General features: G+C 34.2%; 1 protein-coding gene across 1 annotated transcript; it reads left to right on the top strand.

Annotated features, from left to right (window-relative positions):
- The first annotated feature begins 4,525 nt into the window (after window positions 1-4,525).
- LOC145293882 (GPI-anchor transamidase component PIGU-like) lies at window positions 4,526-49,421 on the top strand. Its single transcript, XM_080140639.1, has 11 exons — window positions 4,526-4,719; window positions 13,386-13,450; window positions 15,607-15,678; window positions 18,270-18,332; window positions 23,473-23,576; window positions 29,626-29,726; window positions 33,656-33,753; window positions 41,296-41,459; window positions 41,980-42,248; window positions 46,895-47,037; window positions 48,467-49,421. Exons 1-11 carry the CDS (start codon window positions 4,590-4,592, stop codon window positions 48,578-48,580), a joined length of 1,323 nt encoding a protein of 440 aa, XP_079996765.1. The 5' UTR covers window positions 4,526-4,589; the 3' UTR covers window positions 48,581-49,421.
- Window positions 49,422-72,089: the final 22,668 nt, after the last annotated feature.

Below are 72,089 nucleotides of genomic sequence, written 5' to 3' on the forward strand. Positions count from 1 at the left end.
GTTAGTTACAATTTTTCAGAAAGTTTTATAAAAATTTAAGGTATCAATTTTTTTTTTAATAAGCACAAAAATGTCAATTTTAGCTATTTTACCCCGAAATGCACCACTAGGGGGCAACCAGAGTTTTCCTGGAAAATCCGTTCTGTTACTTTTTTACTCATATCATGTTTAATGCTTGTGCAAAATTTCCAAAAATTTGAATGCGTGATTATTTGAGACAAGTGCGGACAGACAAACGGACGAAGGTGATTTTACAGGTCCACCCTCCTTTTGTCCTGGAACCAATAAGATTGCTTTATCATCTAACATCTGTTATATTAGGAGCATATAACTACAATATTAACTTTCTGCAAGTATCACATTTTTGGCACAGCTTTCTTTAAATCTTATGTTGTTTAGGTTGTTCAGCCATGAGCACTGAGGGATAAATGATAATCACTGACCAACAAATAAAAAGAGCCAACTGTACTGAAAGAACCACCCTATTATTTTGACCTTGCTCCATATGATTTTTATCTTTTCTCCATGCTCAAAGGCAATGCTCAATGGTATATTTCAAAGGCATGCAATTCTGCATGATCTTCCAGTGCAAACTGAATATATCCTTTACAAAAGTAAAGATTTTTCATCAAATAAACAAGAAAAATAAATGTAAATAGAATTAAAAGTATCCATGTGTATGAGAAAAAGTGTTATCTACTCCTGTGTTTAAATAGTACACAGGAGTTATCTGCCCCTGGTACAGGAAGTACCTGCCCCTTAGGACTATATAAGAACAGATGGAAGCAGTCATTTGTTTTATGAAGTGGAACTCAGCAGTGAATTGCAGAACATCATTTTTCATATTTTACATGATTTAAAATTGTAAAACGTGGGACTTTTTATAAGCTAAATCAACCATTGAACTTACTATCAATCGCTGCAGAGCAAGAAAGTATACATTTATTGAGCTACAGAAGGAAACACATTGAGCTCAGAATAGAAATGCTTCGCAGTCATTCTAGCATGTCCCGGGTTAAGAAAACAGACTGACCACCAATAGGATTAGATAACGCAGATGGAGAATGAACATTGTTTATAAACACATGGGCCTGATACAAGATTGTATACAGATTGGGGGGAAAAAAAAAACAACTGCAATCTGGAATGAACTATGAGAAACATGAATACCAGAAACAAACGAACTACTCTTCAGACTGGTAGGGACAGAGGGACTCAACTCTGACATGGATGTGAACCTTTTATGCCAGATATGACTGGTGGCAGTGAAAGGATTGCACAAAGTAATCTACCGATAGAAATTCCACTCCATAAAGCAGAAAGTCAGAAATGCATCTTTTTATTGAGACTAGATGGCGAGGCCAAATTTTGTGAGTTCAGGGTTAAATGCACAAATGAACAAATTTGCCAGCAGCAAGTTAACTGTTCAGATGACATGGTCGCCAGGAAAATGACAGCAAGACTTAGCAATGTAGCACACCAAAGGAAGGTACTCACTTGATACTTTGGAACAGAACTTTACACGATTGGCCTGTCTGAAGTTAATAGACAACCACCACTTCTACAATGCTATGCACCCTCTTGCACTATCCAATGTACAAAGGTCAAACTAGAAACACCCGAACAGGGAACTGAGGCCCTCTCGGCTCAATGATACACCAAACCTTGCAACAAATGTAAAGAGACTTCACATCCCAGAGAGTCAACAAACTGGAAAGTCTGTCCAGTGGCTGAACTCAAATGCCACTTTTATGACGGGACAGAGATTGCACATTTTTGCTATTATGCAACTACTCCCTAAAAACAATAACTGGGGAGGTAATACCTGGAAAGATGGTATCATGGCCATAAAATAGATACTATACTATCTTCTTTCTTAATAAAAAGGAAGAGATAATGCCTGGGGGATGCTTTTGTGACAACAAAACAGATACTACACTATGCCTTATTGAGCATTGTTTAATGATCTTTTAAATTAATGCATTTCAGGTAAAATCATTATTACGTACTTACGTGTCATGTCAAAATTAGTATAAATACTAAAAATTACAACAATTGGTCCAGTATATGTGCTAGGTGTATTTTTAACAAAAAATCATTTAGAATTACATTCTATTTAAAAATGATGGACTCTTAATTTAAGTAAATTTAAGCCAAGGGAGATAAGTCAGTTTGTCATATTGAACTGATCGCACAACCATTCCACATTAAAACATGATAAAACTCGATAATTCGATAAATTCCATTTTTAATTGTAATTATTTTTCTACTGGATCATTTTTTGTAATTTTTGGCGTTTATACTAATTTCGACATGACACATAAGTATGTAATACTGTTTTCACCTGAAATAAAAGTTAAAAAAAAAAAAATGTGTTGGTTTTAAAGATCACTAATCTACACGCACCCGGCGCACCCCAAATTTTATACATCTACAACTAATTTGGTTAAGGTAATTTTGTTTCAGTGGCAGCTATTTTAAAGCTGAAAAGTTCAAAACAACCAAGTAAACATTTTGAAAAATTACAGAAAAAAGTCCCCTTCTTATTTGTTTTCGTGAATAGCTAAAACATATGAGAAAAATTTTTTTAGTTTTTTAAAATCAAATTAGATCGTTTCAGCATGTTTTCTAGGTACGTGCAAAATTAATGCCCATGCTCAAAATGTATAAACATTTCGACCCCTTCCTTTACTTAATAATTCATCAAAAAATCCAGAAAATAACCAATTTTAATGAAATTTTCAGTATTTATCAAATAATAATTATGGAATATAATGAAAAAATTATTTCTACTTAAATCTTAGTGGAAATATATCATTTGGTTTAAACAAAAAATACCTTTATTGAAATTATGGTTTTTCAGTTTAAAAAAAAAATGTATGAATTTATTTTTACTTCTTTCTTTATATAAAAATAAAGCATCGTAAATTGTAACAATTAAAAAAACATTTTTTTACAGGAACATTAAAAAAAAAAGGCCCCTAAAGTCCGTATTAATGAATTTGATATTAATCAAAGAAAAATGAATTTCTCGAACTTCAACTATCATTGAATTAAGCATTAAGTTTATTTAATATTTTCACACAAAAATCAATTATAATTGCAAAAAATATATCAACGTTTTTTTTTAATTTTTGAAATTTTCAGCGTAACAATTTTTATATGATCTTGAAAAATAAACTTTTTATTTTAATTTAAAAGCAGGAACATAGAAAAATAATTAAATCAAAAAATGGTAAAAATTAGACAAATGTTCACTATATGAATGTACGGATGCACATCTGGAAGAAAATAAAAGACAAACGGCACCCCTACCTCCCTTTAACTACTTGACATCATTTTCACACAGCCTTTTGACCGTCTGAAATTTGGAGCTTCCGTATAATCTATATAGCGAGGACTTTGTTTTCTTTCAGTTGAATGAAGCGAGAATCTCTCGCTTTTTTTTTTTTTTTTTAATTTAAAAAAAAAACACATTGTAGAAAAAATAGCGGGTTTGTATTACTGTACACATAGATTCAAAAAAGTTGTCAAAAAACAAATATATAACAAATAAATGTTATCAAAAGCAAGATAAGTTACTTTTCTACCGAACTGGATATATTTTTCGTGTTTTTATTCAATGTAACATATTTATTCATCTCGAAAAACATACAGTGTTTACCGATGTATTGGAAAATTCAAGATGGCGTCTGATTCTCTCTTTAACACGGTAAGTTTGGGAAAAGGTGTTATAAATAAAAACCCAGATAAAATACTGTTAAAAACTCGCTCAATATATGTTACCGTGACATAGGTTGACATATATTCGGCGGGTTTTTAATAGTATTTTGTATAGTTTTTTATTTATAACACCTTTTCCCAAACTTACCGTGTTAAAGAGAGAATCAGACGCCATCTTGAATTTTCCAATACATCGGTAAACACTGTATGTTTTTCGAGATGAATAAATATGTTACATTGAATAAAAACACGAAAAATATATCCAGTTTGGTAGAAAAGTAACTTATCTTGCCTTTGATAACATTTATTTGTTATATATTTGTTTTTTGACAACTTTTTAGAATCTATGTGTAATACAACCCCAAAATAGCTTAATTAAGCTATTTTATTGTACAAATAAGGTGTTTTTTTTTTTTTAATTATTTAATTCAATGTTTTAGAACTTTACTTAACTAATTATCTTTGAAATAGACTCAGAAAACTAATATTTATCTTTCAAGGGATTTTTACAATGAATTTACTTAACTTCAAGATTTAACTGAAGCTCACCGTGAAAAAATTTTTCGTAAATTTTTTTTTTTTTTTTTTTTTTTTTCACGTGTACAAATATTTTTTCCCTTTTGGAAATTAACTTTAGTTTTTAATCTTTCAAATGCAATCAAAAAGTAGTCGGAAACCTACAAAAAAAAATATGATAAATCGGCTTTCAAAACTATGTCCCCCTATCTTTATTCCAACATTTTTACCTATACCTAATGTTTTAAGTCAAATGAAGAAGAAGCAAATGTGAAGCACCGGTATTTCTTTTTGGAGGGGACTGGCTTGCTCTTCACCGCCCTTGAAACGGACGCTCTTTCCGCAGTGCCATGGCAATCATTCTTCATATTTGTTTTGTGATCGGACTTGGGCTCCGTTTTTGGCTTTTTAAGACCAGCTTACCGGGCTGGTTGGCGTCAAGGGTGGAAATATCCACCCCACTCACATCATGGAAACGGGGTAAGTATTTTATTTTTTAAAAATTAACGAAAAGAAGTCATGTAAATTCAACATTTTATTCAGGAGTCGATGCAATATATTGAACCGGCAAAAAAAAGTTAGGTGTTTGCTTTTCTTTTTATTATTCATATTTATTGGTTTTTAAATTATTATTGAAAAAGGAAACTTTAATATCGTTTAGTTATTTAATTATTGATTGAAGCAAATTATTATTACAGCTATTTTGTTATGGTTAAGGTTTTGCTTGCAATTTTTTGATAACGACGATTTGGTAAATAATTCTATAGTTCTTATTTACTTGCCTCCCCGATGAGGGCAGATTTAGACACAAGGTTGTTGTTTTTTTGTCTTTTTGTTTTTTTATAATTATAGAAAATTTACCCCACCCCAACTCCCAAAAAGGGAGGGGTACTCTGGATGCAGACGAAAATAAAACTTGGGTTTTCATGTACTTTTTGTTTCCCTGTACCTACTTTCGTTTTTTCTCGCTCACATTGCTCCGATTAAGAATTCGTAGCAGTGGGCCGACATCAGTTTTTTTTTTAATTTTTTTTTTTTATTTAAGTTCAACCTATTTCAAACTGATATAAATCATTGCACATTAAAAACAATTAAATTAAAACAAAATCATTATTTATTTTTTTTTTTACTTGATTACTAAATTTTAAAAGTTATTCTAGCAAATTATTCTAGCAAATTTGATAATCAAAAATATAGTAAAAACTGAATTTAACTTGAAAATACTGGAAACCATAGCTTTTTTTAATTTAGTAATCAAGTAGAAAACGTCACTGATTTTGACTTGATTAATTAATTCAAAATAAGAAAAATGATTTTTGTTTTAATTTATTTTTTTTGTTTTACTGCGCACTAATTTATATCCGTATGAAATAAGTTAAAATAAAAAGGGTGTTTATGCACTTTTGTTACCGCGCTATTTTTTTTTTTTTAATACATTGTATTTTCAAGTTAAATTCAAGTTTTACGATATCTTTTATATTAAATTGTTCAGTGAAAGTAGAGAATAGTTAGAAAACACCCTCCCCATGTTAAGAATAGCTTTCTAAATAATGTTATTATTTCAGCACGGTAACAAAAGTGCATAAGTTTCCAAAAACATTATGACCGTTTTGTTAAAAGAAAAAAAAGTCTACTGATGCCGGCCCACTGCTACGAATTTGGAATAGAAGCATGTAAGCAAGAAAGAAACGAAAGTAGAAATAGGGAGACAGAAAGTACATGAGAACCAAAACTTGCTTCAGTCTAGAAGTTATCCTCTACTGATTGAGGACAGAAAAGATGAAGTGTAGCAGAACACATACTACACTTTGCTCCTAATCATTTAACAGTTCGTACTCTACTCTGTTCCGTCTGCCTGCTTCCCACCGGACTACAACTTGGATGTGTTCAAGTCCAACGTTAACAAATTCCTAATGAACCGCCCCCTTAAGTAAACACTTCATCAAATCTCCACACTAACGTAATGTACTTGCAATAACCCTTATCCCTGAGTGGCTTCCGGGCCTTGATAAGTGGTGATCACTGTGTAAAAAAAAAAATAAATAAATAAACATATGCAGTTTAGAAAACGTGCTATTTTATTTAAACAGAACCCCCAAGTAATGTTCAATTTGTATGGTATCTTTTATTTTACGCTGTTACACATTTTATTTCAATAAATATTACATTAATAAAAATGTGCAAATTACGGAGAGACGAGAAACACACACACACAAGAAAAGACCACACAAACCTTTTTTAATTTAAAAAGCTGACTCTGTTTAACTTTTTGTACTTCTTCGTTATGAGAGCAAAAGTCGAAAGAATGAATTTTCATAAAAAAAAAAGAAGCAGTGGTATCTACTTAATTATTAACAGTGTGACAATGAGAAAACTGAATGGTGTAAAGCGAACATTGAAGCACATGTTCCCACATGGAAGTATTATAACAAGCCCCACTGTCCTCAATTGTTCATTTCAAATTGTGCAGCTGCCATTGCGCAAAGGTAATAAGCATTCTGCCGGTTCGTACACCATAAGTTAAGTACAAATAGGCAAAAATTTATAGATGCTAGAAATCATTATAAGAGTGAAATAGCCACAGCTAAAAGAAAGCATGCTGCAATAACCAGGAAACACATGGAATTGCAGAAGACAAGAACTCGTGATGTCTGGAAAATTTATAATAGTGTAGTGAATAAAGGACAATCTGTAATTCCTTCACTATCCAATAATCAGGTCGCATGCACGGCAACTAAGAAAGCGGAACTGCTTGCCTGGCAATTCGCCTCCAACTCCACCTTAAAGCAAACAAATAACTCTTTCCCAAATTTCCTTATGCGGACTGAAGCCACGCTTGATGATCTGGAAATCACCCCCTTCTCATGTCTACGATGTCATAAAAAACAGACACCGCCAAGACATGTGGGCCTGATTTCATCTATGCTATACTGATTAAGAAATGCTCAGCTGAGCTAGCCCCTGTACTTTTAAAACTCTACAACAAATGCCTTGCTGAATCCAGCTTCACAAATAGCTGGGAGATGGCCTCTGGTATTAGCGTACAAAAATTCTGACCCTCTCAATTATCGTCCTATCAGTCTTCTCCTCCTCTTTGCTAAAATCTTTGCGACGTTAATCAATTAAGCACTAGTCCACCACCTCACAAAAGCTAATCTTCTCTCTGACTGACAGAGATTTGGGCAATTTTGTTCTACAGATATTTTAACGGTCATCTCTAAATGCATCCATTTAGCATTGGTTAGTAACCTAAAAATACATTACAGCTGCATCATACAAATGTTACAGTCCAGTTTTAGGGTTCAAAGGCGCCTTTAAAATAATTAAAATAATTTTTTTTAAGACATCTTTTTCTTTCTTTCTTTCAAATTCACACTGCACTTACATTTTACATTAAAAAAAAATCCTTTTTGTTTCGATCAATGTCATCCAAAGAAGATCGGTGAATTTATTTTTGTTTATTGATCTGCGGCTAATAAATTGACCCGTTTAATCCTGCACTGTTTTGATTTGGCATCTCGCTTTAATCACTTCAGCATTTATTGTTGCCATGTGTCCACCCTACAAATAATAATAAACTTTTCCAGTTATTATAAAAGACCAAGAGAGCATATCTCCTGGCGTTAACACATAAGTTAGACATAAGTCATGTGCGACTGACATATAACCACACTCTTTATTTGTTTACTTTTCTGTCCAATTTATTTTGTTTCCACTAATTACAGAGTTATATTTTTCTTACGGGACCACAACATTTATAAATTTCATTTCATCTTGAGACGAATTTGAATGGTTTTAAAGTTAATAGCTCAACTCGAGAGAGGGTGTTTTACCCTGGTGACCTCTTCAATTTTATTGCCATTTCCCTTAAAGTACATTTTTAATGCTAAAAGCATAAACAATGTGGAAAAAAAAAAATTGCGCAAATACATTCATCTGGTTGAAATTTTAATTTTGATAAACTTTTTACTTCTATTCGTTTCATTTGATTTTCCCAGTGTACAGGGTTCAGACATCTTTTGATATTACCCAAGTTCACTCTCCAGTTCTTGCAGTTCAACTGTCTCCAAATTTCACTCTGTGCAATCTTGTTTAATCATTTGCTTTTAAAGTTTTCCTTGACCAGCTAACCTTCCTACTATAAACATTGTTCATGATCATATCAGTGTAATGGATTTATTCTGACTATAATTTTACGATTTAGAAATTGTTGCCTGGTCGTAAAATACGGTTAAATGTGATATTTTAATTTATGAAGAGTTTGTATGTATTATGATAGTCATTTAAAAAAAACAAAAAACAATGCTGCATGGTAGACGTGAACTTTCAAAAGTTAAGTTCATAAGCAAATACGTTATTGATTGGACCAAGATGAGAACAATGTTATCTCATTGCAAATTTATCTTTTTAAAAAGAAATACTGAACCGACCGTTCATGCATGCACAATTTAACAAACAGCGTCAAAACCAAGATTTTTACCTGACCCCTCCTCCCCTTCAAATAAAACGACATTTTTACATGTAATAATTGACAATTTTTTCTAATTTTTCGATATTATGTGTCCGAGAGAGCGCTCTTTCTAACGATACCAGGTCCATGCCTATTTGATGTGGCTGACAAGTTTTAGCGGACATACAAACACAGACGTCTAAGATTCATATAATAGATGTTTAAAATGCAGAAGTTGTGATTGCTTTTCTTGCACTAATATCAGATGAGGATCTTGGCACCAGTGATGTATGAAACACAAAATTTGATTAGAATTGGATAATTCTTCGATCTCCCTGTCTTTCAACTGGTTCAGTTAAAAAAAAAAGTGGGTGTGGTAGTGGTATCAGCAGCTGATCGACTGATCTAGTTTCACTGTCTTGGAAGCAATTACCAGTAAGAATTAAAGTAATTTTTTGTTCAATATCCATGCACTTATTTGGTTCCTGTTGACCCCAAACGAATATATATTGCTAATACTTATTTATAATCAGCTTATGGTGATACTGAATCAGAATATATATGGTTTGTAGGTGTATGTTTGGTAGTTTGTGGGTTTTAGCTTTACATGCATACACGCACAACTTTATGCCATTCTTGTCTTGGAATCCAGCTAAACCAGGAAAAGACATTAACAAAGATAAGCTATAACATTAAGGAGAGTAGAAAGTGAACTTGGGCTTTACTTTGGGTAGCCTTGTAACTCTCACTTTTTTTTATTTTGTTCTTTAGTTATCAAATTCTGTGAGTGATATTTCTGACAAAGGGAAAAGAATTGTTTTTTGGATTGGAATCTCACCTTTATCGTTAGCTGGTTTTTGACCTTGAATTAGTATGTAAAAAAAAAAAAAAAAAAAAAAAAAAAAAAGTTTAGCTCCTTACATAAAGTGGCTTCATGCCTTGTCTGGAGCGATTTCTTTAAAAAAAAAAAAACGTTAAGTGGTCAATTTGGAAGAGAAAAATTAGTGTCCTTCACTGTTTTACTAACTGAACGTTTGAGGAATAGAGAAGAATCTTGATTGAATACTCGTATATCTTATATATCTCGTATAGAATTCAAGTGTTAGCCACAGGAAAGGGGCCCTTGATATCTGAAAAGTTACACTGAGGTAAAAAAAAAAAAAAAAAAAAAATGCCTATTAGCTTTAAAAAGATTCAAATTGAGCTTGAGACGAAATGAATCAACTATATATAAATAATTTAATGATTAAAGTGAGATGTCAAAACAAAACCGTGCAGGATTAAGCGAGTCAATTTAATACACGCAGATCAATAGACAAAAATAAATTCACCGATCTTCTTTGGATGACCTTGATCGAAACAAAAAGGATGTTGTTCTTTAAGAAGTGAAGGTGTGAATTAAAAAAAAAAAAAAAAAAAAGTTTCAAAGAAAATTTTTTTTAACTTTGTTCACCTCAAATAAGACTTGGCATATTGTTACAGAAGCAAAAGAAACTTTAGTATTGCGCCAGATTTATAGGGGTAACCTGGATAGGAAGTTGGGCAGCAAGATGCCACATCACTGTAATATTGCACCTCTGTGCTTGTTTTCCAAATACTTCCATGAAATGTGCTCTAGTGAATTGCACTTGTATCCTCTCAATTAAAGATTCATTCGGCTAGCAGCAAAATCCCACCCCTTCATTGTAAAGGTCCCTCAAATATTAAATTATTACTTCGATTATTTCAGATTCCAAGATTTGAAAGATATTATAAATGCAATATGAAAGTAAAAATGTGTTGGTAATTTTGAGAGGTGTTGTCTAAAAAACAATATTGTCTTTCTCTGTTTAAATCCTGTTTTATTCTGTTAATCGTCAGTGCACACTTGGCAAACATCCGAAAGTTTTTGAGCTGTATGGTTGCTTCCAGCCTTCAGTTATAAACTCTCTCCATCCTTCGTTCACTGAGCCAAACTTAGTTTTCTTTCACCGTTTGTTTGTTTTTGTTTTTTTTACATTTATTTTGTAACTTTTTTTTTTACAGCACTCTATCAAACATGCATGACAAATCCTAGTTGTGCAAAATTATGAGGTGCTTTCAGTAAGTTTCTAGATTTTTTTTGTACATGTATTTAAAATTGTCATAGACTCTTGAAAATTCAGTATGTTATTGCTATACATCTTATGAGATGACTGACCGATTTTTATGATTTCAGGTTCAAATGAACAGCTACAGCAGGAATTGGAATACACCCTACTAAGGTCTGAAGTCATTGCTGGTGAATTTCAAAAATGCAATCCAGACGTGACAACACTTTAGAAGAACGATATGCAATAAAATTCTGTTTTAAACTTAGAAAAAATGCCACAGAAACATATAGAATGCTTCAGACTGTTTTTAGACCATCTTGCATGAATTAAACATCAGTTTTTGAGTGGCATAAGAGATTCATGGAAGGCAGAGAGTCTGAGGGATATTAGGAGGTGTGGGAGGAATAAGGAAGTCAGAACACTAGAGTTGATTGGCCAAATAAAGAATTTTATAAATAAGGTCCGTCATGTGTCTATAGAGACAGTAAGTGCACAGTTTGATGTCAGTGTTCGGACTGTACACATAATTATTTGAGAAGAAGTGAAGATAAGGAAATTTGTGCGAAATTTGTCCCAAGGGTGCTCAGAGAAAATCAGAAAATCATTATGACCATCACCCTCCCTATAGTTCAGAGTCTAAGCTCAAGAAAAACCTTAGTGGCTGTCATTATGAGACATCGAGATGAAAGAGGCTGTGACAAGGGTCATTGGCACACTCACACACGAGGACTTCCATGAGGCCTTCCAAAAGTTGTTGGAATGATACAAGTGCATTGCAGCCGGAGGAGATTACTTGGAAGAGGACTATCAGTAAAAGTGCCCATACGAAAAAAAAGTCTGGAAACTTGTTTAAGGCACCTTTTATAATTGATAAACTATTTTTTTTTTTTTCTTCACATAGGAGTCACTACTTATCAAGGCCAGGAGGCCACTCGAGAATAAAGGTTAATGAATATACAGTAGTCAATAGGACAATATCGTAGTAATCGTTAGTAGTGGAAATTTGGTAAATTGAACTACTTAAGGGGACAACTCATCAAGAACTTGTTTACGTTGGACTTGAAAACGACCAAATTGTAGTCAGCTGGAAAGCAGGCAAATGGAAGAGAGTTCTACAGACGTGCAGTTCTAAGAAAGAAGCTTTGTTCATGGAATCTAGGTTTAGGCACAGATAAAGAGTGGGGGAAATTATTGATAGTGGTTTCAGCTAGATAAGCGTTTTTCGTGAAAGTTTGGTGAGGTGGGGCCATAGATTGGAGCTCAGAAATGTTTGCCATGAAAATAACGATAAAACAGAGAGAGGCTTGTAACATCTCTTCTGTGGGAAAGAGTTTGCAGGGAAGAGAAAAGGCATCCCCAACTAGACTATGAAGTCTATTTTGAACTTTGTCAAGGCAGGATAAGCTGCTTCTAGCAGCTCCTTCCCAGATGTGGCAACAGTACTCCATCCTTGGATGCTCTTATACAGGTAGAGAATTGCAGCATCAGTGAGATATCTACTGGAGCACTAAAATGATCCCACCATTTTTCCAGCAGCCATGGTAACGGATTTAGCAACAGTACTCAATCCTTGGATGTACCTGGCTCTTATATAGGTAGAAAATTGCATCAGCAGTGAGATATCTACTAGAGCAGTAGAAGGATGCCACCATTTTTCCAGCGACCCTGGCAACAGATTTGATGTACATGTCCCATTTCAGATCAGGAGTAAAAGTCAGACCCAGAAGCTTGTCATAATGTGAAACCTCCCCAAGACGAGAGCCATTCATTTCAATTGATGTCAGACAGGGATCAGAGCATTGATGATGGAAAGATAGAAGCTTGGTTTTAGACGCATTAAAGTTAACTATCCACCTCTTTTCCCACTGTACCACATGCTTAAGATCAGAGGAGAGAGAACTTGGTTATTTATGGCCTTTGATGTGTTACCATAGGTGGTAGTGTTGTCAGCATAAATGTCTACGAATGATGTTAGGATGTGATGTGGGAGATCATTGATGTAGATCAGGAAGATAGTTGGGCCCAGGATGGACCCCTGAGGGAATCTAGCATTAATACTGTGAGCTTCTGATTTCTGCCTATTAACCACTACTCTTAGGAACCTATCAGAGAGAAATGAGTTAATAATTGAAAAGACATTTCCAGCTATGCCATAGTTGGAGATCTTGTGGAGTAGACCCTTATGCCATACCCTATCTATATATGCTTGTATACCAGCACTGGTGGTGGGGGTGGGGGGTTGAAGCTATTGTATATAAAGTATTACCGATAAAGGACCATTTTAAAAATGAGTAAGTATTTGCGTGTCTTCTTTTTAATGTGGTATCTTTAAGATATATTTGTTCAAGGTTATAACATTCTTTAATGACAATTTTGGAAAAAAATAACTTTTACATGTTTTTGGGGCGTTAGAGGCATTCACGTGTTATTTAGGCTGTTACAACTAATTCCCCCTTTCATTAGAAAAAATGAAGAGATGGCAAGTCCTGGAGGAATCCGGAAAATACTTTTACTATTTTCTCTGTTGGATATTTTCAGTTTTAACATCAAACTTGATTGTTGCTTTGGAAATTGTTTTAATTTAAAAAAAAAAAATATCCATCTTTGATTTTATCTATTTTCAGTCATAGAAGGCATTTACCTGACAAGAGAACATCTTTCTCCATATTCAGGGGATCTATTTCATGAGGTAAGATACAAAACAAAACATTTTTCCCTTTTCCTTTTCCCAAATTTAAAATATGTTGTCAACGCATAAACAAATGTGCACACACATGTTGGAAACGTGCATACATACTACACATGCATTCTAATTCTTATGCGCTTGTTTTGTTTTATGTGCTTGTTAGTGTAAATATGGAATCGGGTTTATCTGTTTCACATTAAATGTGCCAAGGTATCACATTGTTGCACATGTTTTAGCTCCACTGTGCATCATGTTGTCTCATAAATGCAAGTGTGCACATATAAGCTGCACAAAATTTTCTGCATTTCATTCCCATAAGGACTTGTAAGGCTAAAATGCATGGAATTTAAGTTGTTTTTTTTTTTGTTTTTTGTTTTTTAATTAGGGAGTCTCCATGTATCAAGGTCTATAGATTATTTGAGAATAAGGATTGATAAGGTCCATCCATGATGGTTGGGATAGAGGACAGGCATCTGTTTAGGACCCTGTTTGTTATTCACCTTTACCAGGTGTTTCATGTATACATGTGGTGCTTAGTTTAGTAATTTAGCTAGCTAATCAATCAGATCCATTGTTATGTCTGTAGGTTAATGTTTTCATTAGCCAATAGCAGGGCTTAGGCTTTGATTTCCTCCTCCTTTATTCCTGCTTTGAAGAGAGATGACTCTTCCATGTGAGTAGACATGATAAATGTTTCGATCCGAGATTCAAAACAGTTATGTTTTTATATGTTTACTTTCATGAATACCGATAGAACTCCTTTTTTTTTTTTTATCTTTTTTTTATTCATTTATAAAGAGCAATGCATTATGCTAAGTGGCAACGATTATCGCCATTTCAAGAGAGCTCAACTCATAAGCAGAAAAGAAATGTAATCCACACACAGTTGTTTCACCATATCTAAGCTCTGTATAATCAGATACTGAACACACACTTCTGATAAAGTAATTGGTCGATTTAGTTTGGGAAAGGGATAAAATGTGAATAATCATGAACATGAATAGGCATTACTAAAGTGACATTTTAACCATTTCGTCTGATACATCCATAATTTTTCATTATTTTAATATCATTGATGATGAGCATTAACATTTGCGTCTGTTGACAGCAGTTCATCTCAAATGTCGTTGTTCATTCTTGCTGCAACTTATCCTCTCTGCAGCGAGCTCTCCTCTCAAGACGTCTTCACTGGTTCAGTCACATTCTTCGTTGTCACCCAGATGATTTCATCCACAAAGTCATTGAACCAGCCCTTCCTCAGAGTTGAGAAAAAAATGACATGGCAGTCAGCTGAAAACCTTGTTAAGTCAACATTGGTAGATGTTTATTTACATGTTTACAGACTATAGACTATAGTTTACAGAAAGAGTTAATCTTTCTTTAAATGTATTTCGAGATATTAAAAAATTATTAGAGAATAGTTAAATCAACATATAGATAGTGAGAGGTCAGTAACTTTTTCAGTTAATTACAAATTATGCCTAATGAGAACATCTCAACTAGATTTGATTCTCTAAAGATAACTCCTACTTAGAACTAAGATATATTTTAGTATTTATTTTGTGTAATTAAAGTATATATAAAAAAAAAAACTTAGGGAAACAAGCGTTAAGTCAGTTTTAGTATAATAGATTGTAAAAATAAAAATTTTGCATTTGTTATGTAGCTACATACCACTCAATATACTTGGCCCTTTTGGCCAAGATCAAAGTGTAGTAGCGATTCTTCAGATGCTGCACTTCCATTTCTTGTTCTCTTTCGGTGGAGGAACAGTCCTTCACGACTGAGACAATTTTTTTATTTTTGTACCTTTTCTCCACGTTAAAAAAACCACCCTGGTGTCTAACTCTGTCCCGTGGGGAGTCATTGTAAATAGGTACATACCACCCAAAACATAACTTTGTATTTAAAAGGGAAATAACTCTTTGCCTTTGAGATTATCCATATTCTGAAAAGTAGTTATGTCCCTTGCATCGTCTTTGCCTTGAATGGACATGTCGCACATCCTCATTATTATGTCAAGTTATTTCCAGTGGTAATTCTATAGTAATCATATTTCTTGATCTATACAGAAACATTCACAATTTATTCTTCATATTTGTGCCTTACCTTTCAAATGTACAATTTTTAACTTCAATTCTCTTGTGTTTTCTTTTCAGACTCCTATTATGTTAAAATGGTTGGATTTAGTATTAAAAATATTTGGCAAATATTATTATGTAATATTTCTGGTGAGTTTTATTTTTTTTTGCTTTATTTTTTATCTTGTTTTTCCTTATTGTGAAAATATTTTATTACTCTTTCTATCATATAAGGCATGATCACATTAACTCACGAGTTCTGGTTAAATCACCAAAGTTATACAATTTTGAGTTTGGTCAGCATCAAATGGGTGACCATTTGATACTGACCAGATGCTGTATGTAGGAGGATGTCCGCACCTCTCTGCAAGAACTGCAAAAACCTAATATTATCTCCCCTGACCGGGATATATATATGCAACTGGGGACTGCTTGTGACTTTCATATTTTCCTGACATTTCCTCCTTTTGGAGGAAGCCGATTCAACCCACCTAGGGTGAATGATTCTGGTATATATACATACATACTCTTTCTGTTATTGTGTGGGATTACTGTAAAAAGTAATATTCATAGCAATCAGTTTTTTAGTGATATATGAAACAGAATTGATTCCCATGGGAAAACTGACACGACCCTAAGATGACAAACATCCACTGCATGGAGTCTTCAAGCAAAATTTAACAAAACTCAGAGATTGTATCATATGCAAGAGAAACCACATACAACACTCTTGTCTGACTTGTACTCTTGTATCGCTACGTGATGTGGTCTACGATTTAAACGTGAAAATCCTGGCTACAGTGCTTCAGATGAGAAAAGGAATTTGATTGTACAACGTCTAAACAGCTATAACCATGTCGTCTGGCGTCACTTATCCAAAATGCTACAAAAGTATGCCCCACTCTGATGTTGATGGCGTAAAGCTGCGTAGTAAGCCACATAAAATATGAAGAAGATCAGTTGATGATGACCTGACGGCACAATCGAAATGGCAGCAAACAGAAGTCATTTACAATATGTCTAACCACAATATGAGACGAGAAGAATGACAACTTGGCCGTACATTGAACTTTCTGCTCTATATATTGTTTTCTTCATTTTCATTCCAACGCATTTGATGATAGTTTTTGTATTTTGTTCATATTCGAAACCTTTTCTGAGGGAGGGGGGGGTGATTCTTTTACTCAGCCCTTGCTCCTCAGCCGTTAAGAATGTGTCAAAATATGAAATAATGCTTTATTTGTAATCCTGAAAGCTCATAGGGCCGGTGAGTATTTTATAACATTAATCTGAATACATAGTTGCAACAGGACTTAAGTCTGTCACTGATTTTGGCTCCCAACAAGGCTGTTAACTCCTTTTTACACCCGAGTGAGCTGTTTTGTTAACAGCACCCCACCCATCCAAGCACTAACCAGGCTCAATGTTGCTTAAATTATTTTACGATGATGTGATTTACTTATAAGTGATTAGTGTGTGTGTGTTTTTATACATACATATATATATATATATATATATATATATATATACTCTCTATCTGGTCAACCTCTGGAATTTATGGTGCATTTTTTTAATGCATCTTTATTCTTAATTTTTTATGCTAATTAATATATCACATAATAGTTCTTAAAATAGTATACTTTTTATTATTAATTCATTTATTTTATTTTTATTTATATAAAAGTAAAATAGTATCTGGATTTTGACTACATTTCTTATTGAGGAAGTGGTATTTTCCACTGGAGAGCCTTGAATTTAACAGCTGTCCTCTTTTACAATCCCCCAAACAACTATATGGTAAAAAATACTTAACAGGAATAAATTAAATTTTTTTTTTTCAACTAATTTGAACAACAAATTGTTCACATATTTTTTTTATTGCACAAGTCAACACAAATGTAATCTGTAATAATATTTGTAATTTATCTTTTTTTTTATTTTAGAAATACTGATTTTTAAATATTGAGTGCTTTATTGTAAAAACAAAACAAATGTTGAAAAATAAAAACAAATAAAGGCTGCTACAAAGAAGGTGGGTTCCCTATACCTTGCTAGAAAATTACTTGCACCGAAGAGTATTTTGTATTTATTTAAAGCCACCATTTGCTCATGCGTAAAGTAGCCACATCTGGGCTGGTGCATCTATCACTAGTTTCTAACTCTTAGACAGGGTCCAAAAAAAGTCTTCAATCTAATAGGTCAACCAAGCTCCAACCCCTGTCCCATCACTGCAATATTGCATGTTTGTGCCTTTTTTAAAAGTATTTTTATGGAATGTGCTCTGATGACCTTATTGCACTTGTATTCCCTCGACATATATACACTCGGACAAACCTATCTAGCACCAAAATAGCACCCCTTTTACTGTAGAGGTCCCTAGATTCTTCTCTCGGGTTGCTAAACTTTGGAATTTCCTCCCTGCTTCTTGCTTCTCTGATTGTACTAACATGCAGAAGTTCAAATGTAAACAGATATCTCGGTCATCTCATTATATATAGACATGGTCCCAAATAGTAGCCCCTTACATTCAAGTAGTAATATGGCTTGTTTGGGGATGAACAAGATAAAAAAATTTAATGTTTATTCTGATTTAGCAGAATGTTTCTGTGTTAGTTTTTCCTATAAAAAGTGCAAGAAGGACTCTTTTTTTAATTTATTCAACTTTGTATTTTAATCTGTGGCCTTCACATTGATGTAACTCATAAATCTGTAATTTGATTTTGTTTTCTTCGTCTTTTCAGGGTGTGGATACTTTGATAGGAATTTTGCTTTTGAAAATTGCCAACCTCTTTTCCAAATATATGGTTAGTTCAACTTCTTTTTCTTCATGATTCTTTCTTTCTTTCTTTTTTTTACTGACAACTTACCAGTTATCAAGGCTAAAATCAACCTGAGGATAAGGTAAATGAATTGATTAGCAGTTGAATGATGATGAATGTTGAGAGGATTGACCAAGTTTGCTTTAACTTCATTCACTTCATCATCATCTAATGTTCATTTGACGTGCTAGCATGCATCAAACAGATTTCAAAAATTGACTTCCAAACCAACAAATTTCTGGCCAGGTCTTTTAATCATCACCCTTTCTCTCAAGTCCATCCTTATTATTTCCTGCCATATTTTCCTTGGCTTTCCTCTTTGAACTGAATCTGCTACCTAACTATCAAAGAAAAATATGAGAAAATCATTTTTTTTTAATTTTAAAAGAAAACATTGGAAAACCAAGTAATACTATAATTCCCTCCCCCATTTTTTTTTTTTTTTAATAAAAATGAGAATCATTTTTTTGACCTCACTCAGATTGTTCAGGAACCCACTCGTGTGCCCGACAATGACGGCCAGTATGCGAGCCTACTAGACCTTTTTCTCACAACTTGCCCTGAACTATGTTCAGTTTCTGTTCTGTTGCCTCTTGGATCTTCCGACCACTCTGTTGTATCAATTAAGATAAAAATGAAATGTAATAAGTCCCCAGACGTACCTCTCCATCGTACAGTATATCGATACACTAAGGCTGACTGGGATAGCTTCCGTACATTTATATCTGATCTACCTCTGCATTCCATGTTTAAAAAGGATGTGTCCTCTATAGTATTAGACCTGACGGAATGGTTAATTGTAGGTATTGACCATTTCATACCCTCGAAAAAGTTTCTGCAAAAACCTAACAGCCAGCCATGGTTCTCTCCAGAATGTGCTGCTGCCATTGCGCACAGAAATCACTTTTTCCACTGTTTCCAACGTAATAGATGTATGAAAACTAAAGCCGCTTTCAGGACTGCCAGCAACCATTGTAAGAAAGTAATAAAGAATGCAAGAGAGTTGTATGCTCAATCTGTTAAGTCCAAAGTAGCTGAGCAGCGGCTTGGTTCCCACCAGTTTTGGCAAATAGCAAACAGAATCCTGAACATAAGCATGTGCTCCATCCCAACTATTATCAATGGACCTGAGGTAATCTCGTCAGCATCAGACAAAGCCAAACTCTTTGTCAAGAACTTTGCAGCTAATTCTACCCTTTGCGATCAAGGCTGCCAACCCCCAATATTTCCTCCTGTATCAGAAAACACGCTATGTGATATACGTATATCTGTACGTGATGTTGCCAAGCTAATCAAAAACCTTGATTCCAGTAAAGCAACTGGCCCTGACGATATTCCAATTATAGTACTCAAAAAACTTCAACCTGAACTAGCGCCCATACTTACAAAACTGTTTAAACGTTGTCTTAATGAGAATAGTTTCCCATCTCCCTGGAAAATTTCATCAGTATGCCCTGTATTTAAGAATTCAGGTGATCGCTCATCCCCCTCTCAGTACAGGCCAATAAGTCTTCTGTGCGTCATGAGTAAGTTGCTGGAATCTGTGTTAAATACAGAAGTAATCAACCATCTCAACAAAAATAACCTTCTTAGTGACACTCAATATGGTTTCCGTTCTGCTAGATCTACAGCAGATGTGCTTACAGTTATATCTCATAGGATTAGCAAATCTCTCGACGGAGGCAACCTTTCTAGGGCAATTGCTCTTGACATATCTAAGGCTTTTGATAGGGTATGGCATAAAGGTTTACTTCATAAGATCTCTAGCTATGGTATTGCTGGAAATGTCTTCTCAATTATTAAATCATTTCTTTCTGATAGGTTCATGAGAGTAGTAGTTGAGGGGCAAAAATCAGAAGCTCACAGTATTAATGCCGGTGTCCCTCAGGGATCCATCCTGGGCCCAACTCTTTTCCTGATCTATATTAATGATCTTCCAAATCACATCCTTACATCATTTGTAGACATCTATGCTGACGACACTACCATTTATGGTAGCACATCTAAGACAGTAAACGACCAAGTTCTCTCCAATTCTCTCTCCTCTGATCTTGAGCACGTAGTACAATGGGGTAAGGAGTGGCTGGTTACTTTTAATGCATCTAAAACCAAGCTTCTCTCTTTACATCATCAACATTCTGATCCACATCTGGCATCAATTGAAATGAATGGCTCTCGTCTTCAGGAGGCCTCAAGTTTTGACAAGCTTCTTGGCTTGACCATTACTCCTGATCTTAAATGGAACACGTACATCAAATCTGTTGCCAAGGCCGCTGGAAAAATGGTGGGATCTTTCTATCGATCCGGTAGATATCTCACTGCTGATGCTATTCTCTATCTATATAAAAGCCAGGTACGTCCAAGGATGGAATACTGTTGCCACATCTGGGCAGGAGCTGCTAGAAAGGACTTGTCCTGCCTTGATAGAGTTCAAAATAGACTTCGTAGCCTCGTAGGAGATGTCCTTTTCTCTTCCTTGCAACCTCTATCTCACAGAAGAGATGTTGCGAGTTTGTCTCTGATGTATCGTTGTTTTCATGGAAAGTGTTCGACTGAGCTTCAGTCTATGGTCCCCCCTCGCCAAACTTTCACAATAAACACTCGTCTAGCTGTAAACGCTATCAATAATTCCCCCCACTCTTTATCTGTGCCTAAACCTAAACGTAGATTCCATGAACAAAGCTTCTTTCTTAGAACTGCACGCCTGTGGAATTGTCTTCCGTTTTCCTGCTTTCCGGCTGACTACAATATGGTTGTGTTCAAGTCTAACGTAAATAAGTTCTTGATGAGCCGTTCCATATAAGTTATCAAATTTACCAAATTTTCATTACTAATGATTACTATATTGTCCAATTTCTACTGTACACTCTTTAACCCTTATCCTTGAGTGGCCTCTTGGCCTTGATAATGTGGTGATGCCTATGTAAAAAAAAAAAAAAAAAAAATTTAACTTTCTGAGACTTTTGGTGGAATTCGATTGACTAATCATCTCATTTAAACTTACTCCGTATCACTGTGATTTAAGATGCAGTGCAGTCTATGAAAAAAAGTTGGCTCAACTCAACCAGGGTGAATGCCATTGCAACAACATAAATAACAATTCCTTTGTGTATACTACTAAGAGTGATAACTAGGGCTAGGACAACAGCATATTTTTTTCATCGTTTTCACTCTCGAGTGTGTATCCATTGATATCTTATATGCTTTTATATAGAGTGATGTGGTTCTCGGTTGATTAACTGTGTCGGATATATACTCGAGAGTCAAAACAATGAAAAAAAATATGCTGTTGTCATAGCCCTAGTGATAACTACCTATTCTATCCTCAGTTTTACATGCTGGCATGTGTTGGCCGACTTTTAGAAATTGCTTTTATCTCTTTTTGTTAAATTAATTCTTATCACTTCCTCCCATGTTATCTTGCCCTTCCCCTGCCAACTAACCATACTGCCTCAACTGTTCTACATCTACTTACCCAAAAACTTTTTATTTTTTTCAATGTGACCATATCAACAAAGTCTTCTAATCTTTACACATCATCCTATACTTTACAGATTTGATCTTCCTCTGAGGTCATCAGATTCAAACGCATTTTTAAGACTCGCATAACACATGCATCATTGTCTTATAATTTCACGCCATGCAATGCATGTCTTCAATCCTCACTGGCCGGGATTCATTATATTACACCACGCATGCCTACGGAGAGAACTTTGATGCCTACAAGACAATATCCTCATGTGACTAAGGTTTCTCTGTACAGAGGTCTGTCAGGACAACCTAGTATGAGAATACTTTTCTCTACAAGTAAACCTGACCAAGTCATCAAAATCATAGTATTCGCAATCCAAATAAGATCTCACTATGGCCAACCCAAACTGACTTTTACGAGGAATGGTGCACTCTCTCCAATTGATGTTACTTTAAGTATCAACACAAAACTGGATACTCCACCAGACCAGATGAATTCTTGTCCTGCAATCCATTAAGACCAAGAGACCAAAAAGAAAGATATACTATAACATAGTTAAATGATCGATTGGGAAGAGGAAAATTAGGTTCTCAACTTCTTTATTCTGTGTTTGAAAGATAAAGAACATTAATGGAACATTTGAATATCTATGTATCTTGTATAGAGTTCAAGTGTTAATCCTAGGAAAGACGCCTCTTGATTTCTGAGAACTTTGACTGAAGGAAAATAAGACAAACTGGAATCTTAGGAAGATCTCCATTATTTCAGTAATTATAAGAGCAACGAAGCTCATGAAAGAATTTCAAAAACTATCTGGCAACTATACCTTATGAACCAAGTGCAAGAGTGATACAAACAATTGCACTTCAAGAATCTTAAAGCGATCTCTCGATTAGAATGTATGAGATAGCGGGTAAATGTAGGATACCTCATCCCCAGCTAGGACAAAATGATAAAGTTAAAAATGGAATGAAGATGTCATATTCCGAAAATCACATAAATTGATTTTTTTTTTTTTCTTGGTCCCCTGAAAAAGGAGAGATTGGACCTAGTAATTCATTCCCATTCATTTGTTTGCACTTTCTCAATAATCACGCCTTGAATTTTTAAAAAGAATTTGCATAAACATTAGTCATGGTGAAAGTAAATTTTTGCCAGAACAGATTTTCCGGGATAACTCTGGTTGCCCCCCCGCCCTCCTCGTCAGGGGCCATTATAGGGGTAGAATTTCCTCCAAATTGTTTATCTATTTATTTATTCACACTTTTCTCAATAGCCATGCCTTGGATTTTAAAAAAATTTGCATAAACATTAGTCATGGTGGAAGTAAATTTTGCACTCATGGAGGGTGACAACGCATGCTTGGCTTTTTTTTTTTTTTAACTAAGAAAATAAAATTATGAGAAAGCCAGAAGCCAACAATTTGTTTTTGAATGTGTTAATATTCAAGAGCAACAACTCGATCCGATCGCTGAGATTTTGTTTGTATTCAAAATAATTAATTGCTAAAAATCGTATATTTTTATTTTCTTAGTTGAAAAGTAAAACTATGTAGTCAATTGACGTAATTTTTGGAATATGACATCTTTGTTCTGTGACTGTATTTTTTAAAGTTGAATTCTAAATAATAACTTTTTTTTTTTTTGCTAACAGCTTATGAAACAGGCAGCTGATGCCCCTAATTATTCCCCAGATGCCTCCTCTCTTCTATTACGAAAAGAGAATTTGCGAAAACTTGAGATTTTTGTTGTGGCTGCGTAAGTATCCCACTTTCAAATTGGTTTCTATCTTTTTTGTGTGTGTGTGTGTGTGTTTTTCTTGTAGTTATTATTTTTACACAAGCAATCATATCCAGCATTGCCTGGGAATCTAATGAGAACTACTATGCATTCCTACTTCCAGCCCTGACCCTCAATATTACCATTTTTATTTCCTTTGTAATTTCTATAATTTAAATTTTCAAATTATAAGTAAAATACAATAAAGTTGACGATGCTGTTTATGGATATCTTGATGATTGTTGGATAGTGAGGGAATTGTTGATCCGACAAGAATGCCACAACCACTACCATTGATTCAGTGCATTACTTTTAGTTTGTAAAAGAAATATTTCAAAAACTTCTTGGTGCAACTCCAGAGGTCAGTCTAATTAAAAAAAAAAAAAAAAAGAAAAGAAAAAAATGCAGAAAAATCTTTATAATGTACATGCCCATTACAGAACGAAAACATCATATTCCAAAAATCATATAAATTGATTTAAGTAGTTTTATTGATAATTTTTTTTATAACGATTTTTAGTGATTTCTAGTAGCCATTGCAAGGCTGATTTTAATCTCAGTAGTTCGAATTGAGTTGTCTCCTTTTATTTATTAAAGATGGTTGATCAAAACGCAATTTTCTTGCTTCCTCATAAATTGAATTTTCCTAGTTAAAAAACGAAAAATTGAACTGACATGGAACACAGAATGAGAGTAGTACCCCCCCATTTCTTTATAAAACTGAATTTTAGAAATATTAATATATGATAAATATGAGACGAATTTACTGGAATTGACTTGACTTGATTTGATTTTGGCATTCAGGGTAGTTGAGCTGGTTCTTCCCATAGAATATGCATCATTTTAGATGAATGCAGACCACACACAATAGTCAGTAACTACCAAGATAAGTAATGGACAGCCATTTCAGAAAACATATAATTACACCACCATTCCACCCTCAATCAAATGGATTAGCAGAAAGGTTCGTAGACACGATAAAGCGTGCACTTAGAAAACCCATAGGGACCCCGACGGATAAAGCATTACAACAATTCCTGCAAATATACAGGATAACTAAGAACCCAAATACACCGTTGAAATTATCGACAGCAGAATTAATGTTTGCTAGAAAAATAAAATCACCATTTGATAAATTAATACCAAAGCAAGCAAATCAAGCTACACACACATCACATAAAAGGTTTAAACCTGGTGATCGTGTATATTTTAAATGTATGAAAAATAATATTTCATATTGGGAGTTTGGTACGGTAGATAAACGTATCGGCAACTTGGTTTACATGATAAAAGGTCCAAAAGGGATACACAAAAGGCATCAAAATCAATTGAGAAAACATCATATAAAAGACAACGAACATGACAAACCTGATGAAAAGGAAGATTCAATTGATATACTATACGAAGCGTTTGATATCGAACCACCACAAACCATGCCCGAACCGAGAAGATTGGGAAGGAAAAGAAAGTTTACAGAACCAATTATAATGAACCCCAAGAGAAAAAGATATTGAAATCTACACGACTTCAAATCTTGAGGAGAGGGGGGGGGTGCGAGACGCCCACTTATTAACATAGGTGGGTGAGTGAGATATATAAAGGTATCAATCACCAATACCGGGGGAGTTCTACAACGACCGCCAAATAGGCAAGACGCCTATGTTGCCTCCAGTAAGACGTGCAACACGCCACCTGCCAGAATATCTCCAACTGAAGTATATCTGAAGATATGTAAATATGTATATAACTTTTCTGCCTAATATATTATTGTTATACCTTTACTTTCCGTGTTCTTGTTAATTATTTGTGCAGACACAACAATTAGCGTATTAAGCAACACTCTTCGTGTAAACAAATCGAGCGGAGGCATTTGGACAATATCAAAACATTGTTTATTCATTACTCACTCAGCATCAGCCATATAACGTAATTGTGAGAAGCCTTGATTGTCATTTGGGCGGTCGGGTTTCGATCCTGGCTTGAGGCAGTTGCCTGTCTAGCTGCACTGATGAGCGAAACAGTACTGTATGTGAATGACTATATATATATATATATGACACACTAGTAAGACTACCTTATATTGCTTGGGACAAAAGTGTAATATAACTTTTTTTCTCTTTCTCTTTTCCCTTCCCATTCCTTCCTCGGGTCTGGATGCATACACAACAAGAGTTGGCATAAGGGAAATAACTCTGAAAAAAAATCAGTTACTTCTCTTTAATGATGATTTAGGAACCTCAAGAGTGAAAGGGGTGGGATTTTGCTACATCTGATGAACCAGACAAGTAACGAAATCCCACCCCTTCACTCTTGAGGTTCCTAGATGCTGAGAAGCCATCTATTCTAATAGTTTCTTTCCACAGACTGCTTTATTTTGGAATTTCCTGTTTCTTGTTTCGCTGACTGTACTGACATGCAGAAGTTTAAATGCAATGTGAACAAACCTCTCACTACTCAACTCCTTGTTATCCTCTGTTAGATATGATCCCAAATAGTGTTGCAATATTTTTGCTATTATGACTGGGATATGATTCCCACACATTGGAAAGTTCTATTTATAGACATTTCCGATAAGACTTGACGAATCAAATGATGCCACCCTCTGCTTACAACCGATCAGAAACTACAATCACTCAATAAAACGAGCTGGAGATTTCATAATTCCCACACATTATTTTTCTTGTTTAACACGAGAAGGAGTTTGTTCTGTTTGCAGACTTTTGCAATCCAACACTTGTACAGATCGCCTATCCAATGGAAAACCCTATCCTTAGTCTTCGTCTTCGTTTTTGTAATTCAAAGCTTCTCTGATTGGCGACTGCCATTTGTTTTGGAACAAGATTTTTTTTTTTCTTCTTAAACCAAAAAATGGCTTTAATTCCAAGTGACAATATACCTTGTTTGGGGTGAAAAGGAGTAAAAAAGATTTTAAAAAGAAAATGTGACTTCAAGTGCGTGTGAGTGTGCTTATCACTTTTATATTAATTATGTACATTTTTTTTTTTTTTTTTTTTGATGTTATTAATCGATTAATGTTGAGTTTTAAAACTTTTTCAAAATTCTTGTTTCATAACATAATTTGATTACAAAATTATAGTAACCAAAATTTATTTAAATTTCTTAGTAAACAAGTAAAGTATAGTCATTTATGGACAGCTGTTTTGTCATTTTACAATTCATTGGTATCGTCAGACGTAGAAAGTGTACCATCTGCCCTTCCTTCCCCCAAAATCACGACCTAGATGCTGGTACTACCAGATCAGGCTGTCTGAAAATATTGGCTTCCTGGGATGAAATGCACCTAACATTGATGCTTTTTGTTTTTCTATTTCCTTTTGCAAAACCTAATGATGTTCTGCAAGCCCAAAACAAAAACAACAACCCACCTTTACCCCCTTTCCCTTCTTCCCATTTCTCTTTCGATCTCCCCGACTTTCTGACTGGTTTATTAACTTAAAATGTACCAAACATTAATATTGTGACCCTTTTCCCTCTCCCATTGCAAAGCTTATTCATGTTCTGCAGGGCAGGGAACAAAAACGATAAAATTCACTATAAAACAACCAAACCAAACACAACCAATTAGCGATTCAAGATACATAGAGCTTAAAGAATAAAAACTTTCTACAAAATAACTGAATGCAACATGAATACTATTTTCAAAATAACTGGATTCCGCATTAAGTAACTTGAAAAAGGTTGGTATGTCGTAAAACAACCAACCAACACAATCTAGATGCCAGTCACTGTCAATTATAGCCTCTAGTGTATAATGCTCTACCATCTGAGCTAACAAACCTGCTATTGAGAGCGGGAGAAATTATATCCTTTGTCGGGGGGGGGGGGATGAATTTGTTTGTTTAAAAATTTTATATTACTAAGATATTGTGTTTGTGTGATTTTTTTTTTTTTGCTCTTGTGCTTGTCAACTGCATTGAAAAGGAATGGACATACCATGCTGTGATGCCTGTTGAGGTTAGGTGTTGTGAATTTCTGGGACTCTCCATCATTGGAGCCTCTAGTGATAGTAACGAACGTGTAATATGATTAACATCCGATGTGTTGGGACGATTAATCAGAAAATTTTATGCCTATGTTCCAATACCAAAAATGATTTTGTTTTCATTGTTTTTATAGAAGTGTAAGCCATTTTGAGTTTCAGAACAGTTTCAGATGGTTAGTGTTTCACACAAGTCCTGGGAGGTGACTTGTTTGTAGTAGACAGTTCCACAGAACAAAATTTTCTTACCGTGTCGAAACCCGGGAAAAGAACATGTGAAATTGCTCCAGAAAAGGTTTAATATTTATGAAGCAATTCTGGTTTCTGATTGGTTGTTAATTTGATTCGTCAGTTCTTAGCAGCATCCTTTATAAATAGAATCGTCCGACTGTGTGGGATCATACCCCCATTATCAACCCAAAATATTGCAACAGTTTTTATTTTATTTTTTTCTTTTATTAAAACTTAATTTTCTATGACTCCTATTAATGATAAAATGATGAATATTTATTGATTTTGAACTACCAGTAAAACTAAAATCTCTAGATCACCTGCCCATCCCTCCAACAAGTGTATTTTTACTTTTGCATCGTGGCTTTTTAAATTAATCTGAAAAATAAAAAAACAACTCTATAGCTAAATATTTAATTTATAAATTTATCACACTAGAAAAAAAAATGTTAGAATCATCACATCACTCGTCATTTCCTTAAAAAAATGGCTTCATTGGTAACAACTTGAAAAGTGCTTCACATGATCTTCCAACCATAATTCAACAGGAATCGTTGGATTTGGGCGATATTGATAAATCAGACACCTATACAAAATGCACATTGTTTCATCAATTTTCACATGCAACACTTCAGATTACGTCTTATTAAATGACAATAGTAATGAGTGTGTAATATAATTAACGTCCGAAAGTAAATGCATGTTGTTAAGAACATCCAAATTGCATGTATAATGATCTGCACAGATGAGTGCATGTTTATTAAATTTTTTTTAATATCCAGTCTGTCACAAAAAGTTTCTGTTGGTGATAGTTTGTATTGCCCTAGCCATAGTAACTGTTATCACAACTCCTTGTTGACTGATGGGACCAGTGTTACATAATGCTGTGGCCAGCTGTTCAAAACGCGTTTGTCCAGTGTATATAATGCTTACATGTACTTTTGTCGCTGGCACAAAATATATATACACACTGACAGCAAAGTAAAAAATCACAATGCAGTTGATCTGTAAAAATATATTTTTATTTCACTCTGACAATCAGTTTTTCTGTGACAAATTGTTATTCTCTGTTTTGACGTTTACTAGAAGGTGCAGGGAGGAAGCATGGTTAGGCAGTTGTTGGGTGGTGAAGAGATGGATGACACATGCCACAGCTTTCTGTCTTTCTGTAACTCTGACTTTTTCTCTGACAATTTTATTTACAAACACAGTCTTTCCTATTGGAATTTTCAATATTTCCTTTGTCTATTATCTCAACCTTTGACTGATATCTTCTCACATATTTCTGGTCTAAATTATGAATTCCGTTAGACAATGGCGAAAATACAAATTCTTAACATTTGAATCCATTTGTGTGTGTGTGTGTGTGTGTGTGTGTGTGTGTGTGTGTGTGTGTGTGTGTGTGTGTGTGTGTGTGACAGCACTAACCTTATTCGGGTTTCATAAAATTCACAAGCAGTCCCCAGTTGCATGTATATCCCTGATAGGGAAGATAATATTAGGTTTTTGCAAGGGAGGTGTCGACATCCTTATACATACAGTGCCCGGAATTCCCAAATTGGTCACCCATTTTAGTGATGACCAAGCTGAACATTGCTTAACTTCGGTGATCTGATGGGAATCGGTGTGTCAATGTGATTATGCCATACATTTGCATGTGTGCAACCCATTGAATGTTTTTCTTCTCGGCATTGCCTGTCAATATTAAACACCAGTACATCACATGTTCTATTACACGTATGTTAAAAGATCAAAGGTTACCTACATTTTTAATTTTTTTTCATTTTCTGATTTCAGGCACATGTTAAATCCCTACAGCATTGCCGTTTGCCTTGCGTGTTCGACTGGAATCTTTCACAACCTCTTGGTGCTCCTTGCATTCTTTTTCACAATGAAAGGTAATATGAACAGCTACACACCATTATTTAAAAATTATTATAAAAAATACTCCATTTGTTTGCATGCTATTAATCAATTTTCTTTGAATGAGATTGATTTTTTTTTTTTTAATGGAAATCGCTCCAGACAAGGCATGCGGCCACTTGATGTAAGGAGCTAAAAATGCATATACTACTTTAAAGTCAAAAACTTGCCAACGATAAGTGTTAGATGGAATATATTCTTACCCAGAAAACAGCAATTCTTCCCCTTTTGTCCTAAAGAACAAAATAAGGGAAATGAGTTATAAGATTGAACCCTTTATTTAATCCATATATTCTTGATATTGCCAATATTGAGGATTCAACCTTCAAAAGACTCAAAACTGATCACTACTTAAGGATTCTACTCATTATGGCTGACAGAACAAAAGTAATCTATCCCCCCCCCCCAGTGAATTAGATAAAGGGTTCAGTTTGAAATTCGCTGCAGATTCCCAAGTTTGACAGAACTATGGATGTTTTTAAAACTCATAGTAAATGTTCTCTCCATGCAACACACGTCCTCAATCCTCACTGGTCAGGTTTCACTTTCATATATTTCTAGCATTTCAGCCCGGCGTTGCCTGGGTGTTTGGAGGTGTATGTTGAGCAAAAAAAAAAGTGGTAATAGGAAGGCAGGCTCGAACCCGTACCGCGAAGGAGGAAAAGAATGGGAAAAAAAGTGACGTCTTTGCTGTTACGACCACTGCCAAACTGGAAGTGACGTAGGTTTAAATTAAGGCTAGACAATCGAAAAGAGGGGATGACTTTCGAAAATATCTGCAAAAAAGCGACCCCTCTCCCTGTAGAAAAGTGCCCAGTTGAGGGTGAAGAAATTAATGTTTTTAGCCAATCTTTCTGTATTTGTCGTCTGAAGGGTCGAGCTTCAAAACGAGACTGATCTTGTGTAAATCCGTCGCCTCTGTCAAAAGTTTTAGGTAGACATGCAAACATACATACATACATTTATATATTGGTAGGTCAACTTTTCAACCCAAACCAATTAAAAAGCTTGCCCCTATCTCTGAATACCCTTTCTGTAAAATTTCAAATGTTTAGACCAGAAATTCGCTGAACAGTTTGGTAGAGACCGCAGAGGTCAAATTTTTTTAAAATTTGACCCCTATTATGACCCCTTAACATTTATTGTTTTGGGCTCAAATCAAGTTAAGTTAGATCCATGTTCAAGGAACCTATATCTAAAATTTCAAGTTGTCGGAGGAGTTTGGTAGAGTTCTCAAAGGTCAAATCGTTGAACTTTGACAGCCAAATTTCTGGTCGAAAACTGATTACAAAGATTTTCCTAAATCTCAATACTCTGTATATCCAATTTCGAGTCTGTAGACTGAAAATTGACAGAGTTATTGTGTAGGGAAATGTACACACAGACGGACAGACAGGCAGACGCTTTCACTTTTCTAGATATATATAGATTACACTGTGTACACATGATAGATTCTTCCATTGCTTTAACAGTGGTAACACTTTGCTGTTTAGTAATGGCAGAAATTCCTTTAACTTAATCCATTCATTCCTAATTCTTGCAATCCTATTAGCACCTGCTCCACCCTGTGCTCCATTGCTATTACCAAATAAATGAAATTTCTCAATAAGCTAAATCACTTTGCTATCGAAATATACTTGGTTTACATCTAAGTTCCCCTCCATTAGGATACGTTTCTTGCACACAAATTGGTTGTCCTTTCTCAACATCCACTTGTAATTCCACTGTACCTTTTTGTCTACCCAACGCTTACAAGTACCACATAAAAATTGAGTTGCACTTGGCATTCATTCCATATGTTGAACTGTAGAACTTTCCTCTTTTTGGTGGACTTTTCTAACACTACAACTATTAATCATCTTTTCTTTTTTCACAAAACAGTCAGGAGGTCACTCAAGTATAAGGATTAATGAATGTACAGTAATCAATGGGGAAAATATTGTAGTAATCGTTAGTGAGGATTTGATAAATTGAATTACTTAGGAGATGACTCATCAAGAATTTGTTCACGTTGGACTTGAAGATGACTATATTGTAGTCAATTGGAAAGCAGGATAAATGGAATGGTTTCACAGGTGTGCACTTCTAAGAAAGGGGCTCTGTTCATGGAATCCAGGTCCAGACATGGAGTGGGGAAATCATTGATAATTGTTTCAGCTAGACGAGTGTTTTTCATGAAATCAGGCAAGAGGCGACCATAGATTGGAGCTCAGACAAGCACTTGCCATGAAAATAATGATAAAGCAGAGACAGGCTAGCGATGTCTCTTTTGTGGGAAGTTGCAGGAAAAAGAAAAGGGCATCCCCCACTAGGCTACAAAGTTTATTTTGAACTCTGTCAAAGCAGAATAAGGTCTTTCTAGCAGCTCTTGCCTAGTTGTGGCAACAGTACTCCATCCTTGGACGTACTTGGCTTTTATACAGGTAGAGAATTGCATCAGCAGTGAGATATCTACTGGAGCGATAAAACGATCCCACCATTTTTCCAGCAGCCTTGGCAATTGATTTGATGTGAGTGTTCCATCTCAGATCAGGAGTAAAGGTCAGATCTAGAAGCTTGTCAAAACATGAAGCTTCCCCAAGACGAGAGCCATTCATTTCAATTGATGCCAGACGGAGATTAGAGCGGTGATGATGGTAAAATAGAAGCTTGGTTTTAGACGCATCAAAATCAACCAGCCACCTCCTTCCTTACTGCACCATGTGATCAAGATCACAGAGAGAACCTGGTCGTTTATGGCCTTTGAAATGTTGCCATAGATGGTAGTGTCATCAGCATAAATGTCTACAAATGATCTTAGGATGAGATTTGGGAGATCAGGAAGAGAGTTGGGCCCAGGATGAACCTCTGAGGGAATCCAGCATTAATACTGTGAGCTTCTGATTTCTGCCCATCAACCACTACTCTTATGAACCTATCAGAGAGAAATGATTTAATAATTGAAAAAACATTTCCAGCTATACCGTAGCTGGAGATTTTGTAGAGTAGACCTTTATGCCATACCCTTTCAAAGGCCTTTGATATGTCGAACAATTGCCCTAGAAAGGAAACATCTGTTGAGATTCGCTAATCCTATGTGATATAACTGAGCACATAATAGAAACCATATTGCATGTCACTGAGGAGGTTATTTTTGCTAAGATGGTTGACTACTTCTCGATTTAACAGATTCCAGCAACTTATTCATAGCGCACAGGAGACTGATTGGGTATATTGCGAGGGAGATGTGCGCTCATCTGAATTTTTAAATATGGGACATACTAATGAGGTGTTCCAGGGTGTTGAGAAGCAATTCTCCTTAAGACAACGCTTAAACGGCTTTCTAAGTATGGGAGCTAGTTCTAACTTTTTGAGCACTATAATAGGAATGCTGTCAGGTCCAGTCGCTTTACTGGAATTGAGGTTTTTGATTATCTTGGCAACATCACTTGCATATATTTGTATGTCGCATAGCATGTTTTCAGACACAGGAGGAAATTTTGGGTGTTGGCGGCCCTGACTGCATAGGTTAGAATTAGCTGCAAAGAGTTTGGCTTTGTCCGATGCTGACAAGATTACCTCGGGTCCATTGATAATGGTTGGGATAAAGCACACACATATTTTTTTTAGTTCAAAAACATGGGGTTTTGCTTTTGGAACAACCTTTGTAATACATTGGGGGAAAAAAAATTAGTTTTAATCGTGCAATAATTTAAAATCATTAAAAATAAATAATTTTAGAAAAATGGGTCATTCTCTGCATAAATATCTTTATTTTTTTTTTTGTCCTTTCATCAGCAGCAGGAGGTTTTTTTTTTTGTTTTTGTTTTATTTTCACTCAGAACGAAAACCAAGTAACTTCAAAACAATTATTTCTCAGTAAAATAATTTTTTTTCTATAATTAAAAAAAATCTTTTCTTACAGCTCAAGCAATTCCTTCAACAATTTGTCTTGCCATGGCAACTTTTGAATCCTTTTATCCTCTGGTGCTTTGTGTCCCTGCTGCTTTGTTCTTTCATCAGGTTAGTAATTAATCTTTTTGAGGCTTGGGATTCTAATAATTTTCACCATGCAATGATCTATACCTTGTCCTCATTAGCCACTAACCAATGGTTATAACACAGTTTGAGGATTACAGTAATACTAGCGCCACCAAAGAAAGTATTGTAGTGTTTATAGTGTTGTGTTTTTCCTTTTATTTTCATTGATGTTTTTTGTGCTAATAATATTCTCTCATAATCGTCAAGTTCTCATACGCTCTTCTTTATTTGAGAGTGTCTTCAAAATTTCTGTGCACTACACACGCACACACATATATATATACTAGCATGGGTGCCCGGGTGTTTTGAGGTGTATGGTGAGCAAAAAAAAAAAAAAAGGTCAATTTTTTTTAACTTTGACCCCTATTATGATCCCTTAAAATTTATTGTTTTGGGCTCAAATCAAGTTAGATCCATGTCCAAGGAATCTATATCTAAAATAGCAAGTGTTTAGACCCAAAATTTTCGGAGGAGTTTGGTAGAGTTCTCAAAGGTCAAATCGTTGAACTTTGACCCCTTAATCGCAAAATTTCTGCCTGAAAAATGATCACATCGATTTTCCCAAATCTCAGTACCCTGTATATCAAATTTCGAGTCTGTAGACTAAAAATTAACAGTTATTGCATAGGGAAATGTACACACACACACACGCACAGACACTTTCACTTATATATATATATAAGTGTTACGAGGGAGCATTTCTATAAAATAATAATAAAAAAATCAATAAAACCGTTTAAAATGTGTGCTATCACATTCTAGGCACCCCCTAATGATCAAACCTCAAAAGTTTTAATTCAGAAGATAGTTTAAAGGCCAGAGTATAGTAATAGAAAAAGTAGGTTTTAGAAGTATCTGGAAAGCCCCAGTGGGTTCTGCAATAATCTAGAATGGGTTAAGATGTCATATAAATAAAAGTGGAGACGGAAACAAATCAGTTATCAACTTGGACCCGTCAAGATAACTCTGGTCTATGATTCATGGCACAAAGAAAAAAAAAATACATCCCTCCAACCCATGGAAAGTTGCATAAAAAGCCCTCTGGATTAATGGTAAATACAATTTTGTAATATTCTCATTGACCAAACTTTTAAAAGAAAAACCAAAAGAAATTTTAGAGTCATTGAATTTTGTTGTTAATATAGTAAATAGCCACGCTAAGACTGGCTGGTCAGCAGTTTTTATTTGACTCCTCTTCTTCCTTAGCCTCGTAACGCTCCACTTCGTCATTCTAGTTTTCGACCTCGAGTTTCAACAAGCCGTATTTTAATTTGTAATAGATAGTAGTAATCCAAAATAACTGTATTTTTATTAGCTGACCTTTTTTTTTGGTTTGTTTTGTTATTGTTGTAAATATTTGTGGATAACCTTATTTGTTTATTTTGTTATTGTTGAAAATAAAGGAAAATATCATCTTCCGAAAATCATATTTCATATCGTCCATATTTTTAATTGTTACACAATTTGAACGTAACATAAGTGAAATTCTATAAACATCAGAAAAAACCTACATGGATCAATCAATGTTTCGATGATGTTAATTGTCTCGTCAGGACTTCAACGACGACTTAAAATGATTAAATAAAAGATTAATATAATTAAAGAAATCAAAAAATAAATTAATAAAAAAGTAATAGTAAAATTAAAGAGAAAAATAAAATAAAAAAGATATATCTATAATAGCTATACATATGTATTGAGCTCTTTTGAAAAATAGTTTTTTATTTCAATACATTTGAACTTATTTAATCGTGTGTGTTATTATACACACACACTAATGACAAGTAAATAGATATCCTTTTTATCATTAATAATAAAACTGCTGTTAGGGGGTCCTGATCGGGCTTATTTTCATTCTTTGATGACTTAGTCTGCATGAAATGGCTAAATGATAAATGTCTGGAAATACAGAAATATGCAGATATGCACGATTCAAAGAGATTCTACTAGTGTTGGGACGATTAATCGAAGAAATCAGAACTGGTATCAAAATTGGAAAATTCTGTGTCTATTTCCTGATGCCAAAAACGATCTTTTTCAAATGTCTTTTTTATTTGATTTTGTTTAAAACAAAATCAAACAATGCTGGTAATGATATTAAAATATTTATTGATTTTAAACTATCAGTAAAACTTATCACAAGTGTATTTTTACGTTTGAGAAAATATCTGCACACTTAACATGTATTTTCCTAACATTCAGCAAAAAATAGCAATTTTTTAGTTAAATATTTAGAGATTTACAAAGAATCGGGGAGGGGGAGGGGTAATATTGGAATCATCTCATCACTAGATTCTACGATGTCCTTCAAGCAATATATGGACTACAGACTTTCCACACATCTCTGGTGTTGAATGCTAATGAAATCACACTGATAACAGAACATGCCAGTATCTTGGACAAATGAACAGGCCTTCTTTAATCAATGATGAGGCAATTACACAATTTCCAGAAACCGTAGCAAAGCAAACTCTTCCTACCATCCAATAAGTTAAGAAAGATATAAAACGGCTTTCTTGTAGGAAACCTTCAGAGATATATGACACATGTACATCAATATTGACAAAAAAGCTACATGAGCCCATTCTTTCATTCAGAGTGAAGGGTCTACTTCTCCAGGAATTTAATGATGCAGTCATATTGCATATCTACAAGAGGAAGGGAAACAGCTGTGACAACCACAGAGGAATCTCTCTTTTCAGCATAACATAAAATTGTTGTAAGGCTGCTATCCAATCGTTTAATCAAGCAACTCGAAGATAGCCTACTTCTGGAAAGTCAATGTGGTTTTTGTGCAGGGCATAGTACCATTGATATGGTGTTTTCTGTTTATCAACTCCAAAAATCTCAGACACTATACTAGACACTCTACATAACTTTAATTCGTCTGTCAAGAATCTTCAACACTGTAAGCTGGAACAAGACTGTGGAAGATCTTGGCCAAATTTAGATGTCCTGATAAATTCATTTCAGTTGTCAGACGATTTTGCAATGGGATGATGGTTGGTGTCATAGATGAAGGGGGCTTCCAATGACTTTCCAGTCAATGGAGGTGTTTGTTAAAAAGGGTTGTGTTTTGGCCCCAACATTCTTCAGTTTTCAGCAATGCTGACTGATGCATTCAATGAGGAAAATCCCAAAGTAGCAATACCAAACACCATAACGCTCAGTGCAGAACAAGGCACACACTGCTACTTAATTTGACACATATAGTCTTTAATGGGGACAAAAATGGATGGTCACATTCAATGCTGCCAAGACTAAACTTGTTTCCTTCAGTAATTACAAGAAACCTTCTCTACCACCAATAGCAATGGATAAAGAGTCTTTATCTGAAAGTACATCTTTTAAACTCCTCGGCCTAACGTTCACAGGAAACATGAGTTGCTACTAATGCCCAAAAGTATCTTGTACCTCTATAAGGCCATATAATGTATGGAGTATTGTTGTCATATTTGGGCTGGTGCATCTGCTTCTAGTCTCTCGCTCCTAGACAAGGTTCAAAAGAGAGTCGCCAACCTGATAGGTCCTGAACTGTTATCTAAGCTTCAGCCTCTGTCCCATCGACAAAATGTTGCATCCCTCTGCCTGCTCTACAAGTACTTTAACGGTGAATGCTCTGACGAACTGCAAACACTTGTACCCCCTCGACGTAAATACTCCCGACAAACCCGACAAGCAGTTAAATCCCACCCTTTCACAGTAGAGATCCCTAGATGTAAGAGAGCCTTCTACTCCAGTAGTTTCTTCCCCAGAACCGCTAGACTTTGGAATTCCCTTCCGGGTCCCTGCTTCCTCAACTGTACTGACATGCAGAAGTTCAAGTGTAATGTGAACTGACATCTTGCTGCTCAACTCCCTATATAGTACCCCTGTAGCTTATGTTCCTGATAGTAGCCCCCTACATCAAAGTGGCAAAATGCCTTGTTTGGGGTGAAAATGTAATAATAATAAAAAAAGTACATTTCTCCTATGTTTATAATAATAAAAAAAGTACATTTCTCCTATATGTATCAAAATAAAACTTATATAACTGAATTCATAATAAAATTTACTTTAAAATGATATTTTAATATTTTTTCTTGTGATTTGTGTATTCAAAGAAATCGCTATTTAAATCTGACTATTAACAACGAAACATGCCAGCATAGCATGCCCACTGGCAGTAGATCACTTTTTGCAAATAAGCAGTCTGGGTGTGTTCACATAAACACTTGAAGCGGAAGTTGTACCCGTCGAAAATGTTTCTAATTGTTTTAACTAATCAGGGAAAAGAATTGTCTTTTCTACGGAATTTGAACACAGCAGATATGCCTTTCCAGTCAAAAGTTAAAATATCTCAAAGTTAATGCTTTGTAGTACAAAGATAGGTAAAGATAGAAACTGTCCAAATGTTATTTTATAGCAAATATATTAATTTCTTTTGTCCTAAAATTTGAAAAGAATTGGATAAAAACTTTTCTGCACGAGTTGTTATAAATAGTGACAAACGCATATAAACATGAAAATTATTGTGCATCGTGATGCGCACAAAAAATCTGTAAACATGAACTTACAAAGTATTCATTTTATTTTTGTAATTTAGAAAACAAGTTTTTAATTATGGTCTGGAAAAGAATATTTCTTTGAAAAAGAATAACCGACAATGAACATTGTTTTTGTTGTTGTTGGTTTTCGAATAGCAAATAAAACACTTCAAAGTTAATGCTTTGTAATACAAAGATAAGTAAAGATAGAAACTGTGTTCAAACGATATTTAATAGCGAATATATTAATTTCTTTTGTCCTAAAATTTGAAAAGAATTGGATAAAAACTTTTTATGCACAAATCGATAGAAGTAGTGATGAACGCATATAAACATGAGAATCTGTAAACAAAATATTCATCGATTTACAAACATAAAAGTATTCATTTTATTTTTGTTATTATTTAGAAAACATAAGTTTTTAATTATGGAAAGTAAACAAATATTTAAAAAAAATAAATTCTTTGAAAAACAATAACCGACAATGACCATGCTTTTAAATGAGTTAAAACATACAAACCATTTATCGAATTAAGTAAAAGAATAACTTTATTGGGTTTGTTTTACAATCCACAGAGGTCTGAAAAAGTGGTCAAAAAACAAATTTATAACAAATAAATGTTACCAAAGGCAAGTTACTCTTCTACCTATCTCAATAAAGTTTTGGTGTTGTGAATGTTTATTCTGTTCAAAAAACAAGTAGTGTTAAGCGTTACATGAGAACAAGAAAAAATGGCCACAATGTGTCTTGAAGTCTCAACAATGACTTAAAAATAAAAAAATTATACAAAATAGTGGTAGAAACATCTGATATTTGTCACGGTAACTTGAAGCTGTTAAAATGAAATTTATTTATCCTAATTAGTTTGTACTTGAAAACATAATTGTAATCTGTACAAAATTTCCTTTCATTTGATATGCTACAAACCATATTTTGTTAATAATTTCTTTGAATTGTGTCGTAGTGGCCATCTTGGATTTTTCACGATGTAATGTTGACGTATGATAATGTCTATAAGAATAATATTTTGCATGAGGATAAAGCTTTACCTCCTGTTTTTTTTTAACTGTTTTTTATGATGCATCTACTTAAAGCTGTTAAAATGAAACTTAACTATGCTAATTAGTTTAATGTACTTGAAAACAATTCTGATCTGTACAAAATTTCCTTTAATTTGATATGCTACAAGCCATATTTTGTTAATTTCTTTAAATCGTGTCGTGGTGGCCATTTTGGATTTCCCAGTCGACATCTTGGATTTTTCATAATGTTGTAATGGCAAATGATAATGTCCACCAGAATAATACTTCCTTTGATGATAAAGCCTTACTTACCATTTTTCTTATCTGTTTTATGATGTTTCTACTTAAAGCTGTTAAAATGAAACTGAAATATGCTGATTAGTATGTAAGTTACCAAATGAGATGGTCATAAATAATGCCAACTGAACCTTCATGGTATTATGATAATATGTTCAAAATTTCACCATAATTTCTTTAAAAGATCTGAAGATACAACTTTTTAAAGATGGGTTAGTCTGTAAATTGTGCAAATTTCCCACCATTTTCAAACCCAACCTTCTTTGCATTTGAATAGGACTGACTTTAGGCAAAATGTCCAGTGAACCACACATTTTTTTTTAATACTTTGAATGGTCATAACTTTAGTTCTAATGGGCCAATTTAAAAAAAAATAAAGATATTATTTATTTGTTTTTATGCTCTTTTCAATGTTTGGTTTGAGTTTATTTGATATAAAGAAAAAATGGTGTGGTATTGCTATCCTAAAGTAAGCATCAATTATTGGACAGACTGGAAGTTATTTAAACCAAAATGATTTACTGCTGTCAGCAAAATTAAGGCCGCTATCATATGAGACTTTCTGTTTGCTAATGATTGTACCCTCAATGCCAACACAGAGCCAAAGATGCAACATATTGTTGATCGTTTTTCTGAAGCATATGAAAACTTTGGGCTGACTATAAAAATAAAGCAGGACGAGGTAATGTATCAGCGTGCTCTACGGAAACAATATGTTGAGCCACAGATTTCAATTCGTAAAACCAAACTGAACAAGTTTACTTGGGCAGTAAGTACTCTATCAGGGGCCGTACACATAGATGATACAGTCAACTGCAAGATAGTCAGGGCTAGCGCTGTTTTTTGGACGTCTCCCATTCACTGTGTGGGAGCATAGAGGAATTCAGCTGCAGATCAAGCTTAAGGTATAGAGAACTGTTATTCCTACCATCCTCATGAGCGCCTGCAAGATTGAACCATTTCCACATAACTTGTCTTCATAGATTGATGAAAATTAAGTGGCAAGACAAGATATCAGACACAAAAATTTTATGCCAGTTAGGTCTGCAACAGTTTCAGATTCATAAATTGGGTCATATATGCCACATGTCAAATTTCTGACTCTCAAAACGGCTTCTTTGTAGTGAGCTGGAAAAAGGCCAAAGAACCGTAAGAGGACAGCATTTTTCACTTTTATTATATGTCTACCTAACATTTCTATCTACTGTACATTGATTCAAATAATAACACTCAACCAATGTATACTGCATTCTTTCATACTTTTTGAATCCATAACTGACACACTATTATTTCAGCCAACAATTCAAAAAGATATAAGTAACAAAATCTAAGTTGTTTGATCTATAAGTAAATTTGGCACGCCCGTCATGGTGGTAACTGAAAGCAGTAGACTAATCTTGCCATTGTATTAGACATGAAGATTTTCATCTTTGATTGATTGTAAAATTAACGCTTTATTCCAAATCAGCAGCTGTAAAAAGTCAGTTTCTATGCTTAAATCCTGCAAAGGTATACTGCTCTGGTTGAGCTCATATGCAAAATGAATTGCACACTGTCTTAACATTGGAAGCTCTCCAAATGGTGAAAAAAAAAAAACAAAAAAAAAGAATGATTGTATCCAACAATCTCTTGCTTTTTTCTTTGCATCTTCTGACAGATTTTTTTTTCTCTATTGTAGTATTCCATGCTGACGCAGAAATCAAAAAAGAATGAAAAGAATTCATTACTTGTTCATTTCATCACGATTCTGGGTTTATTCTCCGTCTGGATCTTTCTGCTACTTGCAATCTCGTATCACATGGAAGAATCCACGCAGTTCATCTCCTCCATTTATGGCTTTATGTAAGTAAATTCTTTGATATATTTGAAACCATAAAACACAGTAGATATTGAAATCTATATTTTACTAACATTGAGAATATCTTTTTGCTGCACTCTTGAGTGCAGCATAAATCCAGTTAGAGATCCTTTTCCAGGTAAAGAAATCAATTACAATCAGCAGAACGTAGTGATCTTCCCATGTCAGGACTGAAAGATATCCCTGAAGAATTCAAAAAGATGCAGTATATTTTATAAAGCAGTTAATCAAAAGTGAGGATACATATGTGTATGGAGGAGAGAGGGGGCATCACGTGTAGTTTCAATGAATTTTAGGAAGGCATTGTCTCAAAAACCGTTGCTGGCAGTTCCAAGCTTTAGCAATTCTGACCATATAAAAATGTTTCCAGAACTCATGATAGCTGTACTGATTTTGACTTCATAGTCATTTCAACGTGTTTTAAAATCATAAACCTAGGATGTTTCTATTTCTCTTCTTTTTTTTTTTCTTTTTAAGAATTACTTTATTTTTTTATTTTTTCAGACTGACCGTTCCTGACTTGAGTCCAAACATTGGCATTTTCTGGTATTTCTTCACAGAAATGTTTGAACACTTCCGTATCTTTTTCTTGTTTGTATTCCAAATTAACGCCGTCATCTACACAGTGCCTTTAGCTGTCCGACTCCGCGAGCAGCCGATATTTCTTATGTACATTCTTACATTCCTCACGGGGGTCTTCAAATCATACCCCAGTTATTCAGATGTCTCGATACTTTTGGCCCTCTTACCCTTATGGAAGCACCTATTTGCATGTAAGTCCAAATGAACTCTTACTCTTTTGAAGAGGAGGGGGGATCGTTATCTATATATATAAAAGCGAAAATGTGTGTATGTATGTTCGCTTTTTGTGTATGTCTACAAAAGGCTTCTTTCAGAGAAGCGGTCGCTCGGTTCACAACTTTTTATATCATCTATAAATTGTAATATCTCAGAGTTAACTACGGAACTCGCCTGTCTATTTTATTGATTTTCAAACGTTAATTATTTGACATGTTCCGATCGGCACGCGTTACATTCGGTTTTCGGTATAAAAAAAGCGAAACTCGACTCTAATTACTGGCCGAAAGCCAGTGGTCTCTAGAGAGCTAAGTAACGTTTGGTCAATGTCGACTTCGTCATATCAGACGGTAGCTTTCATTTCGAGATGAGACACTCCCCCTAATAAACAGGGAGCGGGTTTTTAAAAACAAAAAAAACGATTTATTGACCTCATTAAAAACTGTCCCACAGAAAATGCTAACTGCTGAATAGCTATCGCCGTCACGTCAATAACTCGTCAAAAACACGCACTTGTTGTTTTTTTTTTTTCACACTTTACTATTTTCCAACTGCGCATCAAGGCTTCGGTTTTTTTTAACTTGTAAAAAACGGGCACCTGTTTTTTTTTTCACATTTTACTATGCGCATCAAGGCTTCGTTTTTTTTTTTTTTTCACATTTTACTATGCGCATCAAGGCTTCGTTTTTTTTTTTTTTTTCACATTTTACTATGCGCATCAAGGCTTCGTTTTTTTTTTTTTTTTTTCACATTTTACTATGCGCATCAAGGCTTCGTTTTTTTTTTTTTTTTCACATTTTACTATGCGCATCAAGGCTTCGTTTTTTTTTTTTTTTTCACATTTTACTATGCGCATCAAGGCTTCGTTTTTTTTTTTTTTCACATTTTACTATGCGCATCAAGGCTTCGTTTTTTTTTTTTTCACATTTTACTATGCGCATCAAGGCTTCGTTTTTTTGTTTTTTTTCACATTTTACTATGCGCATCAAAGCTTCGTTTTTTTTTTTTTTTTTCACATTTTACTATGCGCATCAAGGCTTCGTTTTTTTTTTTTTTTTTTCACATTTTACTATGCGCATCAAGGCTTCGTTTTTTTTTTTTTTTCACATTTTACTATGCACATCAAAGCTTCGTTTTTTTTTTTTTTTCACATTTTACTATGCGCATCAAGGCTTCGTTTTTTTTTTTTTCACATTTTACTATGCGCATCAAGGCTTCGTTTTTTTTTTTTTTCACATTTTACTATGCGCATCAAGGCTTCGTTTTTTTTTTTTTCACATTTTACTATGCGCATCAAGGCTTCGTTTTTTTTTTTTTTTCACATTTTACTATGCGCATCAAGGCTTCGTTTTTTTTTTTTTCACATTTTACTATGCGCATCAAGGCTTCGTTTTTTTTTTTTTCACATTTTACTATGCGCATCAAGGCTTCGTTTTTTTTTTTTTTTACATTTTACTATGCGCATCAAGGCTTCGTTGTTTTTTGTTTTTTTTCACATTTTACTATGCGCATCAAGGCTTCGTTTTTTTTTTTTTTTCACATTTTACTATGCGCATCAAGGCTTCGTTTTTTTTTTTTTTCACATTTTACTATGCGCATCAAGGCTTCGTTTTTTTTTTTTTTTTTCACATTTTACTATGCGCATCAAAGCTTCGTTTTTTTTTTTTTTTTCACATTTTACTATGCGCATCAAAGCTTCGTTTTTTTTTTTTTTTTCACATTTTACTATGCGCATCAAAGCTTCGTTTTTTTTTTTTTTTCACATTTTACTATGCGCATCAAGGCTTCGTTTTTTTTTTTTTTTTCACATTTTACTATGCGCATCAAAGCTTCGTTTTTTTTGTTTTTTTTCACATTTTACTATGCGCATCAAAGCTTCGTTTTTTTTTTTTTTTTCACATTTTACTATGCGCATCAAAGCTTCGTTTTTTTTTTTTTTTCACATTTTACTATGCGCATCAAGGCTTCGTTTTTTTTTTTTTTTTTCACATTTTACTATGCGCATCAAAGCTTCGTTTTTTTTGTTTTTTTTCACATTTTACTATGCGCATCAAGGCTTCGTTTTTTTTTTTTTCACATTTTACTATGCACATCAAGGCTTCGTTTTTTTTTTTTTTCACATTTTACTATGCGCATCAAGGCTTCGTTTTTTTTTTTTTTTTCACATTTTACTATGCGCATCAAGGCTTCGTTTTTTTTTTTTTTTCACATTTTACTATGCGCATCAAGGCTTCGTTTTTTTTTTCACATTTTACTATGCGTATCAAGGCTTCGTTTTTTTTTTTTTTCACATTTTACTATGCGCATCAAGGCTTCGTTTTTTTTTGTTTTTTTTTCACATTTTACTATGCGCATCAAGGCTTCGTTTTTTTTTTTTTTTCACACACACCTACAAATACCCCGGCAACGCTGGGTACCCCTCGCTAGTCTATTATATAAATCTCACCTGTCTGTGTAAATGTATGTTTGTATGTTTGCCTAAAACTTTTGACAGAAGCGATGGATTTTCACAAGATCAGTATCGTTTTGAAGATCAGCCCTTTAGACGACAAATATCGAAAAATTGACTAAAAGCATTAATTCCTTCACCCTCAACTGGGCACTTTTCTACAGGGTGGGGTCACTTTTTTCACCAATATTTTTGAAAATCGTCCCCTCTTTTCGACTGACTAGCCTTAATTTAAACCTTTGCCACTTCCAGTTTGGCAATGGATGCAGTGGCAAAGGCATCACATTTTTTTTTTTTTTCACGTTCTTTTCCTCCTTCAGGGTACAGGTTCGAGCCTGCCTATCTATTACCACTTTTTTTTTTTTTTTTTTTTTCTCAACACACACCTCCAAACATCTGGTCAATGCCGAGTACCCAGACGAGTTCATTATCTAAAGGGCAAATCTCTGTTCATATGCTCAGCTAAAATTTAAAAAATACACAACAAACACCCATTAATTTTTTTTTTTTTAAGTAACTCTCCATGTATATCTAAAATAAAACATTTTGAAGTCAAATAGCCATTTATATTCTTTAATATTATCAAAATATACACACATTTTTTAATTTTATCATGTCTATTTTCCAGCTAAAGAAAAGTAACTCTGATTTTTTTTTTATTTTCAATTTCACACAAATATACTTTATGTGCCTGGTAGTGTTCTTAAGTAGGTTTTGTATCGAAATGTCTTCAATAAGTATCAATAATCGAAAAAAATCCAATGAAAGATGGAACAGGTGATTTGCACCAAAGTTAACATCTTATACAGCCTAACATGACAAAGGCATTTGATAGGTTTTATTACCACACAAGCTGAAATTTCTGACATCAAATCAACAGTAGATTCTTTAATATGACGGGCACGTTTGAAATGAATGTTTCTGTTTGAAACATGATTTTTATGACTTTTTCATTTTAAACTTTAATTCCAGCTATTATATAAAAATAATTTTATAAAATCAGTAATAGGTTCTGTACAGTGCAATGTAAACTACAATGTATTATGGACTATTACTGTGGGGAGACACGTGAAGCTTCGTCTCAGTGCACCACAGTGGGTCATTAACTAGAACAGGCAATAAGTTGATTTAATTGAAAAATGAGCAATTTCACTGATTTCAATGACAATAAAATATGGGAGGTTGAAATATCATTCAATCCTGGGCAACATCTGGTTTCCCTACTGGTAATAAATAAAAGAATGTGTAACAAGAAATGTGCCATATTAATTTGGCTTTAAAAAGTCCAGCTTAGAATATTTATGCCTTTCATTAATTGCTAACTTTTTAATTTTACAAATTTGACTTAACACCAGATGACCTTGTGGATGTCAGCCATCTCATATGTTTCTGCACAAACCTTATGATGCCTAGTTAGACTTAAACTTATTCTTAAAAAATTAAATTGCATAAAAATCTTTATGGTGTAAATACCCATCATGGAATGAAGATGTCATATTCCAAAAATTACATAAATTGATCAAATAGTTTTTATATAGAAAATGGTTCTTTTTCTGATTTTTAGTGATTTTAATAGTAAATTGTATCCATTAAATCCATTTTGATCTCGATAGTTCGAATTGAGTTGTCCCCCCCTTATTTATAAAACATGGCATATCAAAAAATAGCATCTTGCTTCATAATAAAATTTGATTTTCATTAGTAAAAAAAAAAACTACTTGATCAGTTTACATGATTTTTGGAATATGATATCTTTGTTCTATGACAGGTATGTATATCATAAAGTTTTTAAAAAAAATTCTGTATTTGTGCTTTGAAAATAGGCTTAATTTTAAATAACATTAATGTGTACATTAGGCTATTTTGAGAACATAATTTTTAGAGTTTCTCTTTTTTTTTTTTTTTTTTTTTTTTTAGAAAATAAATTTATAAAAAGCAAAGTTTAAAACAATCTTAAATCTTAAGAACAAAGCGGGGTCATTTTCAGATGAGTTTCTTTGGTAAAAACAAAAGATCTCTCTGTCTAAATGTTCATTGATTTATCAAACGTTTTTTTGTCCAGCTGTCTTTTGATGATTTTTTATTTTTTTAAATGAATATTTTTTTAAATTTTGAATTGTTTTAGTAATGAAATTACTTGAAACTTTTTGCTTTCATTTTTTTTTCTTCCAGATTTACGCAACAGTTTCATTGTTACGTGTATGTTTATCTGCTGCACAGTTTTCTCACCTCTTTTATGGCATCTTTGGTTGTACGCAGGCAGTGCAAATGCAAACTTCTACTTTGCCATCACTTTAGTATTTACAACAGCAGAGGTAAGTCTCTCTCTCTCTCTCTCTATATATATATATATATACTAGCAAAAGTACCCGTCGTTGACTGGGTTCAAAAACAGCCTACAGAAAATGGACTCTGATTTATGAAAGTATGATAGGTTATGAAAAGAGAGGGTTGTAAAGAGATAGCTTCGAATTTAGGGGTATGAAAACCAAAGCAAAATATGATGAAAGTAAAAATAAAATAGATAAACCCGTAATTTATTATACCATACCTGTTCACACTGAAACGCTTATCACAATATTCTGTGAATCTATATTAAAAAAACCTTGTTAAACTTTGTGACATATTTCCATTCTATGGAGGTCAGGCGCAAACGAACACCTCATAATTTTATTATACCATAGTTCTTCAAACTGAAACATAATTATCAAAGTATGCTTACGCAGATAGATATGAAAAGTCTTTATTAAAGTTTGTGCCTATTTCCATTCTATTCAGGCACGAACTCAGACCCCACAATTTTATTATACCATTCCTATTTAAGTTAAAACATACTTATCAAAGTATTATTATGTACATCTATGTCAAAAACACTTGTAAACGTTTTTTTTTAATTTTTAAATTTTTTATTTCCATACTTTGTGGACCAAGCACGTATGCAGACCCCACAATTTTAATCAATCATCATTATGCCAGATCAAACATACCCATTCTTGTGTCTCAATACATCTTCTATCGTTATATGTGATCAGTTTTCTATAATAGTCAACCATATAGAAGCCTATTCGTGACCAGACACACACAGACGTTCAGCTTTATATCCGCCTATCTCTGTACATGTCTCGCTATCCGCCTCTCTCTCTCTCTCTGTCCTATACATATCATTTTATTTATTATTTAAATTGCACATAATTAGCAATTCTGCAAAATATATGGTTTCTACAGAATTCATTACATTTTGCATTAAATGATGCATGCAAACATTTGGATAACACATTTCAAAGCAAATGGATTAAGCATCAAAGTTTTGATGCGAAGATTTGAATAATTAAAAAAATAAATTGCCCAACACTTTTGCATGTTTTTCCATTGAAATCTACAATATATTAAAAAAAAAAAAACTTCCACGTTTGCATGTGATGGATATGAGGTCTTAGATTAGTAGATATAGAACTGTTGATTTGGCAGGGGAAGGCCAAGGAGAACATGGGAGAATGTAATAAGGGTGGAATTGAGTGAAAGAGGGATAAATTATGACCTGGCCAAAGATAGGTTTGTCTGAAAGTAATTTTCTAAAAGTTGTCAAACACTTCATCTTCATCATAGAACATGGAAGTTAACCAATCATTATGAAGAAATTAGTTTAAATCACTTCGAAATGTTCATCAGACAATTGTTTTGTGTTACCTTTCTAATTTGGCTTATTTATTTGGTCTTTCATTGTTTATTTATTTTTTTCTTCAGATCTTTCTCGTGACAGACTTGCTGTATGCCAATTTACGCTGGGAGTATGACCTCACATACGGTTTAAATCGAAAACTTGAAGATGGCAAAGAAGGACAAGTTGTTTTAGAATAGTTTTTTTTTTAATGTAATATTTTTTTCCATTGAATTTTTTTTTTACATTTAAACTTTTTTATTCAATTTTTTTCACTTAAGAGTATTTCATATCAAATCATCCTGAAAAATGGGAAATTGTCACTTATATTCTTAAAATTGTAATCAGTTGTAGATATTATCAAAACGAGGCAATTCTAAAAATATAAGTTCAAGCAGTTTAGAAAATGTCATTTTAAAATTTTGTATAAATCATTCACAAGAAAACTGTAGCATTATCAAATCCCTTTTTTGATTCTTGTCTAGAGTTCCTCTTATATTAAAAACGAAAACAATCTCTCTGATGTATGTGCTCATGACTAAATGAAGACATATTCTAAAAATCATGTAACTTGATCGCATAGTTTTATTTTTAAATGAGAAAATCAAACTTCATGCGTAACTAAAGAACAGCTGTCTTGTCCATCATTATGAAAACGATTATGTTGTAATGCCTACAAATTCCCATTAATCGCTTAAAAATGATTTGTTTATAAAAATAAAACTACTTGATCAATTTATGTAATTTTTGGAATATGTTATTTTTGTTTCATCGGATACATCATTCAAATTTGTCTTTTTTTTCTTTTTTATTTATATATATATATATATAGGGGAAATTCTGGACAAGAACCCCTTTTTTCATCAAGAAAATTCATCCAGTCTAATGTTAGAGTGACGGCAATTTGTACAAGAATGGTTTTGGAGATGAGAAATCCAAATATGACTTGAAAAAAAAAACCATCTGAAAATCAACCGTTTTTTAGCTATGTACTCATTTAAGTAAATTTTGGCATCTGATAAATTTAAAAAAAGAAAAAAATAGGTAATCTAGGTAAATCAAATATTTATTTTTTAAGTTTTCCCAACATACAGTCATGCATGGAATTGAAAAGGAAGTCCTTGTTCTTTCATGCTCACAACAATCGAAAATGAGAATTTTTGGTGCTTGTTTACATTGATCTTTTAAACCAACGCATTTCAGGTGAAAACATTATGTACTTACGTGCCATATCGAAATTAGTATTAACTCTAAAAATTACAAAAAATGATCAAGTAGAAGATATATTAACAAAAAATCATTCGCAATTACGTTCTGTGGTTGACCTTTAATTTAAGTCAAGGGAGAGAAGTTGGTTTGTCAAACTAAATTGGTCACACAGCTCTTCTACATTAAAACATACAATAACATTCAATAATTCAATAAATTCTATTTTTAATTGTAATTATTTTTCTACTGGATCAATTTTTTTGTAATCTTTGGAATTTTTATTAATTTCACCATGACATGTAAGTATATAATGTTTTCACCTGAAATGCGTTGGTTTAAAAGATCACCAATATAAACAAGCGCCAAATTTTTTTCTTTCAACCATTGGTGTATTGATTTTATACTCAATGTCAAGAATACACTGCAAGGAAGTCCAATAACAATGAATTTCTACTTCTCGTCGTCAAAAACCTGAGCAAATTTCCGTAACTCTCAGCACATCGGAGTGAGAAAATATGATTTTGTAATACCTCATTTTTTTTTTTTTTTTCACAAATCATATTTTTTAACAAATCTTTAATTTATTGCAGACTATTATCCTCATCTTTCTTAGTTGTTGTTTCAAGACGTTTCGGCCAACTATTCCTCTGGCCTTCTTCAGGTGGTAACCGCGATGGGATAGGAATCTCCTAACTGCATCCTCAACAATTACTGCCTTCCATAATTGTTGTCGTTAGAATTAGAGTTCCTATCCCATTGCGGTTACCACTTGACTGACGAAGGCCAGAGGAATAGTTGGCCGAAACGTCGTGAAACAACAACTAAAAAAAGATGAGAATAATTGTCCGCAATAAATAAATTAATAAAATAATACTCATCTCAATAATGAATTCCAATTAAATTATATATAAATCTTTAAAATGTCATATTTTCATTACTGCTTTGTTTTCTTTCGATATTCACCAATGGTTAACATTTTCAGAAAATCTATGAGATAAGAGTGAGATGATCAGAATTATTTGATATGGAATTATCCTTAATTTAAAAATATTTTTTGTGCTTGTCCAGAATTCCTTCATATTAAAAAAATAAATAAATTTAAAAAATAAGTTGTATGATGTATGTACCTGTGACAAAGAAAATATTGTACCCCAAAAGTCACATGAATTGATCAACTAGATTTCTTTTTAAACAAGAAAATTAATTTTGGTGGCCAAATGAATGATATTGTGACGCCATCTTGAAAGCAGGGGAAATAACTCCAAATAACTAAAACTTGCAAGATTTTAGAAAGCCATTTTTACTTGTGGAAACATTAGAAAAACTCAAATTCACTTAAAAAAAAATGATTTTCTTTACAAAAATAAAATGTCTGTGATCAATTTACAGGATTTTTAGAATACAATATTTTCTTCCCATCACAGATACGTACACTATATACAGACTTTTCTTTATTTTTGTTCTTTAATATAGGTATATTCTGGATAAAAAAAAAACTTTTTTCTTTTCTTTTTTTTTTTAACACTTCTCCTTTTTTCATATGATGTGATAAAAAAAAATAAATACCCGTTCTTAAGACATCCTAAAAAAAAAAAATATTGATGCCGACTACTATCACAACTTCAAAATGTTTGCTAATGAATTCATCTTTTGTATAAAATCTGTTCAGTACAAATAAGGAATGTTTTTGTGACGATAAACTGTGCGAGAAATCTGTTTCAGCTTTTCTTCAATTCTAGATGTTGGCATAATCTTCAAATGATCAACATTTTGTTCCCTCTCGTTTCACGCGCACACACACACACACACACACACACACACACATACCTTGTATATATGATGATGGCTGCCTATTATTAGACAAGCCTAATCGTTGTTGATGAATTGAGGATATGAAGTAAAGCTGATTTTAAGTTGAGTCTAACGTGCACAAAACTATAACAACAATCACAACACTCGCATTAGCAATAACAAGAAACCCCAAAACGAATAATGCAAGATGTTTGTCTTTGTAGAGCAGTTAGGGTTTTATATACTGGAGTTTCCTAAAGTTCTTAAAAGATTAATAGAATTTGACCTCTACTGCCTCTGCCAAATTCTGCAGGTCCGCTGGCACCATTCTTTTGTCCAATACACAAATTTGGATGCAATGCAGGATTATCCCCGTCAACCAAATTCTTTGTTAATTCAACCATGCTGTGTGCTGCTGCACAAGAGTTAATCCACAAAGCAATAGTTCCAGAACCACTCCAAGATTGGGAGGCTGAAGATGTGATACGCCATCAAAGCCGATGTCAAACCTACCTCTGATCCACAGGTCTATGGTCTTTGTCGCTGGTCCTAAGACTGACTATCCATAACTACTTTGGTTGCTGCGGACCATTGTGCATGATCTGCATTCATTCAGAACGCTGTGTGTGCTATGGGAGGAGCCGGTTCAAGCCATCTTGTGTGAATGTTGCAAAAGTCATAATGGAGTCTACCTTCTGGTAGATGTATAACTTGTTGTCAAAGATTAACAGGCCAAGGATACCAACCTGAGTATTTCTGTGCTACTTCCCCTTTTTCTTTCTATCCCTCCCCATATCTCTAATCTCTCTCCTTTATAATGAAAATTAAATTCAATGGGTTCTTCTACAAAGGAATGTTTTATTCATGGACAATTCATATTTGAAATGACCATTTCGTCATGAACAAAAATCAATTTAAAGTTTCTTGTTTGTTTTGGCAGAACAGCTAAAAATCAAATGTCATTTTGCTTCTAATAAGATGGTGTTTTAAATAGTTTGTTTTGCATAAAAAAAAATCCTATATATAAAAGCAATTCCAAAATGTTTGGACAAAAACTCTGAAGAATGCAATGAAACTTTCTCTTGCAATCCTTATTATAGTCTAGTTTGAAAAAGATTTCGTGCTTGTCCAGAATTCCCCCATATCAAAAAAAATAAATAAATAAATGAAAAAAAGATAAGTTGTATGATGTATGTACATGATATAGATATATATATATATATATATATATATATATATATATATATATATATGTGTGTGTGTGTGCAGAGAGTAGAAAGTGGGCAGGTGTACTTTTGGCAGCATCATAACTCTCACTTCCCTTATTTCATCCTCTAGTTCTCACATTCCATGCATGGTTTTTCTGACAAAAGAGAAAGAATTGCTGTTTTCTGGATTAGAATTTATTCATATAATATTTATCTTTGACTAGTTTTTTGATTTTGAAGTGGTATATATTTATATATATATTTAGCTCTTTACATCAAGTGACTTCAGGCCTTGTCTGGAGCAATTTCCATAAAAGAAAAAAATAATACTTGTTCCATGTATATTTTTTTACAAGAGTATTATGACCGAATTTCTGAAAATAACACGCGTTATCCTAAGATTAACATTTTTTTTTACCTCCAGTCGCTGCGTAAATAGTAAGAATTATAAAACGAGGTGGAGATCAGAATAAAATATTTAGAAAGTTAAAATAAAGTCAATGTCAAGTTTTTAAGTTGTATGAAATTAATCAAAGAACACTGATGGAGCAAATCTAAAATTATATAAAAAAATTTTAGTAGAAAGGAGAGAGGCATGGGTCAACTTGCTGATTTCTTTTTTTTTCTTCCAATCCAAAGTATTAATGACTGCTGCAATATCGACTTTTAAGTTGTACGATCCTTAGCAATGTCCAAAACTGTGAAGCACTATTCATATAATCTCTTTCCTGGGGTTACTCAGTTTGGAAAGTATGACTGGTTGATTTGCTGAATTGTTAATGATAAGCTTGTGTTAAAGATATTTGTATGCCATATTCAGAGGATATGCAATGATGGGAAGGATTGTCTAGCTGAAAATACAAGTTCTTTGAGAGAGAGCTTGTGTTTATGATATTCTTTTGCCCAGTTATTAATTAGTATGTTCTTGATAAAGTTTTGTTATAGTAGAAGTAGTGTTATGTTGTTCATCCGTCGTAACAACGAGGACCATCTGATCATCCTGAAGAGTGGTGGTGGGGGGGGGGGGTCATCATCAGTGAGTGTGGATATTGGCTGATAAGCCCAATCTTTGCTTGAAAAGTTCTACTGCAGTGAAGTGAAGTATAAAACTTTCCAAACACCTATTGCTATTATGGTGTATGTTGAAACTGCTTATCACGTTTTTGTTTTAATATTTTTTTTTTTTTTTTTTTTTTTTTAATATTAGGTTGGTGCAAAAATAATGCTTTTTTTGACATGAAGTTGAACATAAAAAAAAACTACACTGCTTTTGCACCAACCTAATATAATGGATATTTTTTGCACAGTGTGATCATATTTCAGAAAACGACCCAAAAATGGACTCAATATTCATATGTGCATCCCCATCCTCCAAATATATTTGCTTTTTATGAATATTAATATAAAATTTTCCTTTTCCCATGATGCTCCACTGTATTCCACCCTATAAAAGGTATACGTTAGTTAAGTAATGCACAACATAGTATAATATAAAATAAACTTATTATAACTAAAAAGAGGTTGATAAGATAAATAATAGAAATAGATTTATTCAAATGCTGTGAAGTAAATTAGTTTTGCAAATTTTTTTTTTTTTTTTTTTTTTTCTCGAGAATAAAGCAAGGATGGACAGCATGGGATCAGGAAATATTTTTTAATAGCAAAATATGTTGTTTAATTATCAATTCAAAGCAAAAACAAAAAAATCTGTAACTGTTATTTTAATCATTTATCTTTTTTTTTTATTTTTATTTTAGATGAGTGGTGTCTGATCCACACTGCTGGGGAGCCGAGTTATAATTTTGTATGTTTGGGAACAAACTAATATACAATTATAAGAAATTGACTTACAAAAAATGTTTCCAATGATGGGCTTGGGACTAAAGTTTTTTTGTTTTTTTTGTAATATCTTATAGTTTTACAATTGAACGACTTCAAACACACGTGTCTGTGTTTGCATGTATGTATGAGATAGATGGAAAAAATCAGATCTACCAATACAATCAAATTGTGTGGAAAACTTAATGTTTTGTCTTTATTACTCAAAAGACTTGATCAGAAATAAGTTAAAATTTTCGATATCGATGCATCGACATGAGAAGATAAGGGGGAGAGGAGAAAAGGAACAAAAAGGGACAAAGGTAGAATGAAGATAAATGGAAATATTTTAAGCCGTTTTTAAAATTGTTTTCATTTTGTTATTGTATATTTCTACCTGCCAACGTTTTTATCTTTTCATATCTGTTTTTCAAACAACTCATTCCTGATAAAGTCTTTTGAGTAATAAACATGGAATACTAAGTTTTTTACAAAGGAGTCACCACCACTCAAGGCCTGGAGGCTACTCGAGAATAAGGGTTAATGAGTGTACGGTAGTCAATGGGACAATATCGTAGTAATCGTTAGTAGTGGAAATTTGGTAAATTAGATTACTTAAGGGGAACGGCTCACCAAGAATTTGTTCACGTTGGATTTGAAGACGACCATATTGTAGTCAGCTGAAAAACAGGCAAATGGGAGAGAGTTCCACAGACGTGCAGTTCTAAGAAAGAAACTTTGTTCATGGAAACTATGGTTAGGTTTACACAGATAAAGAGTGGGGGAAATTATTGATAGTGGTTTCAGATAGACGAGTGTTTTTCGTGAAAGTTTTGCAAGTCAGTTTGGTTGTATTGTGTTGGTAAATCTACTTCCTCCATTTATCTTCTGCAATTTTTAATATCTTATTTAAACTTTTTCTTTTTTCATAGATGTATATAGCTACACAGGATTCTACATTTTATACCCATAAGTAATCGTCATGCTAAAATGCATTTAGCCTGACGAATCCCTCTGAGGATGAAATGCAGAAGCCTCTGCATAGCTTAATTGCCATAAATATATTTTCATAATTTATCACCAAGCTCATCCCATGTATTGAGCATTGTTGAAGTAAATACTGAAAATCGATGCATAAAATATATCTCTTTATAACATGATGATTCATGAAATAATTATATATGTATATCTGCACACCTCACATATATGCAAATGTATTTACTTATTTGATATTTATTGCTTATTCACATTTATTTAAATATCTATTATGAACACAAAGTTCTTTTTGAAGTTCTAATTTTTTGTGGAAAATTTTATACAGAAAAGAGCAGGAGGGGCTGTTATGGAATTTTAATTAATTTCTGTAACATGACAATTTTTTTTTTTCTCTTAGATTTAAAAAATAAAAATTTATTTTCTATTACTTGCATAATAATGACCTTAAACATCAACAGGGTTTTTTCACTATCTTTTAAATTTTTGAGAAATTTCCTTTGAAAATCTTTATCAAAGAAAAATGCGTCCAGTAAATCCAAAAAAAAAAAAGAGAAAAGGAAACGACAAACCCAAAATTATCATAAAGGCCAACGAAAAGAAAGAAATCAGATTTTAAAGTCAAGACGCATGTAAAGCCGCATGTAGAAACGTTATAATCAATCTGAAAATGTTACTAAAACATGAAAGAATGGAGAGGCAGGGGGCAACGATATTGAGCTTTGTAAATAGTTTTTGCCTCATTTAAATTCAACAGTTTAGAAGAAGGTTCATGATTCTATATATCTTGTCTAACGTAGTCGTATTCATAAATTTAAGCATCACTTCATTGGATTCAAGTTAAGGAAGGTCAACAATAGTTAATGATACAGAGAAAAACATCACCAGAATCATGATGATGAATACGTCTAAAAAAAATCCTGAGAACATATTTTGCCGAAACATTGTAGAAATATAAAAATCAATATTGATGAGGACAATAGTCCAAAGATAACGTAAATAAGTGGTTGATCATAAAAATATTTAAAGACTTTTAATATTTAATTAACAGCTTCATTTTGCATGTGAACTCCAAACTTTGTTTTTGATTTCTTAATAATTTTTTGGAGTTTTTGATTTTTGTCTGTTTCATTTTCTCATATTTAACTGGTTTTATATTCTTTCTTTGAGATCAATGAATGAAATTTTTCAAGTTTATATAACTAGACCACCTCTATAGTGGTTAGTTGTTGTTTTCAGGTCCAATTTGCAAGTTGATGTTTTCTATGATGCGGTCACACTCTAAAAATCTCAGGCTTGACATTTAAATAAATGGCTGAAGTAGTGGATGCAACTTCACTATGGTGTATCGTCCGATCTAATCGCATATTTTTGAACAAAGGCATTTCAGGGGAAAATATTATTACATACTAAAGTGTCATGTCGAAATTAGTATAATTTCTAAAAATTGTGAAAAATGATCCAGTAGATGTGCTAGAGCTGATTTTTTGGAAAAAAGTATGCAGTAGATAAAGAAAAAGCAAGATGGCCGACCTGAAAGTGTAATCGGATTCTGTGCAAAGCAACTTAAATGATAGAATGCAGTTATCTCCCCCTGTTCTGCATCTTCTAAAGGGTTAATTTACAGTGAAAAACATTGCAACTTAAAAAAAAATTCAGTTTTTCCTTATAGTTATTTTTCTACTGGACCCCCTTTTTTTTTCTTTGTTTTTTCTTCTTTTTTTTTTTAACTGTAATTTATACTAATTTCGGCATGACATGTAATGTTTTTCTTTGAAATGCATTTTTTCAAAGACACGCTATAGTAAAGTTGCACCAAATAATGATATATAATGTGAGAGATATTTTCGCATCTTTGAGAGGGTTTGTCAGTTTGTCCATCTGTCTATCATACTGAAGTTCGAAATAACATTTTCTTAGCTAACCACACAGATTGAATTGATACATTTTTGGAATGGATCTGTTCTTGTTAAATTCTGTCATCATATAACCTCATTTTGAAATTTTGTACTTACATAATTCTTACTTGTTTTTACCACAATTATTTTCGATCTTAAAATTTTTGCTGAAAACCTGGTGGCATTATTTTTTTTTTTTTTTTTTTTTTTTTTTTTTGTTAAGCTAAAGCAAGTTGTCAAAACCAAAAAATAAAATTTTTTAAAAATAATAAATAAATGGTAAACGAAGCCATTTTTATCTCATATTTTTTACTTCTGTCGTTTTTAACAGAGAATTTCTGTTATTATTTAAAAAAAAATTATTGCAAAAATAGGACGTCCAGATGTGAGCTGTAAAAAGAATTGAAAGGATCAATGAAATCAACGAATGAATTTGAGATCAGCTGTTGATGAAATTGAGATGATTCAAATGATTGCCAGGCATTAATTTTACTTGAAGGTTTTAACAATAAAACAATATTGAAGAAAAAGTGTCCCTTTCTACATTTGTTTTTGTTTATTCTATTTTGCCTTTGTGATAACTTTTCCTGTGTGACGCTATCGGTGTTACACCCTTCCTCCCAACAAGTGTTCAAAAATGGAGGAGAAAGAAGTATGATAAAAGACAATGGTTAGCAATTTGTTCACCAACAAACAAAAAGGAGAGCTGAGGTGGGATTGTTAGTCAACATGTGCTAATGATTGGGACAAAAATGGTCAATATGTTTTAGAGTTAGTTTTTACGTGTGGTTGTGAATTTTGCAGCAGTTTTTACGATGGTTGGAAATGGTTTGTGGATGGTTTTGGGTTTGCGATGGTTGATAACAATTACAGTTGAGGACAGTTGCGAGTTTGACACCATTGAAGGTAGGTTGTGGCTCTGAGGAGATGGGAAATGATTTGATCAACCAACTGACAAACACTGCCTCGACAATAGACATAGATGGGGAACCTTAGTGTTCAGAGAGTCGATGGTGTCACCCACCCAGAATGTAACTAACGTTTCCATAAAGTATCCCAGTCTGTTTTGTTTGAACTGGTGTGCACCCTTTTGACAGCTGCCAATGTTAGAGATGATAACACAGCCAGATGATGAATGGGGAAGCAGACCATGGAAACAATGTTGGGAGCAGCAGTAATGTTGTTGAGTGGGGACCACATGGTTTTGTCACATTAGACATTTACGCTTGTGAAATTTGAGATTTTAGAGTCGGTTGAAATCATAATAATGCAAAGAGTCAGATTTTTTTTAATCTCTGAAGAATCAAGTCTGAATATTGAAAGAATTTACAATAAGGAGTTAGAGTTGGCATTTTTTAAATACGAGTAGTCGGAATCAAAATTTTTGAAATCCTAGTAGTCAAGGTCAGACCATATACCTTCCAATTCAGCAACCCTGATTTCAATAGCCCCTACGTGGTGACTTGATGAAACAATTCTAACCGCAGAGTTATCGCATGGCCATTTTGACTCAAGCGCATGTCCAGATCAATTGCTGCAGCTGAAAAAATGTTTTGAATTGGTTTCTTGCTGGACATCCAAATTGGTATTACTCATTAATATAGCAAAATATTTCTGGACAGAGAGTCACTATAACCTATCCTAAAAAATCATACTTTTTAAAGCTGAGCTTATTAAAGAATTGACACTAAAATATTGTCTACTAACAGTATACACTGCTGATCAAAAATTTAAGACCACTTAAAAATCTTAAAAAAAAAAAAAAAATTTTAAACTCTTCCGACTTAAGATTACCAATACTACAATCTAAAAGATTATGGAAACAAAAAGCTACATTCCAAAGATTTATTTTTTAAATTTACATTTTTATTTAATTAGGTGTTTTACACATGATCAAAATTATAAGACCAGAGACAAAAATTCTATTAAATTGTACAAAAAGTTTATGAAAAGTGTATGAAAACATTCCACAATCAAACTTGATAATGAGTTCTACCTCGACTGCTTTTGATGACTTCAAAAATTCTTTGGGGCATGCTGGAAATAAGGGTTTCTATTAAGGTGCAGGGGATCCTGCTCCAGTTTCTGAAGATGGCTTCACGAAGTTCATTTTTTGTTTACTATTTCGATAAACCTCTCTTGTCATCCATCCCCAAACAAACAGTGAGCATGCAGGATGTCCCAAGAGATGGACTTCATTTTCTTGTAGAAAGCTCAAGGTCCATCTTGCAGTGTGGATTGCAGCATTATCCTGTTGGAATAACCATCTACCCCACACAAACGATGACCCTCCATCATTAAAGATGCTTTTTGTAGCATGCTAACATAATCAGTTGCTGTCTGACGAACCTGCACCACCTGGAGCTCCATCGTCCCTCTGTAAGAAAAGGCACCTCATACCATTACGGACCCTCCACCACTATGGCATGGGGAAAAAATTTCAAGGGGTATGTTTTTGTCATGCTAATATCGCTGGAAGCCATCAGAACCATCTAAATTTAATTTTTTCTCATCAGAAAATAGGACTTTCTTCCACTTCTCAACGTCCCAGGTTTGGTATTCATGACCAAATCTTAAGCGATCCACTTTGTGACGTGGAAGCTATCGAGGAATTTGTTTACGCTTTTTATTTACCATGCCTTTTTGTTGTGTCATCTCATGGTTATTGGACTGCAATCAGCATCTGTAACCGTCTTAATTTGACTAGAAGAAAGTCTTCTGTCATTCATAACAACCCGTCTTATTCTCCTCCTCAATGCAGGAAAACTTGGGGGCGGGGGCGGTTACCAAAGGATTTTGCTTTTCCATAATTCTCAGTGTTCTTTAGAAAGTTGCAAATAAGTTTTAATGCGATTTACCTTAGCTGCTATTGCTCGCTGTGATAAACCTTGCTTATGGAATCCTAGAATTCGAGAGTGCTCAACTTCGGTTAGTTTTCTTGCTTTAGGCATGGTAACACCATTACACAGTGATTGCTAATCTTTAACTGAACTAAAAATATTAGAATTACCATAAATCTAACAATTTATACCCTTCGTCTTATAATTTTGATCATGTGTAAAAAGCCCAATTTAATAAAAATGCAAATTTTTAAATAAAATTTTTGGAGTGTACCTTTTTGTTTCCATAACCTTTTAGATTGTAGTATTAGTAACTTTAAGTCAGAAGAGTTTAAAATCTATTCTTAAAAAAAAAAGTTTCTTTTTAAAGATTTTAAGTGGTCTTAAATTTTGGATCAAGAGTGTATTCATCATATTCTACTTATATTAGTGTGCCACTAACTCTGGATGATTTGAGTCAGCTTCCTCCAAAGGACGGAAGTTTTTTTAGAAAATATTAAATTCGCAAGTGGTTCCCAGTTGCATGTATGTCCCAGTTAGGGGAGATAATGTTTTATTATGAAGTTTTATCATTTTGCAGGGAGATGTCTCAGGGATGGGAGATATATTTGCTGATTTTGCCGTACCTCTTGCTTTTCATATCTATTCTTAATTTCCTCAAAAGTAAAGCATATTAAATTTCTGCAATTGTGGTACCGTTTGCCAGGAAATCATTACTGCATCTTGGTCCCAAAAGACTGAGCATGAGCTTGCCAGCGGAAAGCTGCACCCTTACTGCCTTTGGAGGTAGTGAGTCCAAATGCTTTCATTTCATTGAATGGGCTTTGGTCACTAGATCATAGTGATACATCCAGGTTTCATCCTGTGTAATCAGTCTTTTGAAAAACTTTGACTTACCTTTTTTGGCACATCTCCAAATTCATTCTTGAGCACTCAATGCATTTTCACTGATGGAAAATTGTCAGCAACCTAGGAATCCATTTCACAGACACCTTAGGCATATGTAAATAGTCATGAATGATAGTTTCCACAGACCCTGTACTAATCTTGATCTCTTAGGCTATTTAACAAATAGACATGTTGATCTTCCAAAATGACAGTCTCAACTTGATTGGCAGATGTCTCATCAATGGTAGAATGTAGAGTGACAAGGTGTGGGAGCTGTTTCCACAAATTTCCGGCCATGTTTGAATTGGCGATACCAGCATTTTACAAGGTCATACGATGGGGCATCATTATTATATGCTAATTTCATTTCATCAAAAAGTTTTCTAATACAAAAAATTGATCACTGCACGCCACTCAACAGGCTCCATTTTACACCTGACTTCGTTCAAACACTTAGAGATCAGAAACCACTATTAGTTCAAAGCTGTAATATAGCTTACAAAGCAGAAACCTGCATCTTTCATCCAACCAAAGAGAAAAAGATCCTGATCTGGCCGGGGCATCTGGTTTTTTTATGAAGTTGGCTATTTCTCCTTCCATCTCTTCTGAGATCACGATTTTCTTCGCCCTTTTTCATTTTTCCCCTCTTTCTTCTGAAATCTGTCTTTCTTTCTCTCTCTCTCTCTCTCTCTCTCTCTCTCTCTCTCTCTCTCTCTCTCTGTTCCCAGCTCTGAGACCTGTCCCCCCACTCTTTTTTTCTTTAGCCATGCTTCCTCCCCAAAAAATCAGTTATCGACTATTTTGTATTTCTTACAATCCTTTTCTAGTGTCATTTAAGTTATTTTTTTATGTCAACTTTTTTGGAAGTCTCCTATTAATGTAGCAACAATTTCCTTATCAACTGTGACTTACGAAAATAAACATGTAATTATTTTTATTTATTTATTTATTTTTTTATTTTTATTTTTATTAAATCCATTTTTTATTTGTTTCTGTTGTTCATTGCTTCACCAACAACAAAAAAACTTTATTTAGTTTCGCAAATACTAAAAACAAATGACCGATATTTGATAACCATTCTCGCTGATACCAGTCAGATTTGTTTAAAAATTGTCATTCCTATTTACCGTTTGAGATATTCATGTTTCTAATATCTCTAAAAAGTAAAATATTTTTTCATGTCTTGGCCTATCTGGGATTTTTGACAAAGTTTCAACCCCCATAACATGTCCATACTTGATTCACCGAGTTTGCTTAGCAAGGCAATCCAGCGTTGCTCAGTACTAGAAATAGTGTTACAAAAAGCTTCTTCATATTTGGGTTTTTCAGACTACTGTTCTTATTAAGTATTTTATCTACTACGCCACATGGTGTAGTGGGAAAATTAGCTTCATCACTTGGCAAAATAAGTCTGATTCAACTGAAACTGATGTTGTCTCTAGTGATGACAGTTTTAATTTGGTGTCTTGTATGGAATGCATTAAACCATGATTATTTGGATTCTTCAAACTATGAAAGCCACTTAGTGTAGTGGCATAATGGATAGAGTACTTGGTAAAATTCAGTTGTAAGTTATACTTTTCTGGGGGTTGGAGGTTCAATCTTCAGTGCAGGCGACACTCCAAATATAATTGTGAATTATTTATGACTTCTACTCAATCATGGCTGGCAGAACACGAGCATGCTACTCCCATTGATTAAGTAAAGGGTTCTGTTCAAAATACTGGGTAGATTCCATAGTTTGTTGGAAAGATTCCCAAGTTCAACAAGATACACCTAAAGAAGGTTGGAGGTTACATCGTTGCAAAAATAACACTCCAGATGAGAACAGTAGCGCGAATAGTTCAAATAATACAAAAAATGTTCTGGTAAAATGCAGGACAAACTCTCAGACCAGATTCATCGCATTTTATCAGTTTACTTTCTTTCTTTTTTTTAAACTCGTATTCACATCAAAAAAGGCAAATTGCCACCGAGATGTAAGGAGCTATTGTGAATAAGGACAATGCCTATGGGGACACTCTGAATAGGGAATTGAGATGCAAGATATATGTTCACATTACATTTAAACTTCTCTATGTTAATACGGTCAAAGAAGCAGGATCTAGGGAGGGAATTCCAAAGTCTAGCAGTTTGAAGGAAGAAACTTTCAGATAAGACTCTCTAGCATCCGGGGATATCTACAGTGAAGTCGTGGGATTTTGCTGCTTCTCAGGAGTATTTATGTTGGGCAGAGGTACTAGTGCTCCAAGTTCATCGGAGCACATTCGATTAAAATATGTGTAAAACAAGCATAGGGATGCAACATTGCAGTGATGGGACGGGTTGAAGCTTGTTTGAGAGTAGAGCACTAATTAGATCGGAGACTCTTTTTAATTTGTATCCCAAGTCTATTTTCGTTTTGCAAAACAATAATTGTACAGAAATGACTTGGTTGTGTGTTAGCTAATTAAGATCATAAATCTCTTTAACAAACTATTTTATGCTGAAGAGCAGAGTCTTACTCTGTTCACCAAAAAACATCTTCACTTCCCTCTACTTTATTGTTAGACAAGTTTGAAGAAAACTGCTATCAACTACTTATCTGCTAACATGCAAAAACATTGTCGAAATAGATTCCTATGGATAGGTGACACTATCCGTATATTTCTCTTAATCAGTCCATTCCACTTGTTCTCAGAATCTACTGGACCGATCTGACTGAAATTTTGTATGGACCATTTTTATGATAAGGTGCAGTAAACTAAGTATTATGGTACCAGTTTAATGCAGTTAGGGATTATTCATCACAATACCACATTTACTCTTGATGTCTTATCGGAAACTACGGAGTCGATCTGGCTGAAATTTTGTATGGATCTTTGTGTAGCATTATAGTATCCATTCGATGCACAGCTAGGGATTAATATGGATTAGTATTTAATGGAAAAATTAGCACAAATTTAACCATAATCAATCATGAATTTGGTATAATGCACTCATTCTAAATCAATGGCTAAAAACGTCTAGTATATATATATATATATATATATAAAGCTGAACGTCTGTGTGTGTTTCTGGTCACGAATAGGCTCCTATATGGTTGACTATTATAGAAAACTGATCACATATAATGATAGAAGATGTATTGAGACACAGGAATGGGTATGTTTGATCTGGTATAATGATGATTCATTAAAATTGTGGGGTCTGCATATGTGCCTGGTCCACAAAGTATGGAAATAAAAAATTTAAAAATAAAAAAAAAACGTTTACAAGTGTTTTTGATATAGATGTACTTATGTACATCTATATCAAAAACAATAATACTTTGATAAGTATGTTTTAACTTAAATAGGGATAGTATAATAAAATTGTGGGGTCTGCGTTTGTGCCTGGCCTCCATAGAATGGAAATAGGCACAGACTTTAATAAAGACTTTTCATATCTATCTGCGTAAGTATACTTTGATAATTATGTTTCAGTTTGAAGAAATATGGTATAATAAAATTATGGGGTGTTCGTTCGCACCTGACCTCCATAGAATGGAAATATGTCACAAAGTTTAGTAAGGTTTTTTAATATAGATCCACAGAATATTGTGATAAGTGTTTCAGTGTGAACAGGTATGGTATAATAAATTATGGGGTTTATCTATTTTATTTTTACTTTTATCATATTTTGCTTTGGTTTTCATACCCCCAAATTGAAGCTCTCTTTACAACCCTTCCTTTTCATAACCTATCATACTTTCATAAATCAGAGTCCATTTTCTGTAGGCTGTTTTTGAACCCAGTCAATGACGGGTACTTTTGCTAGTATATATATATATATATATATATATATATATATATATATATATATATATATATATATATATATATATACACCACACACTTTTCTCACAATCTAATTATCAAATGGTACTTGTCTTTCATTTTCATAAACAAATAAAAGTGAAAATATTTATAAATGAAATTACAAGTGTTTTGAAACTTTTAGAAAAATGAATTTTCTCATCATAGCCCATAACTGATTGAATTAGCCTTGAGCCCCGAAGGGGCATAGGCCATCTACAACTTTTGTAGATGCTTTTGTAGCGACTGAGTTCTTCTTACGGGGTGAGGGTGCTGGCCCCACGCCCAACCTTCCCAGAAGGTACATATAGAGCATCTAGCCTTCCCAAATGGTCACCCATCTGGTACTGGCCAGGCTCAATGTTGCTTAACTTTGGTGATCTGATGAGAACCGGTGTGCCAACGTGATTGTGCCATACCCCATAACTGATGCATTCTTAAAAATGCAAAGTGCATCTCTTACAGCATGAATGCACATCTGCATGCATTCACTGCACAGTCTGTGATTATCCATTTGTTGTCTATGTCTAAATTTAATGCTTAGATTTTTTATTTCAAAAAAAAAAAAAAAAAATGTCTTCCCTGAGCCACCAGGTGGAATCTAAACTTAAAGATACAATCTCAACAGTGTCTTTTTGGGAGATTGCCTGATCCAGGCAATCTACTAGTTTGGTTGATGTAAATTGTACCCAACAATTAATAGTCTGTTGATGTAAATTGTACCCAACAATTAATAGTCTGTTGATGTAAATTGTACCCAACAATTAATAGTCTGTTGATGTAAATTGTACCCAACAATTAATAGTCTGTTGATGTAAATTGTACCCAACAATTAATAGTCTGTTGATGTAAATTGTACCCAACAATTAATAGTCTGTTGATGTAAATTGTACCCAACAATTAATAGTCTGTTGATGTAAATTGTACCCAACAATTAATAGTCTGTTGATGTAAATTGTACCCAACAATTAATAGTCTGTTGATGTAAATTGTACCCAACAATTAATAGTCTGTTGATGTAAATTGTACCCAACAATTAATAGTCTGTACGGTTGCAGTTAGGTGAGTTGGAAGAAGGGACGGATGTGTTGGGACTGGTGAAGTCATGGAAGTTTTCAAAAAGCCACTTCTGGGTTTTCCCCAGAAGTGCAAAACAGAACTGAGTCATCCTGCCAGATGTATGACTTTTCTGCAACCATCCTCCCAACATTCAGTATAGACATTTGAATTGAGTCTAAGTTCCTTTTCAAAGACAGGGCAGCATAACATGGTTTTTGCTGGAACCAAAGACCATCACAATTTGAAAGAACTTGATTTTCATGATGCTCGAGATTGGTGCATCTGTTGTTCTGTGCATTGTGCAACTGATGCTAAGAAGCATCAAAGCATCTTTGGCACAATTAGTTGTTTGATCTTATTAAAGAGTTTCTTGGCTTTTGTAAGAGAGTTCTCCTTGCATTGGCATTAATTGACCCTTGTGATGCTAGTGTGAGGAGCAATGAAGAATTGCAATCAGCACTTTTGTCAAAGTCGCTACTCGAACACTTTTTCATCGATTGGACATTTTTTTTTACAGCTTTTCAATGAATTGTGCAGACACAATTAAAATGTCTGTAATGATAGTTCCTGCTATCAACTGCTTCCACATTTCAGTCATAATTCTCCAGTTCATATCTTATGACCTTCCAAGGAACTAAGATTTCTGAATTTTTAAATCATCCGCAAATCATCATGATATGACCCAATGATTACCTTTGTGATTGCACTACGATAAAACAACACAAGATGAGTACTGGATGTAAATCTGAAACACTGTGTGTGTGTGTGTGTGTGTGTGTGTGTGTGTGTGTGAGTGTAATATCATCACGTAGTGTAGAAAAAGGAACCCCAAACTGTTGCTAGCTGTCTGGTCATGTCAGTTCCCGACAATTTTCTTCTCAGCCCGATCTACTCTTACTTGCCTTTGACTCTAATCTCTTTGGGGAGCTTGACACTGTTCTTAACTGTCACAAACTAGAGACTGTCTGTAAACTGTAGCAAAACTCACTGCCACTCCTAAAAATGACCGCAAACTAACTGTAACCACATTGACCTCCCTTGTCTCAATTACTGCCACACCTTGATTAACAATCCTATTTCAGCTTTCTTTTGTGTACCTTGGTGAACAACTTCTTACATCTTTGTTCTGCTGATAAATTTCTTTTTTTTATATTGTTTTCCTTATTTTTTTATTTCCTAATACTTGGAAGGGAGGGGGACGTCAATAGTATCACACGTGATGCAGGTTACTCTCTTCTAATATTTCGGTGCTTTACAGTTGGACATGGTTTCCAGTTGTCAAATCCTAACCATAAAAATGGTTATCTGTTGCACTTTACTGCTTTTACATACTTCAAATAAAAGAATATAAAAAATATTCATCAAAAGTTTGTCCTGAACATTGCACTTCATTGCTTATCATTATTAATGCATTGGCCGTCAGATATCTTCTTAAAAGCATAAGTCAATTCTAATTCTCATTATATGTTCAGCAGTACTGATGAATCTTAGCATGTTTTTTTTCTCAAAGAGATGGAGACGATATTTTTTATTCGTTTTTAGGAAAATGGAGGAGGTAATACATACTTTCAACAAAAAGCCAAACACAATTTTAACATTTGAAGTTATTTCCGGTGTAACAATATTAACATCCTTCTCCCTAGTAATTGTCTGTATTTTTGAGATGAGGTGTTTTCATTTATTGAGATTGTCGGACTAACTTCCTCATCTTGGTTGTTATAGTCACAACATTTCGGCCAAGTTGTCCTAGACGTTGTATCAAAGTTTACAGTTACCCAAATGTGCTGAGTTCAATCCTGAACGAAGGCAGTGAAAAGTAACATTCAAAACAGAGAATCAGCAACTATGCCCAAGAGCCTAGCTGGAGTCCGAATATGGTACCCCCGTAATAATAATAAAGGGTTGGGTTCGAGACTCCTAACAAACAGTTCCCCAGTTCGATACAAAACACCTGATGAAGGCCGGAGGGCAAAACGGCCAAAACGTTGTGACTATAACAACCAAGATGAGGAAGTCAGTCCGATGATCTCAATAAATCCTTCTCCCTAAAGTGTTAGAGATTACAACAAAAAAAAGAAGAAAGAATATAACAAAAAAAAAAAGAAGATGGTGAACTTTGAGCTTTTATCGAGCTCAACGATCCGTGAGGTTTCTCAAGAACTTTGTGACTGTCTAAGTACAACTTGTATCACAGTCTAAAGAAGCAGGTTCATAGTAGTGTAGTAGTCATTAATGGTGTAAATTGGATAGAATTTGTTTATTTAAAGGAACGGCTCAACAAAAACTTGTTTACATTGGACTTGAAGGCTACCATATTGTAGTCAACCAGGAAGCATGCTAGCAGAACAGTGTTCCATGGGCATGTAGTTCTAGGACAGAAGTTCTGTTCATGAAATCTGCATTTAGATTTAGGCACAGATAGAGAGTGGTTGAAATCGTACATAGTGGTTGTAACTAGTTGAGTGTTTTTTGTGAAAGTTTGGCAAGGGAAGGCCATAGATTTGAACTCAGGTGAGCACTTAGCATGAAAATAACAACAGAGTAGAAAAAGATTCATGTCTCTTCTGGGGGAAAGAGGTTACGGGTATTACATCTCGGGTCTAGTTTTAGTTTTGAGTGTTTTGGATTAATCGAAGTCCCATCACTAAGATTTAGGGTATAGTTTCACTCTATTACAGCTTGGTCAAGAGCAGGGGAGTCCACCATTGGAAATGTGCCACTCAACTATATCCCATCAAGTGTCAGACCCATAGAGGCAGAGCTCCTCATATGATACCGAGTTGGGTGTGAGTTAGTCCTTATATCTCCTGGTAGAGCTTCGTGCATACAGTTAAAGAATGAAACAGGAATGGCAGCACGTGCCATTGTACATGGTGTGGGGAGGGGGGGGGTCGCTCATGTAAGCATGTCAATCAAAAACAAATAAGGACGTTGATTGGCTAACCCCAATGACATGTTTTAATTTATTTTAATTCCTTTTTGGCATACGTGACGAGACTGCCTTGTCTTATGGCGACGCTATTTTGCAAGTCACTTAGCATTGTCTGTCACAGAAACGCCACGCAGGGAAGAGAAAAGGGCATCACTTACTAGGTTTTGAAGCTGGTTCTGAACTCTTTCAAGCCAGGGTATATTACATTTTTGTACTGGAGAGAACTTGAATGCCTACTAGACACTTTCCTCGAGTGTCTGTCTCTCTGTATAAGGGTTTGTCAGAACAACCTGACATGATGATGCTTTTCTCTAGAAGTAAACCCTGATTAAATATTCAGAATCACAAAGTATTCACAGCTCAGATAAAATCTCCTCAATATGGCTAACCACACTATCTTTTACAAGAAATAGTGCATCATCCTTAAGTGATGTTACCTCAAGTAACAGCATGAAACTGGGTACTCAACCAGACTAGATGAATTCTTGCTCTGGAATCCAGTAAGACCAAGACACCAAAAAGAAAGATATACTGTAACAATAAAATGGTCAATTTTGGAGAGGAAAATTATGTTCTCAACTTCTTTATTAACTCAGTGTTTGAGAGATAAAGAACGATCTCTCAGTTGGAATGTATGAGATAGCAGGTGAATGTTAATATCCAGTAGGATATCCCATCCCTAACTAGAACAAAATTAAAAATTTTTAGTTAATAATGACGACAACGAAGGGAAGTCTCATTTTAACATTTAATAAACAACTTTATTTGTTATCTTTGTTAGTAACGTTAGTAAAAGAGAGAAACGGGTTAGTAAGTGGAAGTGTTCTTGTGTAAAGATAGATTTAATATATTACCAGCTTGTTGAGGAGAGAACAGTTCCGTTTACACGTGTTTATAGCTAGCAGTCATCGGGACAAAGGAGGTCAGTTAAAGGAGAAAGAAAGGAAAACGTATTCAGTGTGTTTACGTGTTGTTGTGGGTGCATGTGTGTCAGTGTATCAACGAGAGCAGTTCTTTAGCATGATAAATAAAGTTTGTGTAGGTACCGCACATGGAAATAAATGTTTGAAGAGAGCCATTATTAGCTTGTTGTACTCACGTTCGGCCAGGGGCCAAAGTTCCCTGGCTATGTATGCTGCTAGGCAGAGCAGAGAGAAAGAGAGTAAGAGTTTCAGATTTCGCCTTTTATATACTTGGTCACATGATTGAGAGCTGGCTTGTGATTGGACAAGCCAGGGAGAAAATGGATTTCAAATCTCGAGCTGCGAGAATTAGCTCCTGCCTGCGATTGTAGCGAGTTTTGGCTGCTTCAAATTTTGAAAAATCTGGGTAGATATTGATCTAACCAGATTTTTCAAAATTTGAAGCAGTGTGAAAACTCATTCTTTTATACAAGTGTGAAAAGTAACTCATTATTTGTATTATTTGGATTCTTCAAACGACTGTTCTCATCTTGAGTGTCATTTTCACACCATTTCAGTCAATTTAATCTCTGACCGTCTTCAAGTGTATCTTGTCGAATTCGGGAATTTGCATGAAATTTCAAATGGAACTCTTTATTTACTTCATGGGGGTAGCATGTTCTCGTCCCATCAGCCATAACTGGATAGAGATCCTAAGTAATTCGCAATTGTATTTCAGTTGTGACCAGACGTGTGTGGCCCCAACAAATCACCGACTCCCAATATCGTGTGTAGTGGATTTTTCGTTCGACCATTCCTCTGATGGCCGGATCGTCATTTTCTCACTGGCAACTGTCGATGGGGACACACATGGGTCCACAAAGTCGAAATATTACAATAAAACAAACACAAAAAACACAACGCTAATGTTTCACAGTTGGACTTGTGTGTGTGTGTGTGTCCTCTCCCCGTTCTATCGATGTTACATTCGTCTCAGTCGCAATTCGCCTCTATTTCTTTTTCACATCCGCCACAAACAGCATCTAGTTGTCAACTGTCTTCTCTGCATTGGTATCTGAAGTCGCCCTCACTCTCAGCCACCCAGAAGCTGCCCTTTCCTTGTAATCTGTTCTGTAGGCTTGTATTGTCATTGTCAAATCAATAAGGCTCGATCTAAAAATACCTACAGATTCATTGTTTACTACTTCCTATTTCATTGTACATGTGTATGACACTTCCTATCTATTTCCCCCCCCCTCGCCTCAGCACTTAGTGACTCATGGGTCACCTTCATAGTATCACAAGTTGCCCACACTGAGAATTGAACCTTCAACCTCCTAGAGAATACAGAATGGGATGATAAAATTGTCACACTAGAAAACACAACATGATTTCATTTCTGGTTTTATTTTTTTGTTGCAGACCATCTACTAGTTGGCCAGTTGTGTACAAATCCCAAGAGCGATAGGAGCCTTCTATCATATCTGAAAGTGACACAATGTTCAACGAGATCAGAGATGTGCCACTGTACAACTCATGCTCTCTATCGATCAAACTTATGACAACAGGACCATTGCCAGCACCCTCAAAATGCAAATCCGAACAGTTCAATGCTTGAGGGCACAGCTCAACAAAATTTCTGGCTACAGTTATGGTCCTTGGTGTGGTCTCAAGTGAGGGCCACATCATGCCATCTCACATCTTTGAAGTCAGCTTGAAAATCAATACCAAAGTATACCTGAATGTGCTGATGAGCGTAGTGATCCTTTGGTGCAATCAGATGGCTGCTGGCAGACCCTGGGTGTGGCAGCAGGACTCAGCGGCGACCCACAAAGAGACCCAGGCTTGGCTTCAGAAGGAGTGTTACGACTTTGTACTCTTCTCTTACTGCTCCCCTCCTCCCCCGACCTGAACCCACTGGATTACTTCATTTAGTAATACCTCGAGAACATCACAAACATGACCTCTCACAACACCAAAGTTAGCCTGTTCACTGCCATCCGCCAAGCTCTTGCCGGTGCTTGTGGAAAAGGCATGTTCCCAGTTCCGGACCCATATCGAGGCGGTGATTGAGGCTGAAGGCGGCTACATTGGATAGATGTCAGCGCTACTACATAATCACGTTTCCTGAATTGATTTTTTTCAATAAAATTTTTAAAATAAAGCTGTAGTGTTGTTTTCTTTAGGGCGACAAATTTATCGTTCAACTCTGTATCACTTTTACAATTGATTTTTCCAAATACTCTAACCATTGCGCCACGAGTGCAAATAATACAAATCACCAATCCTCATCTCAAAAATTCAGAAACGTAATAACTCCTTATTATTTAGATAA

Source organism: Euprymna scolopes, chromosome 15 (genome assembly GCF_053919585.1).
Source record: "Euprymna scolopes isolate OS-2025 chromosome 15, ASM5391958v1, whole genome shotgun sequence".
Classification (NCBI taxonomy): Eukaryota; Metazoa; Mollusca; class Cephalopoda; order Sepiida; family Sepiolidae; genus Euprymna; species Euprymna scolopes.

Coding starts and splice junctions, on each gene's coding strand:
- LOC145293882 (XM_080140639.1), top strand. CDS start 4,590: ATGGCAATCATTCTTCATATTTGTTTTGTGATCGGACTTGGGCTCCGT. Junction 18,333..23,472: donor ACCTCTTTTCCAAATATATG/GTTAGTTCAACT, acceptor TTTTGCTAACAG/CTTATGAAACAGGCAGCTGA. Junction 47,038..48,466: donor TAGTATTTACAACAGCAGAG/GTAAGTCTCTCT, acceptor TTTTTTCTTCAG/ATCTTTCTCGTGACAGACTT.